Source organism: Pinus tabuliformis, chromosome 2_1 (genome assembly GCF_031772625.1).
Source record: "Pinus tabuliformis cultivar Carrire ecotype Pingquan chromosome 2_1, CPIR1, whole genome shotgun sequence".
In the NCBI taxonomy this organism is placed as follows: Eukaryota; Viridiplantae; Streptophyta; class Pinopsida; order Pinales; family Pinaceae; genus Pinus; species Pinus tabuliformis.
Window position 1 is genome coordinate 251,880,443 of NC_142299.1, and position 72,089 is coordinate 251,952,531.

The following is a 72,089-nucleotide window of genomic DNA, read 5'->3' on the forward strand; positions in this document are numbered from 1 at the left end:
GAGGTAAGCCTAAACGAAGCAGAATAATTATATGTTGATATCATTTATTATCTTAGGAACGGGTATGCTCCTTCACACCTTGATCATACTAAGAAAAGAGCTCTAAGATTGAAAGCTAAACAATATCAGCTCATAAATGATATTCTTTTCAGAAAAAATTATGATTCTGTTCTTCTTAGGTGTCTTGAAAAAACCGAAGCTGATATTTTTTTGCAGGAACTCCATGATGGGCCAGCAGGCAGACACTATGCTGGAGATGCTACTGCACATAAAATCTTACGCGCAGGATATTACTGGCCCATGCTGTTCAAAGACTCACATAGTTACGTGAGGAAATGTCAAGTCTTCCAAACTACTGCTGGGAGACAAAAGAAGCCGTCCCTGCCACTACAGTCGGTAAACATTGAGAAACCTTTCAGTCAGTGGGGCTTGGACATAATAGGTGAGATCATTCCTCACTCTTCTAAGCAGCATAGATACATCCTCACAGCAACAGATTATTTCACAAAATGGGTAGAAGCAGTTCCGCTCAAGACAACTAATTCTGAAAATATTATAGAGTTCATTGATCAATTTATAATCACTAGGTTTGCATTGCCATCTGCTTTAATGTTTGACAATGCATCATACTTTTCTGGAAATGCAATGACTGATTTTGCACCTAAAAGAGGATTCAAACTTAAATATTCGGCCAATTACTATCCGCAAGGTAATGGGTTAGCTGAGTCAACAAATAAAAACCTAATTAGGATTATTAAAAGAACAGTTGACCAGAATCAAAAGAATTGGCACAAAGCTTTGGTATATGCTTTATGGGCAGATAGGATAACGCAAAAAGCTTCAATCAACACTTCTCCCTTTAATTTAGTTTATGGGAAAGAAGTGGTTCTTCCAACACACTTAGCCATTCCCTCTTTGTCTTTAGTACAATACATTGATGAAGTACCCACTTCCTCCTTACAGCTGAGACAAATGGAAATAATTAAATTAGAAGAACAACAAGAAAAAGCTAAGAAAATGCATGCTCATCATCAAGCGCTTGTAAAATCCTCTTTTGATTCAAACATAATGACCAGAAAAGATTTTCAGATGGGAGATTTAGTTTTAAAGTGGGATAAGGCTCATGAAGAAAAGGGCAAACACACAAAATTTCAAAGGATGTGGCTTGGTCCTTTTCAGATTGTTGAATTCATAGGTCCATCAACATTTGTGTTACAGGATTTAGCAGGTAGGAGGGATCCATAGAAGATTATTCTTCTATTTTTTGTGGAATAGTTTTTCTTTTCATAATAAAACCAGTTGTGAGTGGTTACATTAGGTATTTACGAAAAAGACACCTATTCTCTTTCAGATTTTGAGCTTTTCGCTTGTATAAATAGCAAATCTTTTGGAAAATTGATCTTTATTATTGACAGATACAGTTAAAAACTTTAGCCTAGATATGATACGAGTTTCAACTTCAAGGAATTTGATGAAAGCAACCTTTAGTGAAGAAATTGTTTTATATTAGCATAATGAAAGGTATCAATAACAAAATGAAGATTCTTGTAGAACAACTGTTTCCAAAAACTCTATTATTGTCATCCAAAGCCATCTTAAGGAAACAATGACTTCCTCCATGCTAAAGGAAAATCGCAGCTTTCAGAGGGATAATCCAAGGACACACTATATCTTGAATAATAAGAGGTCTCATCACGAGCCGGCTTATCATGATCACAGATATCATAACTTGCTGACTTTGCCAATACTGTCTACCACAACAGGGCAATGACTCAAGATTGTTGCAATCAAAAGACAAGGGGTCTCATCACGAGCCAGCTTGTTCAGCAAAGTTATGAATCAAGTGAGTGACTGTGTCATAATTTGGCTACCAAACCAAGACATTGTTCTTTAAGAATAAAAAGAAAATCAAAGCAATAAGTGTAAATATGGATTTTTCTTTGAAAGTTGTAGGTCACCTTAAGTAGGATACAAGATCATTGCTCGGTAACAGGTAACCCTGTCGAGGCTATAAACGCTTGCTGGCAGTAGAGGCTCTACCTACGACAAATGAGCATATTTAAAACTGGTTTACAGAGGAGGCTTTATTTTATCTTTAAAATACCAAGTAATGACTGATGTAAATACAAGGACTAGCCTAAGGAAGCAAATAATTAGAATGAAAAGAGGTTGAAACAAAATATCATTGACAGTTGAAAGCATAATGTACTCTATCTGTCCATAACAAAGTTTAATTTTCTAAAAAATTTTCTGTTTTGGAAGTTTGAAAAATTCAATAGGAAAACAGAGATAATTGGTTCTTCCAAGTAAATCGCCAATTGTTGTGGCCACCAACAACCCCCCTCCTTATTTAGTATTAGCAATAACACTAGGTAAGTGGGGACCCTTAGTAAAAAATTCAAAAAATTCAATTAAAACTCATGTATTATACTCCTTAAGAAAATATCGCATTGCGCGAAGAAGATAGGACATTTCCTTGTGAGTAAAATGATAAACTGTGAGAATGTGACGCGAAATCCATCAAATCGCATGCATTAAGAAACGCTCATAAACGAAAACTTTAAGAAATCGCCGATGGCCGATATGCGACATCGCATATCGCAACATCGCAAAAACAACACATAACTATTTAACAAACTGTAACAATCTGCGATCTTGTGATAATGCGATACTGCGATCGGCGATCTTGCGATCGCACGAAACATCAATCTGCGATTCTGCGATAAACGTGATCGGCTAACCCTGCGATAACACGATGATGCGATGCGAATCGCAGAGATCGTCCATCGCAAATTTTCCCCGGCTCAATATTCAAGAAAAATCGAATACATGCGTTAATGAAAATTAATGAATGTACGCCAAGTGTTAATGAAAGATAATTTTGTGTTTTTCGAAGAGTTAGTTCACGTCAAGTGGCATGTTTTTGTACATCTGTAGAGCTTAGAGCTTTCTTGTCAATTTTTATTATCATTACGCTCTCCTTATGTGTGAACTGTAGGAAGGAAATACAGAAACAATATGAAGCAATGTGCAGGGAGCGATTAAGGAAAAAGGTAAAGCTCCAATGCTCGGAAGCAGAGAAGAAATGCCCTCATGAACGGATACCGCATGCAACAGAGCCGCAAATTTCAGAGCGCTGCTGAGCTATTCATTACAAATCTATCAGTCAGAGCCATGGTTCAATGAATGGTTAAACAATGCTGATATCAACAGGCGATTTAACGCTCAAGGGTAGAAGTTCACAAAAGCAGTATGTTTGCAAAATTTTAAAGCTTATACCCGGTGAAGGAAAGGCGCTAAAGGCGAAAAATGCACCAGAAAGGACCGGATCAAAGAACGGAGGCAGTATCGCTGAGAAAATTTCTCAAAAAGCAAAGTCCTTAACTGCTTAGTCACTCGTAAGCCCGGAAACGCAAGAAAGAAAAGGCAGAGGCAATTTAAGGGTTAACCAAGTGGAATTTGGGTTATTACTGAGAATGCACAGTAAATCCACATAGCCAGAGATGATTCTAAAGCATATCTGCTATTTTGCTGGAAAAAATGGTGCCAGCGCTTCCCATTTCTGTTTTCTTAGCTCAACCAAAAGCGGAAGACAGTCAGCCGACTCTACCCAGGCAAATATTGAATGCTCGCAACATTAAGGAGCAAATGCAGAAATAGTTAGATATTAGATTTAATTTTTAGAAATAATTTTGCTTAGAAAAAGGGTGGTCATTTAAACCATATCCTGAATAAGTGTAAGTAAGTTATTTAGTTAGTAGTATTTAAACCCTTCTCATGCATTTAGAGAAGGGTCCAGAAATTTATCAAAAACTTGTCCTCAGAACATGCACTTTTGCACCCTTACAAGAGGTTTTGGTGAATGAATGGATCAAGATTTGTTGATGTTTGCATTTGATATCGACTACTGATGTTGCACTTCTGTACTCTTAGTAGATGTTAGAGCAAGGAGAAATAAATCATTATTTCTTGAAGCTTATGAGTAGGACCAGTCATAGATGGTACTTTTATCTCTTTACCATTTTTGCTTATATGTTAAAGTGATATACAATTTTTAGTTGTTTATATGTTATTGCATGAATGCTTGAGTTACCATTTGGTACTTTTGTACGGTGGTAGCTACTTATTTATGTTTAATGTATGAATAGCTTATTATGTGATATGATGTTCATAACTGTTTTTCCTAACTTTTTATGCGAAATAGTTCATCTTAATTGATTTCCTTTCTTATAATCGCTGAATGATCTTTATTACCAGTTGTTATATGAAATCTCTTTAGATCGCATAATATAAGAGTTACATCTCGGGTTAGCATAGATTAGATGTGCTATTTTTATTAGATTACCATAGTATAGAATTAGATTAAAGTTTGAATTAGAATAAATTAGATAGTCACTGTTAGATCAGAAACATCCAATTCTACACACACACACCCATAGATTGGGAAATTGGTCCCATTATCCCCAGTCGGACCCGCTATACCAAATGGATAAGGAGCTGCCAACCAAGGTCCAGATCGGGCGGGTATCCCCCTTGTTGTCGACCCGATTTTTGGGGCTTCAACATAACCTCATGCCACAAATGTCAGATTTTTGAAGGAAAAAGAAAACTACTGCCATTTCCTTTGAAACCTATATCTACTGAAACACCATTTCAACAGTGGGCTCTTGACTTCATTGGTGAAATTCATCCCCCTTCCTCTTCCCAACATAGATGGATCTTGACTGCCACAGACTATTTTACAAAGTGGATAGAAGTCATACCCTCAAGACAAGCTACTCATACTGTCATAATAGGTTTCCTTGAGGCCAACATTCTGTCTAGATTCAGTTGCCCCACCAAAATCATCACAGACAATGCAACAGCCTTTAAATCAAAGAGGATGATTGATTTTTGCAACAAATATCACATAACCCTTGGTCACTCCACAGCCTACTATCCCCGAGGAAATGGACTTGCAGAGTCTTCCAATAAGAGGTTAATGAATATCATCAAAAAATTGTTGGAAGATAATAAGAAAACCTAGAATAAGAAGCCAGTAAATGCCTTGTGGGCAGATAGGCTGACCACAAAGAAATCCATTGGTACCAGTCCCTATCAGCTAGTATGGAATGGAGGTTGTCTTCCCATCTTCGTTGGGAACACCAGTGATGAAATTACTGCAAGAAGCATAGGTTGAGCCAAGTGATATTCAAAGAAGGTTCAACCAGACAATTCACTTGTAGCAGACCAGGGAAGAAGTGTATATCCGATCCTAAATTGTGTAGGAGAAAATCAAGAAAGCTTTTGACAAAAGAACCAAGGCAGAATATCTCTATCTAGGAGATAAAGTTTTGAAATGGGACTTAAGAAGGGAGGATAAAGGTAAACATGGGAAGTTTGACTTCCTATGGACAGGTCCTTGCATCATTTATGCTCTCAGGGGTAATAATGCTTATTTCCTCAAAGAATTGGATGGTGCAGAAGTAGGAGGACCAGTCAATGGTCGAATGCTTAAGCACTATATAGATCCCAGTCACTGATTGCACTAATCACTTGTACATATTATATCCTTCACAAAGTTTAGTGTTGATTGGATGGTAAATTTTGGAGTTGAAGCCCGAAGAGAAGGCCCTAAGCTTCAAAAGTTTCACTATCATAAATATCAATAAAGCAGCAAAGTAAAAGGGAAAGTTGCAGAGTAAAATCATAGTAATTCAGGAGGCCATTGATCTACTAGTTCTTGAAATTTCACCAGGAAATGCCATCCCCAAGTGGAGCCACTGTTATGTTCCTATACCAATAGGTGTCATAATTTTTGAATAGTTGAGGTTAAATTTGTAATATGTACATACCTTTTTTTCTGCGAATGTTTTCCATATTAAAAAATAAAAAAATTAAAAAATGTAAAGAGGGTATGTCCTAAAATAAAAATCAAAGGACAAAAGGAGTAAAAAAGGTAAAAAAAGATATAAAAAAATGAACCCCAAGGAAAAAGAAAAATACCATGAAAGTGTGCAAGTCCAAATGCCACTACTATTTACTTTTTTGCATAATAATGATTGTGTGAAACTTGTTATTCATTCCAAAATCCATGGTAATCAAATAGTTTAATCTTAGTTATTCCATGTTTTGAATTTCATGCTTAGAGATAGAGAATAAAATCTGACCAAACTATTTAATCTTGGCAGATAAGTAGATAGGTAGAGTAAATAAAAGGAGCTCAACTGTTTAATTTGAGCCCTTGGATGTAATAAGGTTAGATTTAGATATATTTCTATTGTAAAAGAAAAGAAAAATGTTTTGATAAGGGTTTTCCAGCTTAAGTGCACCCTAATAAAGAGTAGAAAAATGGTAGGATGAGTAGATGGGTAAGCAGTGGTATGGTTGTAGAATTGTGATGATTGATTAGATAAAATCATATTATTTACTTTAATCATCAAATTTCTAAAGTATGGATGATAATTGAGCATTTACACAAAGTCAAGTGATTAATTTCCCCATCCATTTTATCCTTAATTTTACTAATTTCCCATAAGCAAAGTCAAAAGTACCTAAAACCTTAAGTTAAAGGGACTCAGAGCATTTCTTTGACTTCTGAAGGGACCAAACCCTCGGCCCAATAACTTATAGGGTCTAAGTACTAAAAGCCCCCCACAAACATTCACCTCCTTCAATTCATTCATTTTCCCCTAAAAAATCCCTTTTCCTAAGGTAAAAGCACCATTTTCCTAGGGAAAGTAATCACCCCCAAGCAAACCCCCTTTCCACAAAAACCCACAAATGCACATTTAGCCTAAGTTATAATGTTTTATGTGAAAAGTAAATAAAATTCAACACACATTATACTTAGTGCACTTTGTTTTCCCACTTTCATTTCATATTGACTTCTAACTTTATTTATTAATTCCAAAAAATACCCCTTTCCCGTATATTTTATTAAAAACCCATATGTTAATATCCCGCCCCAAAGTTTGAAACATAACCTTAGTAATTAAGTCGATCAGCAACTAATTAATAACCATGACCCACCACCGAATAGAAGAAATTAATTAATCAATTAGTGATTAATAAATAATCTGTCCCCGCTAATGAAATCACTCCTGACGTCATTAGACCTCCCTAACCCGCAATTAATTAATCCCTCCGTACGTAAAAACCCCGTTGGCCCCCTCCATTAGACCTCATATCAAATCATAACCCCGATCACTGTGCGATCTAACCCCTTTTGATCCAACGGTTGACACTCATATCGGACAGCCTTCGAAGGCCGACCTTTACCTACCCGATATGGGTGATGTTACTATTCACCCTGCCGCTACATGGCGCCCGATGAATGGTATTGGGCGGCTTCCTCCCAAAACCACTTTATCCCAAAAGAAGTGCGATATGATCCTGCTTACTGCCTCCCGATAAACGAAAAAATGTCACATCCCCCGCTTAACTCCAAATGCCCTTTTCCCAGTGTATCGGCCAAAATCATTGACTTTACGAATAAAACTAAAAAACTCATTTTTTTTGTTTTATCGTGAAAAAGAACACTCTGACCTCCATGCAAGCACCAGAGTACGTGCAACCATCAACCTACATCCAGCTGCCATCTTACTGAAGCTACTAAAACTCCAGACCACCTTTTGGTCACGTGCACTTCCTGCAAATTGTTCACAGTCGCCATTACTCCGTTCAAAGCCGAAAACCAGGTATTTACCCAAATTCACTGAGAAACCCTGTTTTATTCCAAAACTTGGACTAAATTTCTTCTAATTCCTAAGTAATTTAGTAGGATAAGTTGCCTGGTGACTCCAAAATACCCTGAAGTAGACCATTTTTTCCCAATTTCACTAAAAACCCTTCACCCCCATCCTTGAATCCATAAGAATCAAGGATGGATGCCCTAGTTGCATTAAATGTCTTGCCAATTTCTACTCCTCACAGGGATTTAGGCCATCTCCCACTAGCAGATAAATATTTTCAGATCAAAGATACATTTGTCCAAGATTCCCCATTGAAACTATATTGCAGGTACAGAGACCAGTACCTGAACCATGCAGACTACATAGGGCTTTCGGAATCAGGTTTACCCAAGTACCAGTTGCCTAGAGTTCATAACTTCCCAGAGATTATCCATTATTGCCATATGAACTATAATCCCAGCCAAAAGGTAGTGATGGCCCTTTATCATTCTGTATTATTTACCATCACTGCTGAGTCCATAAATAAAATGCTTTAGTTACAACCAACACAAGGCTTGACTCCTCTTTCTGTTGGAGATTTACTTAATAGATACCCTACACTCACCTCATAAAACTTGCTAGGTTTTACCAGACCTTCATTAGGGAAGAAAAATACATTCCAAAGGACCCTCCCCCTTACATTTGGACTATATTCTCTGATCTTGGTCGAAACATCGTAGAAATGATATCTAGTGTGTTAGGCCAGACTACAAGTGAATTTTTTGATGAAATTATCATAGCCTTTATATCCATCTACTCTCCTGGGTAGCACCCAATGATCATGTTTGACTATGCTAAGTTCGTTGCTGACAAAATGCATGATCAATTCATGAGGTTGGATAGTGAAAGAGTGTTTAAATATTCTTCAGTTTTATATCATCTTTTCCTGTATTATCAAGCTAACAAATTCCCAATCACCCTCCAAAAGCTTGATACCAGAGGCAACCCTAGATCAGTGGTCTTCTAGACTTCATTATTCCATCTAAATGACTCTCAATATTCTTATATTGATTTCATAGATCTCTTCATACACCCAGTGGAAACTATGCTATTAGGAAGCCCTCCCCCCAGAATCAGTGCAGATATCAGGAGGGTCCTTCAGTTGTCCAAACAAATAGAGTGGGGATTGGTACTTGTACCAAAACCACACTAAAATCAGAATCTATGGCTGTGAGCTAGCTCCCTACAAACTGCCCAGATACATCCCTATGAGATTGTTTGCTCTGGAGTACTACAGGCAAATGATCAATTCAGATGAGGTGCATTTTGTGAAGGCCACGAAGAAAGTTCAACTTGGGATAAAGGATCAGCTTGGACCATTCATATGTAATAGTAGGGAAGCAGGGAAGGAAGCAAAGGAAATCCTCCAAAGATTGAGACTGAAACAAAGTTTTATCTAGAGATATGACGCTTTAGACTTCATTTGTAATAGGAGACAAAAGAATAAATTATCTCCCTATATCCGCCATAGAATCCTTGAAATTAAAGTATATGCAAATCAACTTGAATTGGTGGAAAACACTTTGGTAGACCGAGATAGCATAGAAACTGTTGTTAATAATGTATTGATTGATTTAGAAAGAAGACTTGATGAAGATTCATTTGTACAGGCGCCAGGAGAATCTCAATCTTAGAGGCAATCACAGGAACATAGTGGGAAAATAGCAAAAGAAGGACCATCAGAGCAACCAGGGCCATCAGAGCAGCTAGAACCATCAGAGCAACCAGAGGAATCAGAACAGTTGGAAATATCAGTAGAACTTGCTCAACCAGAACATATCATGAGCAATCCTCCTATTTTACAGACTCCTCTAAATGAGGAAAGGAATCTTAAAAGAGATAGAGAGGAGGCCACTCCTTCCAGCAGACCTGTTTCCCAAACTTAATCTAAGAGGCAAAGGTTGAATCCATTTTCAGAACAGAAGTTTACTAAAGAAACAACAGGGACTACAGGTATAGAGAGTAGGCATACCACTCCCTCAGGAGGTACACAAGAACCTTCCACCTCATAGGCTCAAATGCTAGAAAGGAAATAGAGCGTGGAAGTGTCCTCCTTCAAGGCTCCTACTGGCCAAAGCCAAGATATCAAAGAGAAATACAAAGAAATCAAGGTAAGAAATGAAATATTAAAGGACCAAAGTTATGCACACTACCTAAAAATGGCTCCAACGAATCAAACAAGGCTAATATCAGCCTTTGACATAAAGGAAGGTAAGATGCAAATGAGTTTCTTGAAGCCAACTACACAGCAACCCGGATGATGGAAGATTATTTGAAAATAGATTTTGAAGTATTGGCAAAGGATATCCATCATATTGACCAAATAGAATTACATAAGCAGACTAGGAAAATGATTTACTCCACCTTAACTAGTAACGCTATTGCAGCTCACCAACTCCAAAATTCGCTGAATAATATATCAGCGCAATTCCAGTTAGAGAAGGCCTCTTCATAGGCCAAAGATATTAGAATAAATTCCCTAGAGGAATTAGACATAAAATTGGGCCATGATCCCAAAGATGTGAAAGCTGTAGAAAAGATTATTAAGAAGAAAAATGATGACATAGCTACACTAAAGAAGCAGCTCAAAATTCCCCCTCTACATCATCCTGAGACAGTAGAAGTGTTGGAAACTCAGAAGGAGGGAGAGATTATGGACTTAGTCCTAAAGCTGAATGAACAATTGAAAGAAACCGAAAAAGAGCTTGATAACTTGATACAATCTAAATAGAGTGAGTTGGCCACCACTCCTCAGACTGTAATTGCTACAGTCTCTACAACAGTACCCTCCACATTGGCTACTACCTTAGCACCCACACTTCCACCAGCTACAACTTTGCCAGTTACAGGTACATCAGCAGGCACAGGGGCATCTACAAGCTAAGGTACTTCCACAGAAAAAACATCTGAATTGGTAAAAGCCATGGAGGAAATGAGCATCTAGGCTATTGAGATTAAGAAGCTTAGAGAAAAAGTGTCAAGTTTGGAAACTAATTGTAAACTTGCATAGATACAGGAGAAGGTAGAAGTTAAGGAAAACCAAAGAATGGGAGAAAGAATAAAAGTCCTTGAAAAGGACTTGACATTGCAAGATCCATTGGGAGACATGAAGGAAATTCTCTGGGCCAACATCATTGATTCAATCAATGATGTTTGGCCTTCTATTGAACTTATTTTTTAATAGACTGAACTAGTAAAAGTGGCTATAGAAGCAGTCCACAAGACAAGGGAAGAATTGGGAGATATGCCTCAAGCAACCAACCTGTTGATAACATTTTTGAATAGCAAAAATAGGTACCAGCTTGATGAGCTAGAAATAGATGACTGAACAACAACCATCATAGAAATAAATAAGGTTCTCACAAAAATGAACTTGATGCTCAATCTGGAGAAAAGGTGTCAAAGCATCCAAGCAGACATTGATATTTTTATGACAAAGTATAGTATTTTAAGAGAAAAAGGACTTCCTAGTCCTATGGTGATAAATGAAAAGCTGATGACTCAAGAGGATTATATTGAAAGGCTAAGCACGTTGGCCAGAAGCCAAGCTAGTACTTCAGGGGTAAAATATTTGCCCACTGGAAAGGTATTATATGATAGTCTTGAAAATCTATTTTACATAGAGAATGAGGTAAAGCACTTGTTTACTAGCAAGCCAAATTTTTCTAAGTATACAGAAGCTGATGAAATATACAGAAAAATTATAAGGATGAAATTACCTGACAGTGAATGGTGGACAAAACTAACAGATTTACTATGAAGTTACTGCAGTAAATCTATATGGTAAAACATGGCTGCCAGGTAAAACAGGTAAGACAGAGTCAAAGCAGAATAGGTAAAGAGTATCAGTAGGTAGAAGATAGAAAGTGATTCCAGCACACAACTACAAAGCAACTGAAAGAGCCAAATCTGAATTACCCTTAGCCACCACAGTCATAATGAAAGGGACAAAGGAAGACAACTATCCATTTGTCTCTATCTTCATGCTAAAGATATTTTTGGTTTCCTAGAATAATTATCATATTGTTATGAGATATTTTGTATCATTTTTTGTATAAATACTTCACAAATTGATGTAATTAGGGTGGATTAAAATACATTTCTGTAGACATTTTATATTGAGCCAAGGAGCTATTGTACTCAAGACTGGACTGGTTCTGCTCGATATGAAATAAAGCTGAGGACAATTCACTAGATTCTTGTGCACAGTTGGAACAAATAAGTATTATCTCTTCATGTTTAAATATTGTTTTCTCTTCATTTTATGAATATTCATATGTGTCTCTTATAAAATATGAAAAGTAAACAAGAAATAATATCTCAGAATTAGCTTAAATGCTCTTTGTTTTAACTGTTTACTTTCTATATGTTTTCTTCTAAGCTATCTTGGTCTGGGAATTCTTAATTTCTCCCTTACTTCTGTAGTTTAATCCCCTTTGGTCCATAGTAAAGGATTCTTCATTACCCTTTGCTACTGATCATTCTTCCTTTCTTCATCTTAATCCCAGTTAAGGATTCTTCATTGCCCATTGCCCTGGTTAGGACTACCTCATCCATTTGAACCTACAAATTTTCATTTGCTATGCTAGCCTACCCTAGGAACTCTTACCTTAGTGATTGATCAGATCCAATTAAGCCACTCTTGATTGACTTCATAGCCCAATGGCCTGAATACTTGCTCTGCCCATCTATTTTCTTAATTCCACCACCCAATCAAAACAAAACATCATGTGCACTAATAACTAGCCTGAAATCTACCCAAAACAAAGTTAAATTATAAAGAGAGAGCCCTCTCTGACTTAGGTGGGCTAGGACCTAAGTCTAAAAGATTAGGTTTGTGGTTACCTTAGACTATTCCTTCTTTGATAACTTCTAGAGAAAACATCTGAGTAATAACAAACTCTATTGTCCTTCCCAGATCATAACAACACCAATAAACCATCAATCCTTGCACAAAATACTTCTGCCCAACATCTATGCAAATAGGAACATACTTCCCTTGAATAAGAATTAGGGTAGCAAACATCTTCATGGATGTTGTACAATAATTTTTACCACTAACATTACCTCCTTGACACATGCGTGAGGCCATAAACTATCAAATTAACTTACTACCAAATGATGTACAAGGATTTATCATGCATCACAAAGTAATACCAACAAACCACACATAGTTGTAACAAGAATCTAACTCTCTCTCCCATGGATGCCCAACACTAATATCATTCTTCCATCATCCAACCAATAAAAACAACAATGTTACATGGTGATATTACCGCACACAAATGTGCTTACATAGAAACTTCATATGACTCATTGTAATGCATGCCTAGACCACTCATCTAAATATATTTCAAGGCATATGATAATGACTCTTATGATCCTATATAGACTCAATGATAAGAATGTTGGTAGGAAAATTTCCCTATGGAAAGGGTTGAAAGCCTCAATAGAGAAGGATAAGATAATAAACAAAAAACACTCAATCGAGGATGCCAAACATTTAAATTATCAAATTTGGATTTGGATACATACCCGAAGGTCCTACATTTGAAGATGTTCCTGTAGGGTCAAAACCCTCTACTTCCTCCAAGATGTGCAGACCTACAAATCAATCACATAAGCATATACACAATAGATATTTCAATGTGAATAAATAAGAATATGTCAGACCATAATATATAAACATTCATACCATCATTCATAAGATGAAAAAATATATCGAGAATTTAGGCAAGTTTCGTAAGGGTTTAGGGTAAAACCCTAGGATTTACTGCAACACCTCTCTGCAGGCACCTGGAGTTGGTTACTTGACAACTGACAGTTCTCTCTCCATTTCCATTGCAACCGTGCCCGTCTCCATCTGCGGTCAGTTACTGCTTGCATCATGGGCGATTCTATGGATGTTGAGGAGCTCGATTTTACCGAGGACCCATTCCCCGACCATGTCATTTTCGGAAACCCTAATCTCTCCTCACCGACATCTGGCTTAACCCTCCCGTCCGACCCTGCTTCGTCTACTTCTGCACCGGTGGTTTCCTTTCCGGGGCACTGTACTGCTCCTTTGTTTATCGGGTCGCTTTCTATCGAATCTCCAGCCCTGGACTGGCCTCCGTTATCTCCTCGTACTCTTCATATTCTTACAGTGAATACTCCTCCATCACCCTCTTTTGACCTAAATCCGCTAGCTAATCATCTCCATACATCAATCTTGACCTTTTTCTCTGCGCCATCTGAAGATATTCACGCATCCGAGGCTCCAAACCATCCCTTTTCTGCGCACTCTCCGTCGAGCTGTTTCGAGACCCCTACAGTAAAGGTCAAGTCTACGAAACATATCTCTCTGGAAGGTTCACCTGATCTGTTAGCGGATCATCCATCTGCCCCTCGTACTAGGAAGTGAAAGACAAAGTGTGTGAAGGCGACTTCGAAGGACATTATCATTCGGTTCGGTGAGACCTCTGCTATTGGAGAAGTGGCATATATGGCTAGCACTATACTAGTTGGACACGTTCAAGGCAGAGCATATTCAGTAACCAGACTCACTCTATGGGTCTGTGAGATTTGGGGTGGAATGCTAAAGGAGATGCTTGAGGTGCAGGTTCTACCCAGAGGCTGGTTTGCCCGACATTTCGCAAAGGAAAACTACACATAATAAGCACACATGAACACCATGATATAAGGTGGAAACCCAATGTGGGTGAAAACCACCTACTGCAATTCGTCTCTATCTTCCTTTAATAAGAAACTTCTTTTTACAATAGTACTGGTGCAGTCTTATACCAGTACGCAGGCCTCTACCTGCAGAAGGCTACAACCTTCTTAGCTCTTGTACTAGACGATCCATTTACTAGTACGTAGGCGCCGACCTATTGAAGGCTCCAACCTTCACTCGTTTTCCAGCTGCTCCTGGAAGGGAGCTACAACCCCCTAGCTCTTGTACTGGCCGATATGTTTACCAGTACGTAGGCGCCAGCCTACGATCTTCTTTCTTCCTCCAAGGACCACATTTCATACATTTTCAGACTGGATACTCCTGAAGCACAACATCATAATCTGAATCACCACTCTCTGAATCACCCAATACTGAAACACTGAAATCCTGTCAACAACACAGTCACCATAATAGACAACAGAACTCTGAACAATAACCAGATCATATCTCATAATGTATACACTACTATGATGAACCAAACCCACGTACATATGCGCTTTTACCAAAGCCAACCCGCGTACAGATCTGCAAATATTTACTCATAACATTGCAACTGTTCCAAACATCAGTCATACCCAGATCATAACATTCATACAATAAACATGCGTCAATAGATCTAGTCTATCCATAATCAAACCATATAATGGTAATCATTCCAAGCCTCAAGATCCCGATCCATCGTTCATCATCCTCCACATGAGTACATCCTTGGTTCAAATCAAGCAAGGTATCACCAACCCATAACCAACATCTGGATCTCACACTTCATCATATATTCATCACTTGCTTGCTCTTCCCACTCTTGGCCTAATGATCTTCTCCTTATATAGGATTAGCCTTCTCTCAATACCATGGTCCAAAACCATGTAGAACCAATACCTTGGACCTAATCCTTGGGGTCAACACTTTGGACCAAATACCATCGACCAATACCAAAATACCATGGACCAAATACCACAAACCAAAACTTATGTACGCGCCTTTCCTTATGTGAACCTATGTGTGTACGTATACGTGCCTATTGTTCTGATAACCCACGTGTATACGCACTTTCATCACGGTTAACCTGTGTATACCTCTCTCTTGACCTGCTACACTATGATCTATCATCTGAGTGAGTTGCCATTAAGGACAACACTTCTTTCATACCTCTGAGTGAGTTGCCATCAAGGACAACACTTGAATCATAATGCCAACATCTTGATGATCGAAACCTGGTTTTTGTATCAGCAGAAGAAAAAACTCATTTGATTGAGCTAGAAAACAAAAAGGCCAGGATCTTGAAGGAGAGAGAGGAATCCCTGCATCTTAGAAGTAGAGCTATATGGTTAAAAGCAGGTGACAACAACACTAGATTCTTTCAGAATTATGCGAAAGGTAGAAGGGTAGAAAACACCATATGGAACTTACCTCTACCTAAGGGGGAGTTGCTAATAAATTCAACAAACTCTCCCATCTTGGCACTTCTCATTTGAGGAATCTCTACAAAAATCCCCCAGGGTCAAATTTGGCTGATATCATTAATGTGGCTGGACATTTCCCAAGATTTGTAAATGATGATTAGGTCAAGGAGTTATCTACTCCTATTATTGTAGGAGAACATGAAGGAACGCTGAAATGGTTCAAAAAGGACAAGAGTCCTGGACTGGATGGGTGGACCATAGAATTCTATCTTTCTTTCTATGACCTATTGGGGAATGACCTATTGAAAGTTGTGGAAGAATGTAAATTGTCCAGTTCTCTATATCATGTTGTCAATTCGACATTTATCGCCCTCATTCCAAAATCTGATACCCCTTCCTCTTTCAATGACTACAGGCCTATTTCATTGTGCAATTGTCTGTACAAAATCATCTCCAAGGTCATTGCTAATCGTATTCGACCCATCATATCCCACCATATTCCCCCCAAAAATTCACCTTCCTTGAGCATCGTCAGATTCATGAAGCCATTGGCTCAGCCCAAGAGGCTATCCATTCGATCTGGACAAAACACCTTAAGGGCATTATCCTAAAGATTGATTTGGCTAAAGCCTTTGACTGTGTCGGTTGGCTTTACATTAAGATGCTTCTTATTCATCTGGGCTTTCCCCATGACTCCATCACTTGGATTATGGCTTGTATTACCTCCCCTAATTTCATTGTTCTCATCAACGGATCTTCCTACCATTTCTTTCATGCTGAGACAGGGCTCAAACAAGGCTGCCCTCTCTCCCCCCTTCTCTTTCTGATTGTCATGGATGAGCTTAGCCATTTGCTCGCCTCGGCTAAGAGAGATGGTAGCCTTCGAGGTCTTAAGATATCTGATGCCTGTTTCCTTACTCATCTCCTCTTTGTGGATGATGTTCTCATTTTCTTGGATGGGAGCATTCGGGACTCCCTCACTTTCTCCAAAATTCTCTCCCTCTTCTCGATGGCTACTGGTTTGCATGCTAATCATGCAAAATCTACCATTACCTTAGCCCACACTTCCATTCAGAAGTCACAACTTGCTCAACAACATTTCCATTATTGTATCATACCCCTGGACATGGGTTTCAAATACTTGGGTTTCTGGATAAAGCCTCTCAGTCAGAAAATTGCAGATTGGGTCTGGCTTGTCACCAAACTAGAAAAAAGGCTTTCAATCTGGAGTCGAAGATACTTATCCAGAGCTGGCAGATTAGTTCTTATCAAATATGTTCTTGAGGCCACTCATGTTTTTTGGATGGCACTTTCATGGATCCCCAGGAACATTCTGGCCAGATTACAACAACTTTGTAATAGATATCTTTGGAATGGGCACCAAGACAAACAGATATTTGCCTAGGTTAGCTAGAACAAGATAGCTCTGCCCAAAAAATGGGGAGGCTGGGGACTGAAAGACCTTCCTCTCTTTGCACAAGCCTTGGCAACAAAAATAGGTTGGACTCTTCTGACTGGATAGAATCTTTGGACTTCTATCACATATCATAAGTATATATGGCCACAACAAATCATGGGTTGGGTTCGCATGCCGAGCTGGCCTAAATCTGGTATATCATCTGTCTCGAAGGCACTTCTACACTCCCTGCCCAGCATAAGGGACAATCTCGTTTGGAGAATAAACGATGGAACAAAGGCCTGCATTGGATTGTATCCTTGGACTGGAGGTGGTTGTAGGTTTCAGCTGTCTCGAGATCTCATAAATCATCTTAACTCCCAAGAAATCAAGGTGATAACACATATTGTGGACCCTCAGAATACCAACATCTTCTCCCAAGGATGGAGATCAGTCCAGCAGCTTGATATACCCCCTCGTTGGCACCAGGAATGGTAAGAATACATCTTTGCATTATGTGAATCTCACGTCAGGATTAAAGAGGGACCTGATGAACTGGTCTGATGTCTTGTTGAGAATGGCATATACTCTCCAAAGACCGGTTACCTTAACCTGATCTCCCACAAACAGCTGGAGCAGACTACTTTTTGGTGGAAGATTATTTGGAAATTAACATCACCTCCAAGGACCAGACTGTTCTTTTGGTGTATTCTCAGAGACAAAGTTCCCATAGGAGAGTCTCTCACCCATCGATCTTTTCATGGTCCACATTGGTGTGTTTTATGCAAAAATTCTTCTAAATCAACCCTCCATTTATTTCTTAGATGCACATCTCTGATCAATATTTGGCAAAATATATCTACTTCCATTCATTTTTCTGGGCATTGGGAAGGTGAAGACATTGGTCAAGCTTGGGAAAGCCGATGTAATCAACATAAGGGTTCAAAATTACAAAACCTACCTGTTATCATCAATTGACATATATGGCTGGCTCAAAATCGTGTTATATTTGACAACAGACCTGTGTGTTGGCCTCACACCACAGCCCACATTATATTTGCTTATAACGAGTTGCCTAAACCTCATCAACCTCGACCCCGGAAGCCACATGACCCTGCACCTATTGATAAAAATATACCTTGCGCATTTTTCGATGGTGCGGCACAACACCATGGATGTGGTGGTGGTTTCATTCTTTACTTAAATGATTAGCATTTCTATAAGTAAAGATGGGACTAGGAGATGGAACAAATAATTTTGTAGAACTCATCACCCTCCGTCATCTTCTGCATTTCTCATTGGGTCATAATTGCATGAATCTAAATATATTTGGGGACTCAAAGATCATTGTGAATTGGTTCAATAATATTACTGCTTTTCACTCTCACACACTCAGTAATGTTTTGGATGAAATAAATATGTTCAAGGCACTGTTTAACATTATCTCATGCAATCACATTTACAGGGAACATAACAGCTGTGCTGACAGGCTATCCAAGGAGGCCACGGCACTTCCCCGAGGAGAGTGGATGATCCAGAAACAACAAGGGGAAAATTAATACCGTTACTACCACCGGCCCTATATTGATCAAATCTACCACAGGGCAAAGAGCCCTTGATTACTGCCTTTTTTTGTAAATTTTTGATGATCATCTTTTGGCAACTTTGTGTATATATCTTTTAGGTTATATATTTAAGTTTATTGCCCTGCATGGCATATGTACAACCATATAACAGACTCTTTTATATATTTTTCTCCATAACAGAAAATGACAAAACACCCTGCATGGTGATGAAAGCTCAAAGTAGCTCAAGTTTTTGGTAAACTGTAAATTTTGACAGAGCCCTTAGTGGCAAGAAGGAAACAACATATGCTAATAACATCTACAACATGTAATTTTTCAAAATTAATGAAAGATTGTGATTTTTCCAGTGGAAACAAAGACATGAGCCTCTTTATTTATTAACAACAGTAAGTACATGATAGATACAACCTGATCAAGGCCAAAGGCAGCGATGAAGCCTTCCTCTAGATCTGTTCATCCCCAGCCATGAAGACAACCTATTTAATACATGTAAGAAGATGCTAGATAAGTATGTTGATCATTTCTTCTCAAAAAACAACAATTTATTTTATTTTTTCATATTTTAAAATGTATACGCGAGTATATTATTATAGGACCCGTGTATGTACATGTTTTTGTATGGGTAGAGTTGTGTATTGATTTTGAAATATAGTTTTTTAGTATAAAATCAATTCTCATCGGAAAAGGGACTACTAAGGATCATAAAAGAGCATCAGGTCTATAGGAGTGTTGAATGATGCTATAAAAAATTCCCCCTAGTATATGAGGTCAAAAGGGAGCATGATGGCCAAAATATATTAAGTATAGAGAGAGGAGTCATCTGAAAACCCACGAGGATATCACCATATTTCATCCTATCAAATACATTTTGAAGGATTCAGAAATAAAACTCATGTCTGAGGTGGGCATACACATGCTCAGAAGTAGTAAAGCACGTCAGCTGATCAATTACAATGTGGATCCAAAATGTATGAATAAGTGTATAGAAGGAGTTGAATAATACATAGTTGATCATCATATCATAAATGCAAAAGAACACAATTGAGCTATGTCTCAATATCACCTATAGAAGAATATATGACCAATGATGTTGCATAATTGATCTTCATAAAAGTAACAATTCATATAGGTGGAATAGTGGTACTGCATAAACTCGGGTGTGAACATATAAGATGTTGTTGTAAAAGACAATATAGAGATGAGAGGTGTCACTGGGAAAAAATAAATGAGCTATCAAGTGAACCAAGATGGTGACACAACTCGAGGTCTTTAGCAACCACAAATGGTACATTTATACACCATGGGAATAAATGAGCTTAAGTCAACCATGTGAGGAATCGTTTGATTATCGTTCATTAATGTATGTTGTTAACAATTGCGAGACAACTCACCAATAATGACAACGAGTGTCAAGGTACCCTAGTATAATCTAACAAGTGTGAATAGATGTGTTGAATTCAAACACTTGAAAGAGTTTACTAATTAGGAGACATTGATGTATTCTCACTATCGCTAGTGAAGGAGTATGCCATTGATGACTGCAAACCATAAGGTACTGAAAAAACACTCTAGACCTTGTTCCCAAAGAATTAAGTTGGAGTCGATGGGAAATGATCTGTTGGAAGGAAGGAATTAGGGCATCCTTCATCAACCAATGCTAGTGTAACCCATAGGCCAGTAATTTGTAAGAACTCAAATGAAGAGAGATGAAATAACAATTACGAAGTACATTTCCGGCATGCACAATATGTGGCTAGTGCATGACAGAAATCCTCTGAACCAACCAATAATGAAAGTTTACACAAAGGCAAGGAATCCACTAATAGGGTCAAATGGAAACCAAGGTAATGCACGAATCCCAATGTGTGATAATGTAAGCTGACGTCAAAGGGAAACCACTTAGTCACAGACCCATAATTTTGATCAATGTTGAGCAGAATCTCACCTACCAATAATGTAAATAGGGCCAGGGTGAAACTCTAGGTCTACTCTCATAGAAATTTGTCGGAGTAGATAAGAGTAAACCCGCTAGTAACAAGTCAATGGGGCCCTTCTTAATGAGCACGATTAAAGGTCTAATTCATTGACGTGATACTGAGAATAAATTAAAAAACCATGTATGGATGACACAAATGAGTCAAGGGACATTGCAAAATGGCCAACAATAAGTTTACTTCCCTTGAACAAAAGCATGACTTGATGTGACTTTATGGCAGAATAAAATAACTTTGTATAAGTTTTCAATGCAGGAGGCATCAAAAAACTTTCCATATGATTGGAAGATTTAACCAACTAGTGGAGGAATGAATAGAGAACAAGGTTATGGCTTCCCTAAAGTCAAACTAAGCCCCATATCGATGGAGGAAATACTCATTTTAATTGCTTTGTTCAAGGGAGACACAATTGACTCTTGCTGCCATCAAATGATGAAGAAATTTTCTCGTTCGCACTCTTTTTGTTGGAATATTTAATTCTTTTGTCTTTTTCATATTATAAATCCCAAAAAAGAATAAAATAATTCCTATAATACAGTGGATAGAATGAGTGTTAAGGGAAAGTGCACTAGTTCCTGTGACTGGAACAATCCCATGTTCAATGCAAGTTGGTGGATGTTAGTCATTGACACTCGAGGTATGTTCCCTCCACGGAAAAGGGTTTCAAGTTGCAAAGGCTAATAAATACATGGTTTGACGCTGCAAAAAATTCATTGTCAAAATTCGCTAATACACGAGTCCAATGAAGATGGCCTAAGGCCAAAACGGGTGAAAGTGGTCAATATTAAATGTAATAGTATAACTCAACACATGGGAGCCTCTACGGTATAAATCCATAATAATAACGAAGAAGAAGAAGAATGAGGCTTCAACGTAAAGTCATCGCAGGACTAAAGAGGACTCTCGATCCTACACAATACATGTAGCATGGGAAACATATGCTAGTGAGGTTGTAAGTACGAATCGGATGGAAGTAAAGGCTCTATCCTATGTTACGAATTTACAAAACGACGAGGGAGAGAGGTTAAAAAGTCACAATGTAGTGGGGTCGAACCTATGGCTAAATATCGCAGTATGAGGTCAAGATGCATAATGAAATGGAAAAGAGATATGACTTAACCGATATGCCAGTTTAGAATATTATACCTGCCATGATAGGTCATCAATCGTGGAATCGAAGAAACGGGAAAAATATCACAAATTTGTAAGAAAGTCTTCATCACGTTAAAATAGGCCCTTTCCAACACTTTAATTAAAGGTCAAAAGTTCATAAAAATAAAATAATAAAGTTAAAAATGAACTTTAGGAAAGTGGGTTTAAAGTTTAATTATAAAATAGAGTTTTGGACTCCCCCAATTTCACTTTTACCATCCAAGTGTTGAGGAGAGATTTTTTGGAGAAAATTTGGGCAAGTCAATCCAACCAATTCCACCAACGAATTAGGAAGTTGCAAACTCCGGGTAAATCATGGCCTTAAAATCTTCCATTTGATCAAATATTTTAATAGATTTAAATTGATTTTATTGAGAGGATTTTTAAATTTCAAAACTAGTTCTACGTATAGGCGTGATTGGCTTTATCAAGTCATGTATAAAAGGCTCTATAAGCAAGTTACTAAAGGGAAATGCATGTATATATGTGATTGTCTCTTACAGAAACAACGTATGTGTAGAGAAAATTTCATAAACCAATTTCTAATTGATGAAATATCTCAATTTTCTTACGATGTCGATCATTCAGAGGGAAAGAGAACATAGTTTTGTGGATAATCAAGTCTTGGAAGATCAAGAATGGTTGGATGGATTGAGAAATTTTGGTTTGCTCAAATTCTTCATGATGCCCAATATGAGAGTTCAGAATTGATTATTGGAGATGTTGATTCATTACTGGGACCTAGAGCAAGAGAAATTCATCATAGACTCAATGCCTTTACAGAAAGAAGCAGAAGATATCTACTTCATTACAAGACTCTCCCGAAGGGGAGAAGGAGTCAATCTGAAAGGCAATGCCAACAGGGGACTTAATATTGTTGATTATATTGTTCTATACTATGCACCTGACACTAACAAAGTTGGTTCACAAGTCCCGATAAAACAAATCATGAGCCTACCCATCAAGATATTTTTTTTTTATTATTGCTAGGATATCAGGCTTAGTTTCATTACATCAAGCCTCACGTCTAGCTATATTCCTAGTTGTAGAATTCTTAGGACCAGTAGTGTATGATTGGTGTGCAATGCTCCTGGCAACATGAAGAAACTGCTGACATAAGTGAGATAGGGGAAGACAAATAACTTCATCTAGGGTACCATCCTCTCCTCATTTTTACTTAAGCAAACTCCTGTGCTATGACCCAAAGTATCATCTGACATCAACAAACCTAAAGATCCAAGGATGGCCAAATGGGCAGACTTGATCAAGAAAGTTGGCAGAGGAGAAGTCACCCAGACAGCCTTTGACGATGAGTTTTTTCGGTGGTGGGAGCAACAAGTCGTGGTCATAGAGTATTACCTGTATGCAAGACTAGAATTTCGAGGGGAGCTGGGGTTAGTACCTCATGAAGGAGATGCATGGGAAACATTGGTAAGTTTTTTTTTTTTTTTTTTAACATCTTTAATTTTTTTGGATTTTTTAAGATAATCTCAAGAAATTTAAATCTTTTATCATGAAACAAAAATCCTCACAAGATTAAATGATCATGACACATATGTGGGACCAATGAGACCTAAAGGTATACCAAGGCATATGCATCGTGGTAGAGATGCAGACAGAGTAGTAGCTAAGTATGAGAGGATCCTCTATAGATTATAGAGGAACTTGAAGAGTTTGAATCACCCTATTCCAATGGGAGTGGTAGAGGATATTCCTGAGGCTATACAGAGATGAGTGTTTGGAGTACCATGAGAGTGGGTGTGACTCTTCTGACGAGTAGTGAATTCCATTGTATTCTACTGGGATGATCTTCCAGGGCAAGGCCCACATACATAGATATTAGATTAACTGATATTTTTGATATGGACATGATCAGGCTTGAGCCCTAATTTTGCAGGACACTTGTCCACATTTTGTAATATTTTGACACACTTATCTATCTATATACCGAAGTTTTGTGATGAATTGATCATATATACAGATGATTATTTGATTTTTTGATTTCATGTGATGAATGATTGCTATGCCAATCCAATGCTTGGTTAGCTATATAATCAACAAATGCATTATCTGATCATGGAATATGAATGAAAGTAATAAAATTAAATGATCTTTTCAATAATATCATTCTAAGAAATTGATGATGTAATAATGGATCCCTCACACGATAAATATCTTGTAATTGAGACAGAACCAATTGTGAGTCCAAGTAAATAAGTAATGATTCAATACCATAAGATATTGATTCAGAAATTAAATTAATAACAACATTGTATTCTGTCGTATTATTAAAAGTAAGACCAATACATGTGCCTCTTGTGACCAACAACTGGACAAGTGGATAATGTATTACCCAAGTGGTTGAAGCTAAATTTCGAGTATGTCAACTAGCACCATCTACGAAACCTAAGTACACTGAATCATGCATCGAATCCTGCCAAAGAAGATAGAGAACACCATTGTCACCATGAAACCTATAGAAAAGAACTAAAACTATGTAAGATATTTACAAAACAAAGAAAATGCTAGGCAAGAGCCTAGGCATAATACTTCTTGAGATATAGCCCATTTCTGGGCTTCGACAATATATTCCTTTCAAAATAAATCAACTCATAATCACTCTTCTTCAAGACCCTTTTAATAATGAAATGACCATACCACATAGGTTTGAATTTTCCTGCCCCCAAGGTGTCTTTATCTTGGTCATAGATTAAGACAAGGTCACCTTTAGTGAAAACCCTAGGTCGTATGGAATTATCATATTGATCTTTAACTCTTTTCTTATTGACCTCATTCATTGTGGTGACATCTCGATGCTACTCATCAAGATGTTACAAATGAACAAGGTGCTCTTCAATACTTGAGGGGTCTGGAAGAAGTTCGACTACCAACTTAAGAGGTGGAATATCACATTCTATAGGAAATATCAATTCCAAACCATAAATAAAGTGAAAAGGAGTGAACCCCGTACAAATATTAGCAAACATTCAGTATACCCATCATGCAGAGAAAACATGATGTGATAGTTGGAATTCAACTTGTCCATTAGCTTGAGGATAATAAGGAGATGAATGCTCAGTGCCGAAATCCTAGTTTTGAAGCCAACTTAAACATCATCTTGTTTTGAAAGTGATTGCCATGGTTAGTGACAATATCTTTAGGGATACTGAAACGCGAAATGACTTGATTAAAAAGGAAAAAAGTTGTTGCCTCACCATCATTATTAAAAGTGGGCATAACTTTGAACCACTTCGTAAAGTACTCTACTTATATGATAATGTACTTGTGTGCCTTAGCCGAAGCTGAGTTACAAGTAGTAAAAATAATTCCCCACTTAGTAAAATGACCAAAAATTATGAAAAGAAAAGGTCGAGTTGGATGAGCACGTATTTTTTGAGTATAAATTTGATAAGGATGGAATTTTTTGACCACTTCAATACAATATTTGAAAATCAAAGCCAAAAATACCCTTCACGTAATACTTTATGAGTTGTAGCAAGCCTAGACAAATGACCTCCACAAGCCCCATTTTGGAAGTCATTTAGAACTAACTCATCTTCTTCTAAGGTAGAACAATGTCTAAGAATTGAATCAAACCTGCGACGATATAAAGTATCGCCAATGATTAGATAATTCTTAGCCATGTGACGTAATTTTTAACACTCGTCCTTAGAAAAAGACTGAGGGAATCTCGAATTATGGAGATATACAATGATGTCTCCATACAAAGGATCTTGTGAGGAGATACAAAAAATATGTTCATCTCGAAATTATTCTTCATAAGTATCATCTCCTTCACAAGGCAATTCCAAAATTAATTCTACAAAAACCAAAGACTTCTTTGATTTCGGTGACATGAACTTTAGATCAAACTCTTTTAAAATAAAAATCCATTTATTGTATTTCCCCCCATTCACTTGCCTACTAAGGAAAAATTGAAATGGGTTTACGTCAGCTAATACAAAGGTTTTTCTCAACAAAATGTAATGACAAAGTTGTTAAACAACATGAACTATTGCTAAAGCCAATTTCTCAATATGAGAATAATGAAGTTCAAGACAGACTAAGCCATGAATTATATAATAAATCTCGTGATAAACGAAAAAAATACAGAGAGTATTCTACATAGACCCTAGACCTCATCTGAAAATGAGCATACATGAAAAAAGGAGGGCATTATCCAAGATTCCCTCACCTTGAAATAGAGAGAAAAATGTCCAAGAGTTGAACCTTATAAGTATCAACTACTGCAAATCAATTTTGAAGGTGAAGAAACCCCTTCAAGGTCTTCCTCATGCTCAACACCTTCATAAAATGCTATCAATCCTTGCTTAATCCATACACCCCTTAGCCTCCAACCTATAAAAATTCCAAATAGATGTTCTCAAAACATGAAATAGAGGTGATCAATGGATTTAGAACATACAAAAACCCCCAGGTAGCCTCTTTCAGAGCTCCATTTGGTGAAAAAATCCAAACGTTATGAGCTACAAGCTCATCCATGAACTTGACTGTTAACCATCCTACAATTTCGCCCTTCTAGCTAAGGATCCCAAAATTTTTGCCCTGAAAATCGCAAACTGAGTGACAAATTCACCTCTATGGGTGCAATTTATTGGACCATTAATTCACCCTCGAACGCCTTAGGATTGGAAAATGTGGCCATATGGTGCCACGTGGCCAAGGGATGGGTTAATCGCCCGCTCTTCTTGTCGAGCCCCTTTTCCTTCGGCATTGGGTCACATTAGTCGCATATGCCATGGGGCTGGCCCCCAGTCTTGGGTGCCTTTCTACCTAGCTCCTTATCCACCGCCTTTGGTCATGTGGGCATGGCGTAATGGTTAGGCCTTCGGTTTCTTACTGGGAGGTCACGAGTTCAAGTCTTGTGGGGTGGTTGTTTGACCCATATAAATTTTTTGACCTGTCTGGGGAGGCCACATGGCTACCTCCCATTGGCCCACGTGGCTTCCTACTATTGATCCACCTAAAACTAAATATCAACCAACCAGAAACTTGTGAATTTTTAACCAATGGAGAGAGGCCAAGTGGCATCCTACCATTGGTCCTCAAAAACCCAAAAAAACACAGTTAAAACCCAAATTTTTCCATTTTTTTCCTATTTGGGAAAACAATTAGCGAGCTAGAACTTGAGCTACCAGTGTTGGATTGAGGTGAAACAAACATCGTTGGATTTAGAAAAATGAACACTTCAATTTGGCATTGGTTGCAACAAGTTCTGTGCACTTTGATTTTCGAGCATAAATTTGATCACTTGATCACACCTCCCCACTAGGAACTTTTGGACTCCAAAATCTTATTTCCCTAGTTCATATAAAGAGGCTGCAACTCAAAAATACCCAAAACCTCAATTTGAATTGAAATATTTTCAATTGGTTCCCTTCAAGCCCCAATCAAGGCACTTCGCTTATCATCATCACGAAGACATGTTGTCCTATCAAGAATCAAGCCAACATTCTTATCGTTGTTGCAGGAACAAAATACTGATGAGTAGAATATGAACATTCTCTTTAATATCATCTTTGTATGACTCCAAAACACTTCATCTTGAAGTAAAAATTGTTGAAAATAAACTTGATTCCATATTGGAACTTAAACGAAAAATGAATATGCTTTAGCGTCCTCAAACTGAGCTTGTACATGAAAAGTACACTACTACAAAAGTTTTCAATGACAACATTGGAATTTCCTACAAACACAGTAATCTTATATAATCTTGAAAACATAGATTTGGTTCACACAAGTTTCATCTTGAATATTTGCATGAGTGAATATGTGACACTTTGTAGATAAACTTGAATGACAAACTTTGTACATTCACTAAAAAGTCCTTGAACACGTGGACTTATAAAAATTCAATACACACATCAATGAAAACATCTACTTGTTTACGTAGTGACAATGATGTTCACTTTACAAAAGTACCTGAATACGTAATGACAACAATTATTTACAAACAATTTACAAAACATCTTTACAACAAGTCTGCCCAAATCTTGCCTCTTCTACGCTTTTGGATTCTCTTCTTGCACCATCTTGTTTTGAAGGTTGCTTAGGATTGTGGAGAGTCCTCTTTTCTACCTCTTGTATTATGCGACATAATTTCCTTACCTTTCATTAGACGAAGTTTTGGATGAACTTTCAACATTGTTTAGTGCCATGTCCATACACTTTGTAATGAGTGAAGAAAAAATTCTTCTTGCTTGCAGACATAGAATCTCTCTGATGTAAAAGAAATACGTTATGTTTGATGCCTAGAATTTTATTAATTCTTTTAACAATTACTATGTGTTTCTCGCACACAACTACAAAATGGTCATAAGCATCATAAAATGTACAAGGGTACTAATTCCACAGGTATTCAAAATTTCCATGCATTGGAAAAAACTCTTGAGAGTTATACCTTTCCCTAGAGTTGCGACTTCAACGGTTGTCATAAGGTGGTGACATCTCATGCTCTGATGTTTGATTTACCTCAAGCCTTTTGGAGCATTCACCAAACTCCCTTCAACTATATCCCAATCCTTGGTACTTTGGTCTTTCCTCAACCATATTCATATTGGTAATGTCTTGACCATTTTATCCAAGGCCTCGATATTCATATCCCATCTTAGAAATAAATCTCATACCTATACCTTGGTATGTTGCTCAAATGCTGCAAATGAGTTATTATGAAAATGAATGGAAGGAGTTGTACTTGAAATATTGATTACCTCTTTAAAATTGTCATGCATCCTTTCTATTTTTGATGATGACGATGATGGCAAACTTGTAGATGAATCTAACCATCCACTCTTGTCCACTACCATAGGGTTTTCTTCTTGGAGATGATTGTAAAACTCACATGCATCATCTTCTACATATGGTCCAAATCCACTATTTGAACCACGAGCATATACCAGCTTCATCTTAGAGGTCTATTCTTCTGGTGCAGGAATAGCACTTTCTACAACACAAAGTGAATGTGCCTCTTCTCCCCTTTAGCTATCTCCAACATCCTTCTCAACTCTATGTTCTCCATCTAAAGAGAATTTTTTTTCTCCTCAATCTCTTGGATACTCTTTTTGCTTCCCATCTTGAAACTTGGTCAACTTGTGCTCTGATACCAAACTAATCTAAAAGCGGAACAGGCGATTCTTGCCTCTCTTTCCAAAATCAAATGAAATAAAAACTAGGACTGTGTTGACACTTTGAAAGCATGAAAATGGGTCTTCATAAGCAACATGTTTGCTTAGTGTCCCTTTAATAATGAATTAGTTCTCGTGTGCAAGTTAATCATAATGAACATAACATATATAATTCATGTGGTCATAGAGAAGAGAAACACAAATGATGGAGTTCACCCCTCCTGGGCTACATCTCCGATTCTGTCAATATGAACAAACCACTCATATTTCATTATAAAAATTAAGTATATAAAGTATGTTGATGACCATGTGGCTATTTCCCTTTCAATGAAATTGTCTCCTGCAAAGACATCTCACATAAAAACAACATGACAACTTGCAATCACCATGTAAATTACAACAATACAACGAGTCTTCTACAAAGACCCTATACCTCATCTGAAAATGAGAATACATGAAAAAGAAGGGCATAATCCAAGCTTCCCTCATCTTGACATAGAGTGAAAAATATCCAAGAGATTAACCTTGCAATTATCAACTACTACAAATGAATTTTGAAGGTGAAGAAACCCCTACAACGTCTTCTTCATGCTCAACACCCTCAGAAAATGCTACCAATCCTTGCTTGATCCATACACCCGTTAGCCTCCAACCTACGAAAAGGCCATATAGATGTGCTCAAAACATAAAACATAGGTTACCAATGGATTCAAAACATCCAAAAAACCCTAGGTAGCCTCTTTATGGGATCAATTTGGTGAAAAAAAGTAAAAGAGTTAGGAGCTACAAGCTCATCCATGAAATTGACATTAACCATCCTACAATTTTTCCCTTCTGGCTAACGATCCTACATTTCCACCTTGAAAATTGCTAACTGAGCAACAAATTCGCCCTCCACGGGTGAAATTTGTTGGACCATTAATTCACCCTCCAACACCTTAAGGCTGAAAAATGCGGTCATATGACGCCACGGGGCCAAGGCTGTCTAAACAGCCGCCCTTCCTATTGGGTCCCTTTTCCTTTGGCATTAGGTCACATCGGCTGCATATGACCTAGGGCTGGTCCCCAATCCTTGGTGCCTTCCTTCTTGGATCGCTATCCGCCAGTTGTGCTCATGTGGGTGTGGGGTGGCCATGGGTTACAACTTAGACCTTACCCCCTCCCCCATATAAACCATATTTAAAACTTAAATATAAGTTTTGCAATATAGCTTTCAAGGAACAAAGTGTGGTGTAATGGTTAGGCCTAGGGTTTCTTGGTGGGAGGTCATGAGTTTGACTCCCGTGGGGTGGATGTTCAACCCATCTAAAATTTTTGACCTTGGGGAGACCACATGGATGCCTCCCCTTGGCCCACAAGGCCACGTGGGTGCCTCCCATTGCCCCACGTGGCTTCCTACTATTGGTCCACCTAAAAAACAATATCAACCAACCAAAAACCTAAAACAATTTAACCAATGGAGAGATGCCAAGTGGCATCCTACCACTAGTCCTAAAATACGCAAAAAAACATAGTCAAAACCCAAAATTTGCCATTTTTTGCATGTTTGGGAAAACAATCAGCGGGTTATAACTTGAGATCCTGATGTCGAATTGAGGTGAAATGAACATCATTGGATTCAGAATGACAAACACTTCGATTTGGTGCTAGTTGCAACAATTCTAGTCAATTTCATTTTCGAGCATAAATTTGATCACTTGATCATAAGATCAATCCCAGTCATTTCCTCATAAGACCAAGCGAATACATCTCTAAAATGTTTAAAGAGGTCGGTGTAAATTTTAATTTCTTTAGGGGAACAATAAGCTCTAATGAATATATTCTTGATAATGTGGGGATTCTTGGAAATGTTCACCGGAATAGTTTGTGAAATATTAGCCATGTTACCTTTGGAAAAAATATGTGCTGGAGCCAAAGGGTTTAAAATTTTATGAACACTTCCATGAGAAAGAGGACTAGAAAAAATTAATTTTACTTTATGCAAGTTAGGGAGAAAATAAGACCTATGATGCAAATCATCCCATGGTCTCTCTACACCAGTCATTTCTTCTAGGATTTCCACCTTAGATGGTAAGACGATATCAAGGAAATCCATAGCCAAAGTGGAAACAATTTTCCAAACTGGCACCACATCATCATCATCCACACCCTCTGACAAAACAGGGATGGGATTAGAATTTGTAGAATTAACAATAGATTGTTATACAATTTCTGTCGTAGATATATGATAAGCCATTCCACCCACTTTCCCTTCTTCTAATGTGGTTGTAGGAGGGGGCAAGGGCTAAGGATTTGAAAAATAATGAGCTCTAAAATAAAATTGTTGAGGTACCGTCCTGGAGGATGAGATGGCAATAACATGAGCAATAGAAGGTAGAATATCAAAAGTACCTATCAATGAGGAATGAATTCCAACTCCTAAATTCTCAATAGGTTACTTAGTACCCTTCACCAAGGGGACAGTGGAGTTAGCAGATGCATTATGATCATTGGGAGAATAGGATAACTGATCAATGATAACAATTTTCCCCTAATGAGGAAAACATAGGATGCAAAATAAATATGAGACTACAGCCTCGATCACATAAAGCTAGTTCTGACCGAACAAAAGATTATAATCAATATTAGCATTGACTATCTCTACTTCCATGTTAACAACCTTGCTCCCTGCAAAAATACGGAAGGCATGTAGAATCTCATGAGGCCTATGAGAATGACCATCGAATGCGGTTAAGAGAGTAGGATAGGGAACAACTTCAGGGGACTTGATAACTTTCAAACATGACATAAGCATGACACATGTGGAAGACCCTTCTTCAACTACAATTTGAAAGATGGTCTTCTTACGATAGTAGATTTACTATGAAAATCCATATGATGAGGGAGTCTCATTTTAACATTTGAAATATCAAATGTAACCACTCGAGAGTTTTTCGAGTCAACTGCTTCAATTGCAGTGAGAAAAGCACTCCTTTGCATAGGACATGGATGGAGTACCTATAACACCTACATAACACAAGGGATCTGAGCTAAATCTTCAATAATGGAATAGTTCTAATCATACCTAGAATTTGGATTATAAGTTAGTCATTTTAAGGAGCCTTTCGACATCTGAGGTATAGGTTCAACTATGGACCTCTCTATATGAAAAGGGTTTTGAGTATCAGAAGTAGTTCTAGCCTTAGAAGATTTTGGTGCTCCATAATCATGAGCTCTAGTTGAAATATAAACATGAGACTTAACCATATACACATTCAATGCGGATTACCCTTCCTGGTTTCCCCTTGTAAGGGTTCAAGTATTAACATTCGTGCCAGCAAATAATTACTGCCCTTGGGGAAAAGGGTTAGTGAGCACAACCTAGGAACTATAAGAACCTTGCTGGGCTAAAAAACATTAACCATCTTGAATCTTGGGGAAAATATGAGTAAGATGACACCCACTTCATAACGTTTTTGGGATTTTAACCTTTTTTAGACTCCTTTCCCTCACTAGTGTCCTCACTAGGTTTATTCACATTCCCCTTCCCTCCCTTATCTTTCTTCTTCCCACGCCCTTTCTTCTTCCCATTAGATTGTTTATTTCCTTTGGGATTCAAGGAATGAACAACATTAACAGCTAAAGGTTGAGAAGGAGGAGACATTGATGGCATAATCTGTGTCGCGGAAGAAGGTTGTAATGACAACGGTTGTTATTGATTTAAGAAACTAGTCATATTACTATCAATCGATCATAAAACCCCATCGACATTGTTATATCTCCAAATATAACCCTTGGTATTTGTGATGCTTCGTTTATGGCTTAGGGAAACCCCTCCTTCCAGACTTGGTCCAAATATTTTAAAAATAGTGTTTTACTCCCTGTACGCTACTTTGCCCTATGATAAAAGTGTGTACATGCGGGTTCGTCAATACCCAACCCGCATATATGTGTTAAAACACTTAAAAAAAATAAATTTCCTTAACTATGGGCAGAGTTCATAGGTTTTACTTGTTGATTACCTCCTAGTGCGCGTGGCCCAACTGTTTCCCAACTAAAAAACTAATTGGGAGAAGTATAAATAGACTTCTATGGGAAGGCCTTAAGGAGGAGAGAGGAGATAGAATTACTATACTGAGATTATCCCCTAACCAAGTCTGAAGTATCCCTATGCTTCAAGCACTTCCCCAAGTTCAGGAAACCCTTGTTTCCTTGAGTGTTGATATTCTCCCACTTACTTGAGATATCATGGTATTGGTTATGGAAGGAGGTTGTTGAAGACTGGGACTAGACAGACCTGGAAGACGGTTCCGCTTGGAGCTGGAAGAAGAAGACTCAGGTGAACTCTTTCCATGTTTATTAGAGTTTTCTACAATAAAAAGAAACGTTGTCTTGTTCCTGAGATTGACCTTTTTTGTGCATCAAATGTTGTTGTAACTCATGTATGAATATCATTTGGATGTATAACTAATCATATTACTTATATGATATAAAGTTGATTTCATTAAAATGCTTTATCTATATGCTGCTATGTATGTTCGGATTGGTTGATTTGCAGATTCGAAGGTTATCAGGAGTTACGGAGGGTCTGAACCCTGTTGGAACTACCCAAATGAAGGACATCCGTGTATTTTCATCCATAGATAATTTTTTTATTTAAGCATGTTGCTTGAGTTGTATGTGTGTTTCTTGTTGTAGATTACTCTTGCTCTGTTGGGGTTCTGACCCAAAGCCCTAGGGTACTTATTCCCATAACAGAATTGGCCACTCCACTGGGGATGACAATATTGTTATTCCTAGTTTGGGTTGTTCAGTGTCAGTTAGGGCTGAGTTCTTGGTTTGCTTGCTGTGACAGTATTTCTTGCTCCTGTAGGAACTCAGACCTCAAGTCTGATCTTTTTGATCAAGCCTTGTTTTTTATTTTTCTTGCAAAACTTAGTATACACACCTTTGTCTGTTTACAGAAGCGTACACATGCTTGTTTCTGTGAACTGAAACCGCGTATACATGAGTTTCTTTTGTCAGAAGCGTGTGTACACGCACTTGTGCTGGGACACAGTCGCATATGCCATTTTTAACATGCTTTCTTTAAATCTTTCTTCCTAGAAAGATTTGTTTCTTGGTCTGTTTGGTTTCTCGGTGGTCAGTTTCTGTCTTTAGAATTGAATTATTCAGTGAGCTTACAGTTTTGAATTCTCTCCTGCTTTCAAACGTTTTTGGCCTAGGTTTGTTTTTGAGTGAGTTTTATGATTTATGTTTGAACACAAGGCTTCTTATATGGGTTCTTGATTGTTCTGGTCTTACGAAACAACAGATTGTTTTCAATCTTTGAGTCAAACTTGATTATTGGTCTACTTGCTTTGCTTTTTGTCATTTCGTGGCCTTACACCTTTTCTTACTTTTTGAAAGTTTATTTTTGATGAATTTGAAAGTGTTCCTTTCCTGACTTCTTGGTCAGTTTCTTAAAGCTCTTTTGCTGCTTTTGGATCGTTTAGTGCAAGGGAAGCCCTTTTTTGTTCAAGTTTTCATTCGTGTTGAATTGGTAACTTACAAAGTTTCCTTCTGCTTTGCTTTCAGTCTTTCAGTCTTTGGTGGCATTTTGAGTGCTTTTGAAAAGTTGTTTTCATTGTTTCTTGAAAAAGAAAAGTTCTTAAAAACATTGTTTTTGCTTTCTTTTTGCCGAGTTTGATTTTGGTTTCTTTGGTTTTTTGAAAGTGAATTGTGATTTTCAAGAATTGCCTTTCTTATTTGGAGAAAAGTTTGTATTTGAAACTTTCATTCTTTTCAAACACTTAAGTTGGCTTATTAAAAGTTATAAACAATTGCTTTCATTTCTTTTTAGAGTAATCTAGAATTTTGCATTATCATGTACACCTTGCATTAGGGTAGTTTTGCATTATTAAAGCATCAATAGTCTTTTTAGTTTTTGTGAGTGTGAAGTTCGCTATAAGAAAAGAAAAGGAAAAAGTTTTTTTGCTTTATAGAAGTTTCTTAGAACCCAAGTAGAAATTACTTTTCATCGAAGAACAAACAAGTGCATTTCATATAAGTTAGTTTTTCATTAATATCTTTTTCATCATACAAACACCATCAGTTTCATTTCCATATTGTCCCTTTGACTTAAAATAACATCCACTTAAAATCAAGCGCTTGATAAAATAAACTAGAACTTTTTGTATTGTCATCAGAATACACCAACAACTAGTTTTAGGGTTATTTAGGTCCTTGGATTAGGCGAGAGGAGAGTAAAATCTCCAAGGCCACTCTAAATTGTAAAAGAAAGAAGTCTGATTAAAGAGTGAAATCCAATAACATTAGGGAGACCGGGAAAGCTCCGTGACTAGGAATTAAGCACGAGGGTTCGTGAAGATAAGGACGAGAGATACCCCCTCTCTTACTTGTCGGATCCTACCTCATGACTGTTCTACCCGGCTTCTGATATGATTTGGTGTTTTTAGTTGCCTATCCTAAGGATCTACATAGGTGGCTGCGGAGGGGAATCCCATGGAACTTGAGGTTGACATTGCATCACGTTCAACAGTACTTCTGGAGGGCACCCTTGTGAAGCTTGGGGGCTTGCACCAACAAAGGTTGTTGTCTGGATGTCAACATAACTACCTCTAATACCTTCGCTAGTAGACCTCGAGTGTAATTACCCCAGTCTATTTTAGGAAGGCCCTTATTATTAACTTTCCTGTATTTTGGTGTTTGGTCCTAATCACCTAGAGTGGAAATACTTGGAATTTGTTTGACTGCTGATCTCTTTAGGGACAATTTTAATGTGCGTTCTGTGCTCCTAGTCAGCCTAGCTTTCAATTTTCTTGAGTCTTTATGTAGATCTTATAAGAATAATTCAAAGTGGCTGACCAACCACCTAGATGGTCCCATAGACTTTGTGGGCTTTCACTTGCGAGTCCAGAGCCTTCTCCTAGAAGGCATAGGAGTGATTATGCCAGTGGCAGTAGGCACATCGGAGATTGATCCTCCGCTTGAGGGCATTAGTTTACAAGATAGACCTGGTACTACTATAGAGTTAGAGAGGAACAAACCAGTTCTTTCTCGAGTACTCTTCTAGTAGGAAGATAGTATTGAAGTGGAAGAGATTTTAGAGTTGGTTATGGCTCTGAATTCTCCTCTCTCTCCTGATCATCCAGATGTATTGTTATATGTTAGAACTCCAACTGACAGGCCTTCGAGCCTAGGTCCACACACATCTATCCCTTTGATGACCACTGTTGGAAGCATGGCGTCCATCACGAGTGTTGCTAGTATGCAAACTCCCGTATCTGTGCAAGGGGGAGGAACTATTTCCATCCCTTCTAATACTCCTAGCACATCCTTATTTGGGTCTACTTCCATTCCATCGATGAGTGGAAGTTCTCAAGCTAATGCATCCAGTTTTGGATTTTTCCCTTTTGGAATGCCCTCTCAAGGTATTCCTTCAGTTCCATTGAATGTACCATCAACTGCCTCCACATCCATGATGAGTGGATCGGCTTATTTTTAGGGTTTCCCATTTGGAAGTGGTCATATACCACATTCCAATCCGACAGTAGGGTCTATGCCTTTTCCTTTCACAAGTCAAGGCAGTAACCCCTTTCAGAGTTGGACAGACCCTGCAGCTAGTGGCATAGGAGCTGGGAATTAGTTTTTCAGCCAACAAGGGAATATTTCATACTCCTCGGTTAATTCGTTTCAAAGTTTTCCACCCTTAGCTAACACTTGGAACCCTTTCCAGGGGTTGTTAGCTCCTTACAATACTTCGTTAGGGGGAAAATTTACCGGTTACGGAGGATTTTCGGTTGGAGTTGGTCAAACTCTGAATTTTGCTGGACCATAAAGGTCACCTTTTGGTCCAGTTGGTTCTACCTGTTACTTTGGACAACCTAGTGCTTTTCAAAACCCAGGTCATTCTTTTCAAACTTTTGGGAACCCCACCCCATCTGGATGGAATCCCCAAGGTCCTCCATGACTTCCTTTTCTGGCCATGCTTAATCTACCAAACTTAACAAAGTTAACAAACGATCTAATTAGGTACAATCCGGCTTGGCCTCCGGTCCCAACCAAACTTCCATCGGATATTCCAAAATTTGAAGGGAAGAATGGTGAAGACCCAGGCAACCATGTAACCACATTCCATTTATGGTGCTCATCCAACTCCCTGATTGATGATTTGATCAGGCTGACGTTATTTCAGTGCACCTTAACCGGGAATGTGGCTAAGTGGTATATAGAGTTGCTAGGGGGCACCTTTACTTCTTTCGCTAATTTGGCTAACATTTTCTTAAATCATTTTCAGTTGCCTGTCCGTTACGAAGCCGGAACTGAGCTTCTGGCCAATTTTCATCAGGACACGACTACTCACATTTTGAATAATATCTAGGAATGGAGACGGATAAAAGGCTTATCAAAGCTGAAATTCCACCAGAATTCCATCTTGAATGGTTTTTAAAATTATTACAATCCGAGATCTCCAAGGATGTTTCTATGTCTGGCGTTTATTCGGAAGAGCGGGCTATCTTTTGCGCCCAACAGTTAGAACTGATATATTCTCAGTCTAGGACTCTTCAGAAAATATTACCTGATGCTCCTAGATCCACGGTTTATGTAGCGAAAATGAAGCCAAGCCCTCATGCTGATGGTATAGTTGGATCGGTTGATGCAAATACTGTGAACTTTTTGAAACAATTGCAATAGTTTTCTCTACAAATTGCTTCTTCCAACTAGGTTACACCATCTACTCCTTTGCCTTCCCAACCTTCTTCCATAGACACCGTCTAGGCCTCTAACACCAAAGGAAATCAACAATCTGATGGGAAGAAGAAGGGGCAAGGTAAAAAGAAGAATCAGGAAGGGAAGGCTATTGCGAACAAGCTCGACAATGATGCTGGTGAGGGTAGAAAAGAGTCTAAGAAAAAGGTTAAATTTCCATGCAAGTTGTGTAGTGGAGATCATTTGACTCATCTCTGTCCGAAAATTCAAGATGCTCAGTGCTTTTTAGTGTAGCGAGGGTCTTCTAGCTCCCAAGCTATCTTAAGTAACCCTTTCCCCCAAGGGAGTTGCTTGCTGGCGCGAACTCAAACCCTGGTACCTCTGCAGGGGGCAACCAGGAGGGGGACAATTCCTCAAATGTTTTCATGATGAGTTATCATGTCAATGTGGCTACACGGTCACGTGATTATGGTGAAGTAGAAACATCTAAGGTTAAATTTGTTCCCAGAACTATGGATCCACTTCATATTGAGCGACCCTCTATTAACAATAATGCGACTATTAACAATAATGCTAGGGCAGCCCAGAACTAATCGATTGTAGAAGATCTGGCTCAAAGTCCTTGTGCTATGTCTACTTTAGAGGTACTCCAATCGTGTCCTGCTCAACGGAGTGATTTTCTTTCATTGATCGGGGCAGTAGATCCAAAAATTATTTAATGCTCACTTTTGATATGCTCAACCTCACCATATGGCTTTTCAAATAAAGTCTACTTACCGGAAAAATAATATTTTTCAAATAGTTATAGATGAGGGAGCTTCCACATGCTTAATGTCTATGTCATGTTGGAAGGCCATTGGATTGCCTTCAGCTGTTCCTTCACCCACTCTCTTGACAGCATTTTACGGACATTCTCACAGGCCACACGAGATTATCCCGACCTTTCCTATATGTGTTGGAGGAAAGGTCGTTAATATCAAAGTAGAAATCATTGATGCCAAACTGGATTTCAATCTCCTCTTAGGAAGGAATTGGATTTATGAAATGGATTCCATAGTGTCATCTTTATTCCACATCCTCTATTTTCCTCATGAGGGGAGAATTGTTAAAGTTGATCAATTGGATTATTCTCCAGGTGATTCTTATGCAATTTTGGATTCTACGGTTCCATTGGTCATAAGCCCCGCCAACCTATCAAGAATTTAGGAGTTGGGATGTACTCTTCATTGATGGGTATATTCGATCTTCCCACTCCTATAGCTAGAATAAATGTCATTTTGTCCTCCAAGGAGTCTTCACAGGAAGAGTTCTTTCAAACTCGTTATTTTTCAGACCCTTGGACCTTACCTTCTCCTACAACAACATTAGACGAAGGGCAGGATGGCAGAATTGCATTCCCCATGTCTGCAGCAAAGCTTAGATATCAATCGATCATTAACTCTGTAGAAAACCATCCTACTCCTTTTTCAAAGGAGGAGTTAGATGGTGATGTGGCTCCATCTTGGATGCTTTACTCTACTTCTGCTATGCATTACTTAGATACGATTTTAGCATCTGAGGAAGCAATTTTAGAAGAAATGACGGGTGTAGATTGACCGTGGGAAGATTTACACCATCGTTCATATTTTCTTCCTCCATTGCAGGTAATCGAATCTACGTTCTCCAATCTGCTTACTAGCAATGTTTGTATGGTTTCAAATCCTTTGGCTCTAGCACGCATACGTGCCGAAGGTAATATGTCTGTTATTTCAAAAACCGTACCAATAAACATCTCTAGGAACCTTAATGTGATAGAAAATGTCTTCATTGGAGCAAAGTGTTCCCCTGAAGAGATTTAAATTTACACCAACCTCTTTAAAGAGTTTCGGGATGTATTCGCTTGGTCTTATGAAGAAATTCCTGGTATTGTTCCATCCATCGTTCAGCATGAGATCAAGACGTATGAAAACTCTAAACCGATTCGTCAAAAGCTTCGGCTGGTCAATCCTAGGAAAGCAATAGATATTAAAGCTGAAGTAGAAAAGCTGCTCAAGGTGGGTTTCATATACCTCATTCCTCTAACAGAGTGGGTTTCTAGTCTAGTCCCAGTTGATAAAAAACAAGGAACGATCCGAGTGTGCATTGACTTTAGGGATTTGAAAAAAGCTGTCTGAAATACAATTACCCCACACTGTTTATCGATCAGATAGTTGATGAATGTGCGGGTAATGAGATTTTCTCGTTCATGGAGGGATTCTTTGGTTATAATCAAATATCTCACTGTCTAGAAGACCAGCATAAGATACTTTTCATTTGTCCTTGGGTACCTTTGCATACAAAAAGATGCTTTTTGGTCTTAAAAATGTTGGAGCTATTTTTCAGCGGGCCATGTCTTATCCTTTCCACGATATCAAGCATGTGATCGAAGCATACTTCGATGATTTAGTTGCTCGTTCTCAAAAGAGAATCGATCATCCTAGTCACGTTCGGTTGGTTTTTGAGAGATGTCGATTTTACAAGATCTGGTTGAATCTGAATAAGTGCATTTTCGCGGTTACATCTGGTCGATTTTTAGGGTTCATTGTATCAAATGAAGGGATTCAAGTTGATCCCTTCAGGGTTGAGGCAATAATTCAGTTGCCTCCCCCATCTTCTATTTGACAACATAAAAGTCTCCAAGGAAAGACAAATTTCTTGAGATGTTTTATAGCAAACTATGCTGAGATAACTAAACCATTTATGCATTTGCTGAAGAAAGGAGTTCCATTTTTATGGGACGACTTTGCGCAATGATCTTTTGATGCCTTGAAGCAGGAGTTAATCTCTGCCCCACTTTTGAGTCCACCGGATTATGCTAGAGATTTCCTTTTATATCTTGCAGTGGCAGAATGAACCATAGGTATGGTTCTAGTTCAGGAAGATGATGCTCTCATGGAGTATGTGATTTACTACTTGAGTTGAGGCTTGGTAGGCCTTGAACTACGCTATTCTCTGGTTGAGAAATTGGCCTTGGCAGCTGTCGATGTTGTCCAGTGGCTTTGTCATTATATTTTGCTACGCAAAACATTCGTTTTAGCAGCAGTCAATCCTTTCCAATTTGCCCTCAGTAGGCGAGTGATTGGGGGAAAATACAATCGATGGATTGTTATTTTACAGGAATTCAATCTCGAGTTCTTGTCAGCCAAGTCTAAGAAGTCATTGGTTTTTTTGGAATTAATTTCTGAGCTGCCTTGTGAAGAAGATATTGTTTATGAGGAAAGTTTTCCAGACGAACATCTATTCCTCATCTCTTCACAAGATCCTTGGTATGGAGATATCATCATCTATCTCCAGACTTTGAAGTTCCCTCCTACTTCCTCCAAGGATGAACGTCAAAAATTACATCACCTTTCTAAGAACTATGTCATCATTGGTGATACATTATATCGCCGAGGGGTTGATTCAATCCTTAGGCGTTGTTTAACTTTAAGGGAAGTAGAGTCTATGCTCAATGATTTCCATAGTGGAGCTTGTGGTGGTCATCTATCAAGGCTTACTACAACCCAAAAAATCTTGCGCACCAGCTACTTTTGGCCTTCAATTTTCAAAGATTGTATTGAAGTGGTCAAATGTTGCCACCCTTGCCAAGTCTATACTCGGAAGATGCGCACGCATCTAGCTCCTATTTTCCCTGTTATCACTGTCGGTCCTTTTACAAAGTGGGGCATTGACTTTACCACTTGTAATCCGCCTTCAACGACGAATCACAAGTACATTATAGTGGTCGTAGACTACTTTACAAAGTGGGCTGAGGCCATGCCTACTTATAAAAATGATAGTGAAACAGCAGCATTGTTCCTCTTTAATCAGATTATTTCACATTTCGGTATCCTGAGAGAGATTCTCACTGACCATGGCAGTCATTCCTAGAACCGACTGATGACCGAATTGGCTCTTAAATTGGACTTCCGACAGGATAATTCGTCTCTGTGTTATCCTCAGGCTAATGGGAAAGTCGAAGCCGTAAATAAGTCCCTCAAGACGATCCTACAAAGGACAATTGACAAAAATTGCTCCAATTGGCACATCATGTTGTACCTAGCTCTCTGGGCATACCGAACCTCGGTAAAGGCTGCCACCGGTTTTACACCTTTTCAGTTAGTTTATGGGATGGAATCTATTTTTCCTATTGAATGCTAAATTCAATCCGTTAAGCTAGCTGTTGAGATTCTTCCAAAGACCTCTAGTCTCGAAGAGCGCCTTGTTCCTTTGGAACATCTCGATGAGCAGCGTCGAGATGCCACCATAATAAACGAGGCCCATAAGAAATAGGTTAAAACTCAGTATGATAAAGTTATTCGTCCTCGGGTTTTTTCTAAAGGCGACCTTGTCTTGGTCTATGACCAAGATAAAGATGCCTTGGGGGCAGGCAAATTCAAGTCTATGTGGTATGGTCCCTTTATAGTAAAACAAGTTTTGGGAAAAGGGACTTATGAATTAGTCGATTTTGAAGGGAACAAGTTGGCGGAGCCCCGAAATGGGCTCTACCTCAAGAAGTATTTTGCTTAGGTTACGGAAGAGCAATGGATTCTTTGTATATTTTGTATTTTTGTACATACTTTATCAGGAGTTTTTGTGATATCGACACTTTTTTGATCTACTTTGGTAGGTGTTGATGGATGACTTGGTCTATTTCAGATTCGCAAATGGTGCTAATCGGCACACTCAGAATCTCGCTTCCGCAACTTGGGTGATTTATTATCCATCTGGTTAGTTGATGGTGTCAAGGGGAGTATGTATTGGTTCTGCTTTAAATAATATTGCCGAATATATTGTCGTTATTAATTTACTATTTGAAGCTATTTCTTATGGAATTGATTTGTAAGTAGTGTATCTTGACTCACAGCTGGTAGTGTCACAATTAAATAACATTTATCGGGTTCAGGATCCTTATTTATATCACCAATTTTGAGAGTGAGGGTGTTGCAACGATCATTTGTTTATATTACTTATTTGCACATTCCACGATCTGAAAATTCATTAGCGGATTCCATCGCTAATCAAGCATTATATTGGCATATCAATCATTCATCAAGTTAAAAACAAACATAAAAAATTTGGAATTGTATATATATATCATAAAAATTCCCATGTGTACATAAAGTGTTCAAAAATAATATACAAAATCGGGACTAAATGCCCATAATCATGGCCAGTCTATCTATCGACCCAACTCAGGATGAGTGGCTAAGAAGGTGACTACTGCGTTGGCCACATGCCGAAGTATGCAAACCTAGTCTCGTGGTACTCCTACCACGCGGCGCTGCATCTCCTTAGGTAGGTCCTCTATGGCCACAATCGGTACCTGGTGAGTCAATCTCACCAAGTTTCTTCGAACTGCATATAAGACCCTCTCTGTCTCAGCGATTGCCTCTTCAACACCTCTTCCGCGATGCCTGTGCCACGGGAATCTGTCTGGTCTTGCTTAACCCACATCTGTAACATGATCTTTATGTCAGTATTTTAATCCCATCAAAAATATTTCTAAGTTCATTTTCATATTTAAAAAACATAAAAAAGATCTTAAAAATCGATAAAACTTAAAAAATTATTACCTATCTGTCCCCATGTTGGGTTTGGTGGCAGCACCAAGTCTGGATCTCCTTGGAAATCCATACCAGCATAGGGATAGTCATCCACAGTGATCATTTGTTGTTCCCACTAGGAGAAGAACTCATCATCAAAAGCAGTCCTTAGCACGTCCCCGCCTCCAAGGCGTTTCATTAGGTCGGCCCACCTACCCATCCGAGGATCTTGAGGGCTACTGATAGAGACTGATACTCTAGGACGCAACCCAAGAACCTTCTCGAAGGAGGAGCATAAAATAGTCCCATATCCAAAATTTTTGGTCTACCCTTTCTGAATAGAGGACAACTGGCTCTTCATATTGGTAAGAAGAGGTGTACACCAGTCAAAAACAGTGGTGAGGCACTCCACGACCAAGATCATGGATACTCATGAAGCTTGGTGCAATGAGGCTGATCCGTTTACCCTGGCTATGGTGAACAATAGAATCCTCAGGGATAAGCTCTCCACATGTTTTATTGGAATCTGACTTCCAATTTTTTCCAGATGCCCAGGACAGTAAATGTATATGTAGTCTTCTACTGAAAGACTACCTCATGTCCGGCTCGTCGAATGCACAACTTCTCCTCTCTGAGAGAGACCAGTGATAAAGTAAATATCTTCCACTTCTATCCGCAAGGGCATCTGATCAATCATAAATGCATCATCTTCGACACTCCAATAGTGGATTAGCATTTCAGGCAGACGAGTGTTAGCTTTCATGTTGGGTATTTTGAAAAATTTGAACAAACCACATCCCCTCAATGCATCTGATGCATATTGATCATTCATAACTTCATTATCAATTGTGGTATGCTCCCTCTCTCTCCATGTGATTGTCATCGTGAAAAAAAAATTGAGTTTCAACCGTTACATTTTTGTATTTAAATTTCAAATCGCGTATATGTGGGTTCCTTTTACACCCAGTCACGTGTAGGGCCGTCGTATATGCGGGTTGATAACAACCAACCCGCGTATACGCAGACTTGAAATTTTAAACATAAATTCCTATGGTCAAACCTTAATAAAAATTTCTAAAAACAATCACAAAGTAATGTAAGCTTGAATTGGGGGTTACCTGATGATTTTTATCCAATTTGAATGGTCCAATACTTTGGGGGGCAAGTTTTCTCTTTTTTCTCCACAGCTTTTGCTCTCAACACAAATGGCACAAATGGTGAGTCAAAAGGTCATTTTACAGCTTTGAAAATGTCAAATTTTTTCAAAACTTGATTTTTTTGTGTCCTGAAACTTTTAACTTGTGAGCTTGGATTGTCGGGAATAGGTTGTTTTTTCAGGGTATTATGGACGCTTCTTCAAGATTTCATATCGGTTCCATGATCGCTGACCTGTCATGACAGGTATTGTTTACTCACTGGAATATAGGTTAGGGAAACCATTTTTTTCGTTGCATCTTGCATACTAGCCTCCATTTGTCGATACACTGGCCATAGGGTCGATCCCATCATGTTATGGTTAGTAAACCATGTTCACTCACTGATTTTAAAATCATGACATGATGGTAGAGCCATCTTTTACATGGGCATCATAGTTAGCACCTCACTGACATTTGTTGCCCATGCTGTTATATTGAGTAGGCTTGGGAGTCCTCTTTAGTCCCGCCATGACTTGTACGTTGAAGACTCATTTCTCTTTGCTTCTTCGCTTCGCTCTGGCCTTATACCCTAGAGGCTCCTTTGTGTTGAGTTGTATTGTTGCATTGCATTTTGACTATTTGCACCTTTTGGCCTTGAGTTGGCTTCACTTGGACTCGTGTTTAAGCCACTTATTTGACCATGTCTTCTGCAAACTCAAACCTGTAATCATTTAGCTTCTGCAACTTGACACACCCTTTGACCCATAGAAGGAACATCCCTTCGAGTGTCCTTGACCAATTTCGCCTCCCTGCATTGATCATAGGATTGTTCCCATCCCAGGAACTAGATCATTTGTATCACTGACACTCGTTCTTTCCACTGTACTATAACATTATTTTATTCTTTTTCCAGCGTAAAGAAAAAGATAAAAAATTATATATTCCAAAAAGGAGCGTGAACGGGACAGCATTTCCATATATTGTTTGCAGCTAGAGTTAGTCATGTTGCCCTTGAACGAAGCACTCAAAAGAAAGTTTCTCCTCCATTTTGGGCAGGATTTAGTTTGACTTAGGTAGGCCTTAACCTTGTTATTGAGTTTGTTCTCCTCCGATTGGTTATCTCTTCCAATCATATGGAGAGTTTGTTCGTGCCTCCTGCATGGCGAACTTATACAGAGTTATCGTATGCTACCACATAATCATCATTGAGTTGTGCTTTTATTCAAGGGAAGCAAGCCTAAGTCAGCCTCTCTGTGGTGTCTATTGACCTATTTTTCAATCAGCCATTCCTGGTTGTCAGTGTCTTGTTTTTCACCACATCAATTATATTGGTCCTTTGCTTGTGTCAGTTTGAGAAGGTCTCCATTGACTTCTTGCTGGTGGGTCTTATCCTTATCGATGATGACATATTGCTCTGAGGGCAGGCCTAGAGCCACACCCTGGCCCTATTTTCATTATTGATAGGTCACCTTGTGCTCAGCATCGATTAGTATCATGGGCCTTTGACTAAGTGGTTTCCCTTGTGTTCGACATCAGCTTTCATTATCACACATTGGGATTCGTGCAATGCCTTGGTTTCCATTTGATCCTATTTGTGGATTCCTCACCTCTGTGTTAGCTTTCATTATTGGTTGGTTCAGAGGGTTTCTATTGTGCACTAGCTACATCTTGTGTATGTCAGAAATGTGCTTTGGTTGGGTTACTACATCTTTTTTCGTCTGATCCCTTCCACATTATTGTCATACAGGTTACACTTGCGCTAGATTGATGAAGGATGCCTTAATGCCTTCCTTCTAGCAGATCTTTTCCTATCGACTACGACTCATTGCTTTGGGGCAAAGATCTAGAGTCCTTTTGGCAGTACCTTGGGGTTTGTAGTCATCAGTGGCAGATCCTTTGCTATCGACAGTGGGAAACCATCATTGTCCCCTGATTGATAGACTCTTCCAGGTGTTTGACCTTAGCTCATTCATTCGCACTTGTTAGATTGTACTAGGTACCTTGACTCTCATTATCATTATCGATGAGTAGTCTCGCGTTTGTTAAAAGTTTACATCATTGACCAGTAATCAAATGATTTCTCACATCGTCAACTTCAAATCATTTATTCCCATTATGTAGAAATGTACCACGGCGGTCGGTGAAGACCTCGGGTTGCATCAACATTCTTTGGTTCACTTGTCAATTTCCCCTATTGCTGCTAGTTGACACCATCCACATTATATGTTGCATTCCTTCACAGCGACATATTAAATGCTAGCATCAGAGTTGCAATGTAGTATCATCTTATTCCATCATGTTCATTTCGTACTATTGGGATCAGTTTTTGACATTAGTGTCTGTGGCCCAACTGTTTCCCAACTAAAAAACTAATTAGGAGAAGTATAAATAGACTTCTATGGGAAGGCCTTAAGGAAGAGAGAGGATATTGAATTACTATAGTGAGATTATCCCCTGACCAAGTCTGAAGTGTCCCTGTGCTTCAAGCACTTCCCCAAGTTCAGGAAACCCATGTTTCCTTGAGTGTTGATATTCTCCCACTTGCTTGAGATATCATGGTATTGGTTATGGAAGGAGGCTGTTGAAGACTGGGACTGGATGGACCTGGAGGACGGTTCTGCTTGGAGCTGAAAGAAGAAGACTCAGATGAACTCTTTCCATGTTTATTATAGTTTTCTACAATAAAAAGAAACGTTGTCTTGTTCCTGAGATTGACCTTATTTATGCATCAGATGTTGTTGTAACTCATGTATGAATGTCATTTGGATGTATAACTAATCATCTTACTTATATGATATAAAGTTGATTTCATTAAAATGTTTTATCTATATGCTACTATGTATGTTTGGATTGGATGATTTGTAGATTAGAAGATTATCAAGAGTTGCAGAGGGTTTGAACCCTGCTGGAACTACCCAAACGAAGGACATCTGGGTATGCTCATCCATACATAGTTTGTTTATTTAAGAATGTTGCCTGAGTTGTATTTGTGTTTCTTGCTGTAGATTACTCTTGCTTTGTTGGGGTTCTAACCTAAAGCCCTAGGGTACTTATTCCCGTAACAAACATGGGGGCATTTTTTCGGTTTAGCAAGATCAATTTTCGATCTAGGGGCATCAGGAAAAACCTTATTGAGGATGCCATAATGTTAGGGTCCAACCCTAACCCCCTTATTTATGTAATAGGGTCGAGTCATAGTTATATTTAAGTAAAGAGTCAATAAAGCCGATATTAATAATTGTAAGTGGTTGACCTGCATTTAAATAAGGGACCACAGTTAGTTGCAAATGGGCCATGGTATTAGATAGATGGTATTAATAAGAACCATGGTACTGACCCATGGTATTGAAAGTATGAATCCTATATAAAGGATTGAGACTCCCCTTGAGGAGCATCGTGTCTTATTTTGTAATTGAGTCTAGCTCTATTGGAGGTTTCCCCCTCGAAGAGGCAAGTGAACATTGCTTTCCTTTCTGAATAATAAAATACATGCTATTTTTCTTATTGTTCTTTGTTCTAGGTATATTTCTTCGCATATTTGGTATACTGGTATCTTCTCATAGGTCAAGAGCATAACAAGTGGTATCAGATCACTTTCCAGGATCGGTGGGATCTCCATTTTTAGCAGAATTGTTTTTGGCTAGAGACATGTTCCTGTGTCTTTAAACAACAGGATCTGTCATTGAGCGCATAAACCTGCGGATTTGGGGAGGCATGCACGCAGGAAATACAAAAGGTGGTCATGCTTGTTGGACTCCCTTGTAACCCCTGTGGGTACCCCTTTGAGTAGTAGCACATTAGACAGAACCACACACAGAATGTCTTCCAAGTACCCTTTGGGTATATCAGAAGCCCCCTAGGCTCTCTTGAAACCTCGCCATAGATAAACTATCGGCCGTCTTGCTGCTACAGTACACCAAGGACAACACTCAGGGAGATTGCTTGTGCGCACAATAGGGTAGTTGGGTTGTATGGCTAAGGGTACGTTGATCCTCCTTGGTTAGTGCCATGAAAGATTGGGCCGAGTACTACTATCAGACTCTTATGTATATTGCAATCTGTAGCACCTAACACTCCTTGAGACCATAGTTCCCTTGTCTCTCTCTAGATCACACATCATCTTTTCCATATCAAATCTAGTAGGTGGGGTTTAGTCGCAACCGCAACAATCAATTCCGCCATTCAGATCTCTCAGATCCACCATTCAGATCTATCAGATTTGCCAATCAGATCTATTAGATCTGCCATTCAAATCTAGCAGTTTGGGTTCTATAGCGGTCGCAACAATCAGATCTGCCATTCAGATCTAGCAGCAGGGGTTTGATCACTGCCACATTCCTACTCATACTCTGCAGTTGAGGGTTCATTGACAGATCTGACTATTTGTGTGGGCCCCTATACCTGGGCTTGATTCTCACAGGACATTAGGCAGAATCTACTTTTCTGGGAATCAACTACTGTAGTATTCCTAAGCAAGGAGTAAACGAGACCTTCTTGGGACACTTATAGGAGACTTAGCACATAAGAATTAGGTCGACGAGCTGAGCAAGGTGGTACCATTCACTTGTTAGCATCAAAATTTCGGGTGGTCCCAAATTTTATTTATTTTTATCGCAGTAACGACAACTGCACCAGATCGGTGCATGGTACAAACCAGAGCTCATGCTATGGCCAGTGAGAATACCTACCCTCTTGAACAAAAGTTGGACGCATTAACGAAGATGATCCAGACCTTATTTGACACAATCACAAAGCGCAAGTCAGGGGAACAATCAGAGGCATATGTTTTTAATGAAAACATTGTGGGCGAGTCTAGCCATTCCCTTCACTTCTTTGGAAACCACCAACAGTCCCAGCGATGACCACCCAAGCTGGACATGTATAAATTTGATGGCTCTCATCTGGCCACATGGCTAGCACAAATGGAGTAATATTTCATATAGAATCACATCAGAGATGATGCGACTCAGCTAAGTGTGGGTAGCATGTACTTTGACAACGAAAGTTCGCAATGGTGGCAGTGGCATCAATGTTGCTATGGAAGGCTCGTGACTTGCCAGGTATTCGCAAAAGCCCTTTCGTATCACTTTTACCATGAATCTAATTTTTTGGGTCATCTTGCTAAGCTCCGACAGATAGGAATAGTGCAAGAATATATTACAGCCTTTGAAACCTTAGCCTTCCGCACAGGAGGTCTATGAGATGATTTCTACTTGGAATGTTCTGTTAGTGGTCTCAAAGGAGCCATACAAGCCCACGTCCGATTGCAACACCCAATCTCATGGTTGGATGCTTGCAAGATAGCTCATGAAGTAGAACGCACGTTAGCGGCCCAGTTAACTCGTCAAAATTTCATAGCCAAGGGTCACCCCACCCAGGCTCCAAGCACTACCCAAACACTTAAGGTTCAAAATGTGTCACCAACAAAAAATGGCAGAAAGAAGAAAGCAAGGATTGTGTTACTACTGTAATGAGAAATAATCCCGAGGGCATAAATGCAAGGAACCCAAATTCTTTCAAATTGATGCTACTGATCATAGTTCATCAGAGGAAGCCCCACCATTTGAGGAACCAGAGGAGGAAGATGAGGACAACCAGTTGGACAATGCGCTCCTAGCTACACCTGATGAACCAGTTATCTCACTTCATGCTTTGGCAGGGATTTCTTCTCCCCAAACCCTCAAAATCAGAGGTTTTATTAAGCATCACCCTATAGTAGTCTTCATTGATAGTGGTAGTACACATAACTTTATCCATCAAAGAGTCGTTGAAGCAATGCATTGTTTTGTCAGAGTAGTCTCTAATTTCCAAGTCCAAATTGCTGATGGAGGGACAATGAAATGTGGAGGCCGCTGTGAAAATGTCAAACTTCAAATGGGGGATTATCAACTAAAGACCCACATGTTTTCCATACACATGGGTGGGTGTAACATTGTCTTGGGTGTTGAATGGCTCCACACACTCGGCCCAATCACAATGGATTTCTAGGAGTTATATATAAGCTTTAAGAAAAAAAACCACACACATACCCTCTGCAGACTCCAGGTGGGTGCTCCCTCTATCATCAACTCGCATAGGATGGAAAAATTGTTAAAAAAGGGCCACCATGGAGTTATAGCCCAATTTAATGCCATCCAGGCCTTCAAACCCACTTCTCTTTATATTCATCCTTAGATGCAATAGATCTTAAACAACCATCTGACGGTCTTTGACAAGCCTCATGAGCTTCCACCCTCGAGAGGGGAACATGATCATAGAATTAATTTGGTCCCAGGGGCCCAACCACCAAATGTGCACCCATATCGATATCCGTTCATCCAAAAGAATGAAATTGAAACAATCATCAAGGAACTCCTGGAAGTAGGTGTCATTCGTCCTAGCATTAGTCCTTATTCATCACTTGTGGTCATGGTGCTCAAGAAAGATGGGGAATGGTGTATGTGTCTAGACTTCAGGGCCCTCAACAAGCTGACGGTCAAAGATAAATTTCCCATCCTGGTTGTTGATGATTTGCTGGATGAACTAAATGGGGCTCAATTCTTTACTAAGCTCGACCTTTGCTCGGGCTACCACCAAATTCGCATGAAAGAAGTAGACATTCCAAAGACTGCTTTCTGAATTCATGAAGGCCATTATGAATTCCTGGTCATGCCATTTGGTCTTTATAATGCCCCATCCACTTTTCAGAGCCTCATGAACCACCTTCTCAAACCATATCTCAGAAAATTTGTCCTTGTTTTCTTTGATGACATCCTCATCTACAGCCGCACCTGGGCCACACATCTTCAACATGTAGATATCCTCTTGCCACTGCTCTGGAAGCATAAATTATTTGTCAAGATGTCCAAGTTCTATTTTGGCATGGAAGAAGTTGAGAGGATGGGGCGTGAAGGTGTCAAGGTGAACCCCAAAAAGATCCAGGCAATGCAGGATTGGCCTCAACCAAAGACCTTGAAGATATTGAGAAGATTTTTGGGTCTCACGGGCTACTATCAAAAATTTGTCTGCAATTATGGTCACATTGCTAGACCCCTCACTCACCTTCTCAAGAAAAATTAATTTCTCTAGAATGATGAAGCACAACAGGTATTTATAGCTCTCAAACATGCCATGTGTTCTACTCCCGTATTAGCACTACCCGACTTCACCAAATCTTTTTGGATTGAATGTGATGCTTCAGGTACAGGCATTGGGGTGGTCTTAATGTAGGAAGGTCGACCCTTGGCCTTCACTAGCCAACAACTAAGTGGAACAAATCTGGGAAAATCTACGTATGAGAAGGAGATGATGGCCATCTTACATGTAGTGGATACCTGGCAACCATACTTATTGGGGAGGCATTTCCAAATCCACACAGACCATCAAAGCCTTAAATATTTTTTGGAGCAATGCCTATCCTCGCCACAACAAAATAAATGTCTCGCCAAAATGTTGGGATATGATTATGAGATAATTTACAAGAAAGGGCGCGAAAATGTCGTAGAAGATGCTTTATCATTCCAATTTGAGGAGGAAAGCACCCTGCTCACAATCTCCCTTCCCATTCCAGAATGGATTGAAGAGGCTCGCAACGAATGGTTTGCACATCCTTTGCTCTCCCAACTCATTAATAAATTGCAAGTAGATCCAAATTCCACAACGGGCTACTCTTGGCAAGATGAGATTCTTCGCTACAAGGACAGAGTCATGATATCACCAACATCCACCCTCAAAAGTCACATTTTGGCTGAGTTGCACTCATCTCCCACTGCAGGCCATTCGGGCTTTCAAAAGACTTATGCTCACACTTGACGTTCATTCTTTTGGATAGGCATGAAAAAGGACATTATTACTTTTCTAGCTGAGTGTGATGTATGTCAGTGCCACAAAGGAGAAACAATCAAATCCCCAGGCACATTACAGCCATTGCCCATCCCGACCTCAATCTGGATGGAGGTTTCTATGGAATTCATTATGGGTCTTCCGAAGTCAGGAAACAAGTCAGTCATCATGGTGGTTGTGGACAGACTTTCTAAGTATGCTCATTTTTGTGCCCTACCCCACCCTTTTACACCAGCTTTGGTGGCTCAATCTTTCATGGACCAGATCTTCAAATTGCATGGCATGCCCACTTCCATTGTGTCTGACCGTGACCTGATCTTCACCAGTAACATTTGGAAGGAACTCTTCAGGCTACAAGCTACCCAACTACAACTCAGCACTTCCTATCATCCCCAAACTAATGGTCAAACTGAAGCAGTCAACAAATGTCTAGAGACCTACCTTAGGTGTTCCTCTTCAGAAAAGCAACATCTATGGGTATAATGGTTACCTCTAGCCGAATGGTGGTACAACACTAACTATCATGCCACCACCAAAATGACTCCATATGAAGCAGTTTATGGTCAACTCCCTCCTTCACCTACTTCTTATATCTAGAGATGCTCGAAGGTACAAGCAGTAGATCAACTCCTACAGAACTGCATAACCATGTTGGCCCACATCAGAGAGAATCTCCATCAAGCTCAAAACTACATGAAGCAACAAGCAGATCAACATCGTTTAGAACGAAAATTTCAAGAAGGGGATCAGGTATTTTTGAGGCTGCAACCATATAAGCAAACATCACTCAAAGACAAGGGTTGTCAAAAATTATCTCCAAAATTCTACGGACCATATCAAGTACTTCAGCGCATCAGAGAAGTAGCCTACAAGCTAGCTTTGCCACCCACTACAAAAATCCATCCAGTCTTCCATGTCTCATGCCTGAAGAAAGTGATTGGGAACCATTGCCGAATTCAAACCAGTCTACCGGAATTGGACGAAGAAGGTTCAATTTGGCTCCAACCTGAACAGGTTCTTGGCATGCGAGAATGACACTTGCGCAGCCGCATGATCAAGGAAGTCCTCGTCAAGTGGAAAGACACCTCTCTAGAAGATGCGACATGGGAACCAACCACTGTCCTTCAGTAGTTTCCGCAGCTTCAGCCTTGAGGACAAGGCTATTTTTATGGGGGAGGGCATGTTAGGTTCCAAACCTAACCCCCTTATTTATGTAATAGGGTCAAGTCATAGTTATAGTTAAGTAAAGAGTCAATGAAGCCCATATTAATAATTGTAAGTGGTTGACCCGCATTTAAAGAAGGGACCATAGTTAGTTGCAAATGTGCCATGGTATTAGATAGATGGTGTTAATAAGAACCATGGTACTAACCCGTGGTATTGCAAGTATGAATCCTATGTAAAGGATAGAGACTCCCCTCGAGGAGCGTCGTTTCTTATTTTGTAATTAAGCCCAGCTCTATTGGAGGTTGCCCCCTCGAAGAGGCAAGTGAACATTGCTTTCCTTTCTGAATAATAAAATACATGTTGTTATTTCTTATTGTTATGTGTTCTAGGTATATTTCTTCACATATTTGGTATTCTGGTATCTTCTCATAGGTCAAGAGCATAACACATAATGGGAATAAATAATCTCTAATTATTGGGCTCTAAAGATATCATGTTCTTCTGTGAACACTCCTAAAAGTGACACATCCTTATCTCTAGTTGTAATGATTTCAAAAACAATTCGAGAATATATTCATCAGGGATATAAGCCTTGATCAACCTCTTCCTTCTACACCACCCTTGAATGTGGTCAGAAATATGGGTAGCTTTATCCTACTCAAGATTGGCCAGAATTTTAGTTCTGACATCATAATTTACAAGCAACTGAAAATGGTTGAGAAACATTAAATCCAACTCACCAAACGTAGAAAATGACCAACCCTTTAATTTGATATACTATTTCATCACATTTCCCATTAAGGTGCATTGAAAGAGTCTCAATCCAATTGAATCATCAATCCAGGCTTTTCATGGGCACCATAAGTGGAAAGTGGTTACATGGTTTGCTGGATCCTCACCAAAATTCCCTTCAAATTTTGGTATATCAAACGGAAGTTTAGTAGCGACTGAAGGTCAGTTTGGGTTGTAATGAATCAAATCATTAGTTAATTTTGAAAGATATGGAAAATTAAGAGTTCCGAGAAATGGTAAGCGCGAAGAGACTGCACAATTCCAAGCCCCAAGAGTAGAATTCCCAACATTCAAAAAAGAGTATCCTAGATTTTGGGAGGCACCAGGCTGCCAAGGATTACTCGTAGAAGCAACTGAAATATAAGGGAAACCTTGTAGTCTAGGGGTATACAGAGGGTATCCATCCCCTACTTTAAGATTACTAGTTATAGGAAAAATTTATCCCGGAGGAACATTATATGAAGGGGAGAGCCCCTAGTAAGTGTTCCAAGCACTAGCGAAAGGAGTAAAAACCTATGAAGTACTAGTGGTAGGGAAGGGAATAATGCCCTACTAACCAAATAAATGAGAGATTCCTATACTGAAACCCACTAATGGAAGGATATACCAAGCCCTGGCTTTCTTGAAAAGGATTAATGTTTTGAGCATAGCCAGAGAAAGGTATTGATCCTACATTCAACGATGGATTGGAAGACGTAACATGTCCACTTCCAAATGAGAAACCTTGTAAATATTTTGAAACACTAGCCATCAAAGTCATAGATACATAAGAAATAAAAGGTAAAGTTGATGAGATTGAGGGAATCCCACTAGATGGCAATCCAAAAGAATAAGAAGCAGTGAAAGGAGCATAAGATTGGGTGCCCCCACTTGAACCCTGGATGGAGGTAGAGCCAACAACTGTTGTACTAAGTTTAATAATAGAAAAAGTAATAATACCTCCTCTTATAGCTAAATAAGGAGTATGTACACGAACTGTATCGACAACCAAATGTGTGCGACTAACATTACCCATTAAGAAGAAAGAAGGAGAGTGAACAGGGCTAGCTAGCCTATGAATCAAAGTACCCACGCACAATACAACATAAGGAAGGTTAGAAGGAAGAGGTTCAATAGGAGTCATAGGGGACTTAGAAACATCTTCAATTTCTACTTCATCTTCCAATTGGAAGAGTACTCTAGCGAGAACCAGAGTGTTTCCTCCCAGATTATGGACTATACTAGGTTCACCCTGTGAAATAAGAGCCCTCAAAGAAGGAATTGACTCTGCTATGTTAGCTAGCACTGGTTCAAAAGAACCAGAAAAATTACTCCTATGCCTTCTAGGTGAAGTCTCTATACTCGCAGGTGAAAGCCCACAAAGCCTTCTAGATGGATGACTTGGTTGATCAACCACCTTTATATATAAATAAAAATTAATCACTTAAATCACCTAAGGAAAACTAGGAGCATAGAGCACTCTCTAAAAAAATCCTAAAGATACAACCAAGAAAACAACTTCCAATTATTTTCTCTCTGAGTGATTAGGACCGAACACCAAATACAAGAAATTGAAGATAAGGACCTCCTGAATGTAGGTTGATATAATGAGGACCCAAGCCTACCAGTGAAGGTACCAAAGAATAGCCTTTTCCTTTGCCAAGGTACCTACGTTGACCTCTAGAAAATAGGCTTTGTTAGTGCAAGTACCCAAGCTTGGCAAGGGAATCCTCCAGAAGTACTATGAAAGTGATGTAATGTCTACGTCAGGTACCACAGGCATTCCCCCCCCGCAGTCACCTGTATGGTCCCTAGGAAAGGAAACTAAGGTCACCAGCTCAAAACCACAAGCCAGGCAGAAGAGTTGTGTGTGCACAATCCAACAAGTAGGAGAGGGGGTATCTCTCTTTCCTTATATTCACACATCCTCATGTTTGACTCCTATGTTAGAGGATATTTCCTGTAAATCTTAACAACACTGGATTTCTACTCATTAATAAACTTCTATACTTTCAATTTAAGTGGACTTGTAGAGTTTACTCTCCACACATCTATTCTAAGGCCCTAAATTCCCTAAATTAGTTGTTGTTTCTATGACAAAAATAAAAAGTATAGTTCATTTTAATTTTAAGCACTCATTTTATTTGGTTGTTATTTAATACAAGGGAAGTGGAAGTGCAACTGATGATGTTATGACGCAAAATAAATAAATAGAAAACCTAGGCTACACAAGAATGCACCACTTATTTTTCTTCAATGAAATATATTTCTACAAGGGTTCTATGAGAAACCTAAGAAAGTAAAAAACTCTTTTTATTTTTAAATTAAGCAACCACACATTCAAAAACTAACTAAAAGGACTAAATGATGTCTAAAATGCACCTAACCTAATGCATATTATCATGTAAATGAAAGATTCAAAGAAAGGCTTAAAAATAAATAAATGTGATTACAAAGGTAAAGGCCAAATTAACAAACAAAGAGAAGCAAATCCCCTAAAGAAAATGCACTCAAAGAGAAATACTTTTAACCTCATAACAAGAAGTCACACACTTTCTAAAGACCCAAAAGAATACAAAGAAAAAAGAAAAACAAAAGAAACAAAACAAAATGTTTTTCTTTTTCTTTTAAATATTTAAAGAACATAAAAGGTTTAGAAAGGGAAAACAAACAAAGATCTTAAGACCAAAGGTACGAAAACGACTCAAATCTACCTAGTCACAAATGATCACAAAGATAAAAGACTAGCAGAAATGAGAGACTTAATCAATTCAAGAATTTGGCCAGAAATATTCCAGAGAACTAAATCCTCTCATTCATACAATAATCACAAGCCCCTTTCAAAATCAAGAAAGAAAAAGGAAAAATAATCCAACTTCTAGGTCACAAAATAAGAAATTCAAAAACTGGGTTATCAACAAGATTAGAACAAAAAAGATTTGTTCCAGAGCCACAAAACGACCAGATACCTCACAAAGAAGATCTAGAACCCAACATCAAACAAAAATGGCTTCAAAAACTGCAAACCTTAGTTTGACATAGGCATTTCTTAAACAAGATGAAAGACACCAACAACAATAGACATTAAGGTGATTCCAACCTTCATAAACATCAAGAAACCATAAACAAACTTGGTGAAATATATATGCGACTGTTTAGATACAATTCAATGTATATACATGAATGCATATGAAAAAATACACATATATGTTGGTTTATTTGGAAGAAACTGTGTATGTACGCGACTGTCTATAAGAAAAAACGCGTATAAATGGAAAAATGAGGAAAAAATAGAAAGAAAGCCCAAATATAAAATATCAAGCTAAATTACCAAATCACTTAAGACTAAAGAAGTCTGGAAAAAACCAAGAAACAAAAAACTAAACCTAGATCTAAGAAAAACAACCCTTCTAGGAAATACTTGATGGTATACCCCAGTGGAGTCACCAATTCTATTGGCAGGAAAAGTTTCCTAAGGAAAGGGTTGAAAGCCTCATCAAAGCAAGATAAGATAATCAATAAAGAACACTCAATCAAGCATGCCAAACATTCAAATTATCAAAGTTGGATTTGGAGACATACTTGAAGGTCCTATGTTTGAAGATGTTCCTGTAGGGTCCAAACCCTCTACTTCCTCCAAGATGAGTAGACCTGAAAATCAACTACATAAGCATATACATAATATATAATTCAATTTCCATACATAAGAATACATCATATCATTATATATAAACATTCATACTATCATTCTGTTGATGGTGGTGGACCTGTCAACATGTCAGGGGATCTCCCTAGTAAGAAGTCCCAACTAGACCTCAAACTGTTTGGTGTAGGAGTCCCAATAGTGGGTAGTATGGTATAACCTTGACCGCTATTGCTCGTAGAGGTGAGTAAGATGCCCTTGTCGGTAGAAAGGGTGTGACATATGCAGCAAGTCAAGGAAGGTGCATGAATGGCTCTAACACATGGAATGGGAGTATGAGTGCGCCCCTTAGAAACCTGTGACAACACGTAACTTGAAAGGGAAGACACGAGTAGAGATACATCACAAACTGGAAAGCAGGTTAACTAATGATCCAAAGTGATGGTTAAACCAACAATAAATCTTAATAATATTCATACAAACATATAAAGAAAAGTCCATACATATATGCGTAAACAACAGCTACATATATCATTAGAGTAACCAAGATAGCTTAAATACAATAACAACATATGCATGAAATGTGTTGGCTCTATTATATTAAGAAAGTGAAAGATCCAATCATACATACAACTATGACCAACCACTAGTCCCGACAATGGAACGTTACAGTCACTGTCACCTGCTCCTCCAAAGAGATATACTAGCTCTGCACTGTGGAGAAGCCAAGGCTCGTTACAATACACTCCAAGCTTTCTCTAAGATACACCTACATGAAGATTGGCTCCCAAAATGCTGTACAATGAGTTATGAGGTTCTATAAATAGAAAAGGTTAGGGTGACCCTTGACATTCCCCTTTGTGACTCTTCACCTACCCTCATGACTCTTCAACTACTACATGAATCTTATACTCTACTATCGACACTTGGTCTTTCACTTTTAAAAGATGTTACATTACAATCTGCACATGTAACCATGTGAGATAAAAATAGGCTTGAGAAAGCCATGCAAGATATCACTAAGAGTGAGATGGTAGTGGGAAGTCCAACTCTTTGACATCCTCATAATGATCGACAATGGCAAACTAATGCCAAGCTTGGTGGTCCATTATGGTGTCTGCGTGCTCAATGGTGACATCTTGATGAAAGTGCACTCTTGCCTCCATTGCATTTGAGTACACTGATTTGGCACCTCTTTCCAACTCATCTGATAACATGTGCATCATATTCTTGAGCGAAGTCAGACCAAAAACACACTAATGCATAGTGTCTGCGTTGATCTCTAAGTCTGCGCTGGTGGCTATGTGCATCAACTCATCAAAGTACATGTCCAACTCCAGTCAAACTTAGTTCTTTGTCTTCGCCTTGGTGAGTGTGCCAACATATTTGATTGTCTGTGTGCACCCAATGACATACATGCTTCTGAACACCCTTGCATGTGAAGCCTGCAAACTGGTGATGAGTTGCGAGAGTTCCCCATATTTCGGATCTGACTTCAGATTCGTGCCTTGAACTCTACCGCCTTTGGCTTCATCATCTTTGGCAAGTACAATGGGGCTCCTTTGTATTTCATTTTCCATGTTTGCATGTGGTCAAAAGAAGTGTGCATATTTGGCAAGATGCATGCTCTCCTAGCATAGCGTTGTTGCCAACTATCGAGACGGACAACTGACTTATGCACGGTGACAAATATGGAATACAATGTCTGTGTAACTGTCTCGAGAGGCAATACTTCATCCAGTATCGCTCTCTTCAACTCTACTCTAGCAGATGATGTAACTTGTTCTCCCCCCTACTTAGACACTTGTAACTCCTTAGCCATTCGCTCATTTTTCGGCTATCAAGAATTGAACACTTGAGCTGGTGGCTTCCGAATATGCTCTAGTAGCATCGACCAATGTTGTTGGATGCTTGGGCACATCAGATATGATCATTTTTTCTTCAAACTGCGTAGGAGATATGTGAATGTCTGGAGTGGGTACTCTGCGTGACTGCACAACTTTGTATTGTGACTCGTCGAAAGATAAGTTGTGCATCTGCGCCTCTGGATTGTCTTCAAGGATCTTTGTGTCTCCTTGATTGCTTGGGACTCTCTCTACTTCCAGATCTGGTGAAACTAGTGGGGTGACCTCTTGGTTTTGAGGCATGAGGTCAATGTCCTAATCTGACTCTAGCTAAACCATATCAATGTCCATCTGCTCTAGCATTTGTTCAATCTCTTGAGCTAAGTCCTGCTCCTGCGACTGCTCACCATGTCTTCTTTGTGCTAGTTGCTCGGATGAGTCTATAACCTGTATGGGTGCAGTCTCATCAATTTGTGCATGTTGTGCCTCCTATTGATCTTGTCTTTGTTGCACTTCTTTCTCTATTCTACGGAGCTCCCGTTCCTCCCAGAGTTGTTGCTTAAACTCCTGCAACTCCTTTTATGTTTCCTCCATCCTTTGTTTCTCCCTTAGCCTTTGTGCAATCCTATTGTTGCATTGTTGCCTCTTAGCATCAATCTCCAAAGTTGCTTTCATAAAAAGTGGATCTACTTTCAACTTGAAACTTTGTTCTACCTCTGCACTATCAACAATCTTTCTCTTGCATTTTTCACATGTAGGTTGGCTACGCTCCGCTGCTGTTGATGATGATGCTATTTGAGATGTTGCTTCCCTCTTCTTTTCTAACCACTCTACAGCTATGCCGACAGGTTCATCGAGCCCGGAGGGGTGATAACAGTATCTCCATTGGCCTTCCTTAGGCCAATGCCATGCCCCATGGATCCAAGGAAATTGCACTCTTGCATAGTGATCCTTCACTAAGAAATGTGGGTCATACCAATTGAAGCTTCTAGTGCCAATGGTGAATCTTTTGAATTACTCTATCTTGGCCTCAACATGCTTGAGATTTCATATCTCATACAACCTGATCCACAAAGGAAGAGTAGACCAAGGTGCCTTCTTCTTCCTATGCAGTCTCGCTGATAACCTTGTCGAGATGTGATATGACACCTCTTGCATGATGAGCTTATCCATGGAAAACTTCAATAAAACATGTGGAGCCTTCTCTGCACTATACATCCGTATGAAAGTGCCAAGGGGTGAGGTATACCAATATTCTATGTCGTTCAGTGCCTCCATCGCTGCGTGTGACATGCAAGGTGGATCCTACTCCAATATCATCTTGTACACCGGGGTGACGAAGTGGTCTGATGACTGCATGATAACTCCACGGAAGCTGCATTCGGAGAACAATTTGCAATAAGTGTGGGCAAAGGTTTCTGAAGGTGTCCATGCCCAACCTAAGCCAGTGAACTGCTGACAGGCACAGACTACATCCACAATGTAAGAGGACATGTATACCTTCGCTTTCTCACCCTTGGGAGGATTCCAAGATTTTGTCACCTATTCCTTCAACCTAAGAGCCAATATGTCAAACTAGTTGCAAGGTATTCCTTCACTAGCCAATTGGTCGAACGCAATCACCCAACTCTTTGGGAAGGTCTTTGTGCTTTCTTGGTCATATAAGTGGCATGCAAAGATGACCAAGTACTGATATGCCTTCCACAGTACCTTTGTCTTGTAAACCTGGCTAGGCGTTGTCCTGAATTTGGCTGGATCTTTCACCCATCTCTTCAAGATATCTCATAACTTTTCACTATTGTTGGGTTTGCTAAAGGGTTTCTCCATTAGGATCATGACTGTGGCAAGTGATACATCTCCTAAAATTCCTTCACCCTGAACGTAGAAAGTTGTGTTCCGCTGGCACTTCTCAACATCATCTTCTCAGGATCAGTATGTGAGACAATCCAGTGGATCATGTCCGCGCATGGAAACGTGGGATTTCTGCATGAAATCTGGTACAAGCTAGACTTGTGAATGTTGACATAGACCTTGTGGTCTTCCAGATTTTCCTCAAATATGTCTGAGAAGGTGTCATTGATATCCTGCCGTTTCATCTTTATATCCTTGTCTATGAACAACTTGGTGTCTTTGTAGATAGGCAATCTCATAGACAATTGTTCGTCTTCATCTCGAGTTTCACTTTCAACGATGTCCTTTGACCTTTCATTCTTGGAGGCCATTGTACCTGAACTATTGAGAGACGGATGAACACCTATGATATTTGGAGACATAAAAGTAATCATGGCAAGAAATCTGTCAGTTGAAAACCAAAAGCAATATGAGTACTGACATGCAACATACCTCGGTGACTAACTAGGAAGATTGCACAATTTTCAGCGAGAGGCTGGGATACTGACTGCCAAAACTACACAAGACATAGTCCGAGCTGTTAGGGGGCTCACTAACTTTTGGAACTACATAATGCATAGTCCAACATGGCCTTTTGAGGAGTGAAATTGCACAATGTGCAGTTTTAGTTAGCAATGACTACAAACCAGCAAACTACATTTGCATAGTCTCTGGGGTCAACAAGGCACTACCTCTCAGAATTGCATAGAGAAATACTGGAGGCTAGTGTTGGGCCATATTTACACAATTTATGGGAGGATGGTAGAGCCTTCACTCTTAGAAATGTGCATTGCTAGCCAGGCAATGCAAGGTTCGGGCTAAGGCAACCCAAACCCGCCGACAGGTGACTGAAAGCATGAAAGGTCTAAATGCATGGTGAAACTAAGTGTAAGAAAGAGTGAATGATCATGCATGTAAATAGTGAGTGCAGGATTCAAAAAATGGGAAAACAAGCATGTGTGTGAAACGATTCGCCGCAACTACGACTGTTAGTGCAGAAATAGTGTCATGCATTTGACAATAGTGAGATGTAATGAAAACTTGAAACATTGCTTCTACAATCTAACATGCATTAAAATGACAACAGGCATTCAACAAAACCAAGAAAAATACCATTCATATGAAGTGAAATACAAAAAGTGACAGAAAATCAACAAAAGATATGAAAACCAGACTTTCCCGGAAAAGTTTGAGCTGAATGTGACGAAGACTCCTAGATGCAATGTGGGATTTTAGAGATCCAAGATCGATGTGAGGAATGAGATCTTCAAAATTGAATAAATAAGTCTTGATGAGGATGAGGCTTATGACACACATCCCACAAACTAGGAAAAAGAGACACTTGGAGGGAAGTTTCTAAAATGATCTTTGCATATAACCTCCAGTTGCTAAAAATAGATCCCTAAGATTTAGGGATGATTTTTGCTTTTTTGCTTTTTTTTCTTTTTGGGGAAAAAGTAGCCCATGCATCCAAATTAGGGCTGCTTAGTTCTAGGGCGATCCAGTCAACCTGAAAGCACATGCAATAGTCTACAAGCCTGGGAATGACAATTGTGTAGTTTCTGGGTTGAGAAAATCTGGGTGTCCCTCATGCATTGTGCAATTTTTGGATTGAAGCCCTGGTTTTCAGTCAAAATTGCACAATTTCTGAGCTGAAGCCTAGTGTTGGGATGCATTGCATAGTTTTCAGAGGGAAGACTACCTTACTAGGTTGTGCATTTCTTGAGCCCAACAAGCATCCTAGATAGATTGCACAATTTCTAGAGGGAAGGTTGGTTCCCCCTAGAATAGCACAATTTCCTAGGTGAGCATCACAACCAGAAAATGGTTAAGTCCCGTAGTGTCAGCTTGCGGGTGGGAGACAGACAAGTTTAACAACATAGGTTGACAGGCCATTGAAACTCAACTTAAGCATTTGTAATTGGACAATGCAAGACATGCTATTGAGGATGGCTAGTAGGGAGGCTCCTAAACAAATCTAAGGAAAATTTTTGGAGGGTGGTTGTAGCCGGTACAACACATTCGTAAGATCACAACATATATTGCAAACAAGACATGAGATTATTTATTTATTAAAAGCAGTAAGTACATGATAGATACAACCTGATCTAGGCCAAAGCCCCAGAAAAATCCTTTCTCTGAACTTTTGTCTAGCCTGAGCCATGAATACAACCTCTCTAATAGGTGCAAGAAGATTCTAGATAAGGATGTTGACCATCTCTGCAAAGGAAACAAGGGTTTCCTAGAGACTGGGAATGCAGGAGACAAGGGAAAACCAAAATCGATATGAGAGAAAACGAGTAGATTGTTGCCTGCCCAAGAGGTGTATATATACCACCTCAAACTGGTTATTTCAGTTAAGTCATGGGCTCATGTAGGTGGGCTCTCGGTAAAACCCATAAACCCTGCCTGAAAAATAACATTTTATTTTATTTTTTCAATATTAAAATGGATATGCGAGTATAGTATTATGGGACCTGCATATGTACACATTTTTGTATGGCCAGAGTTGCGTATGGATTTTGAAATACTATTTTTTAGTGTAATGTCAAGTTTGCATGTGAAAAGGGACTGGCCAGGGCCATAAAAGAGCACCAAGTCTACATGAGTGTTGAATGATACTATAAAAAAGAACAGCAAAGTTACAGAGCTTTATCTTGCACTCTAGGGTGCATAGATGACTAAAATAGAATGAACCACTATAATACATGCCAACACCATGGCTCGCCTCTATGAATGTCAATACAAGATTGAGATAATATCTTGCACAAGCCATACATGGTTGTCACCATTATAGATCCATTTTAACCATGGATCTACCAAGAGCCAAGAGGGATCAATTTTCAAACTTGGAAAAAGATTTACAGGTCAACATATTTAGTCCCCTCTAGTGCTTGGTAAAAAATGTGATTAAGATAGATATATAGTGGTAATTTTTCATTGTTTATATTGTGTTTTTGAATATTTTACCATTATTAATTTTTTATATTAAAAATTGAATGAATTACACATTTTCCTCTTATTAAGAAGTAACTACATTATTTTATTTTTAATTACTTTTTCGTTTTGAGCATTGAAATACTTTACTAAGGTAAACTTTAATACACAAAAAATAGAGAGAGAGTTCATACTGAAATAGATTTCTTTTTAATTACTTTATCTCTATAAAATTATAAAGTATATTATTTAAGATAGACATGGAAATATTTTATTTATTATTTGAAGAGTGAAAGTGAAATATCAAAGAACCAAGTAGAATGAAAGTGAAATACTGGATTGTAAAATGAGTCTCTCATAGATTTTTAATTGTTTATTTATATGGTTATTTAATTTTTATTTTTCTGTTTTGGTTGACATTAAAGAAAATTATTTTTATTATTTTTTGAGGACGTGACATACCTACACCTGCCCCTTACATTAGATTGTAAAATGGGTCTCTCAACGATTTTTAATTATTTATTTATATGGTTATTTAATTTTTGTTTTTTTATTTTGGTTGACATTAGCGAAACTTATTTTTATTATTTTTTGAGGATGTGACATACTTACACACTTTCGTCATACTAAATTGTAGAATGAGCGTCTCTTCTATTTTTAATTATTTATTTATATGGTTATTTAATTTTTGTTTTTTTGTTTTGTTTGACACCAGTTAAAATTACTTTTATTATTTTTTTAGGATGTGACATACTTACACATGTCCCTCACATTGGATTTTAGAACCAGTGTAGATCCATTTTAACCATGGATCTACCAAGAGCCAAGAGGGATCAAATTTAAAGCTTGAAAAAAGATTTACATGTCGACAAATTTAATCCCTTCTAGTGCTTGGTAAATATGTGATTAAGATAGATCTATAGTGGTAATTTTTCATTGTTTATATTGTATTTTTGAATATTTTACCATTATTAATATTTTATATTAAAAATTAAATGAGTTACACATTTTCCTCTTATTAACAAGTAACTACATTATTTTATTTTTAATTACTTTTTCCTTTTGAGCATTGAAATATTTTACTAAGGTAAACATTAATACACACATAATAGAGAGAGAGAGTTCATAGTTAGTATATATATATATATATATATATATATATTATAATATATATTAATATACATATAATAGAGATATAGATATAGATAGTATATATATATATATATATATATATATATATATATATAGATATATATATAATTACTTTATCTATATAAAATTATAAAATTATATTACTTAAGATAGACATAGAAATATTTTATTTGTTATTTGAAGAGTGAAAGTGAAATATCAAAGAACCAATTAGAATGAAAGTGAAATATTAGATTTTAAAATGAGTTTCTCATGGATTTTTATTTTTTTATTTCTATAGTTATTTAATTTTTGTTTATTTTTTTGCTTCACATTAACGAATTTTATTATTATTATTTTTTGTGGACGTGACATACTTACACCTGTCCCTTATATTGGATTTTAAAATGGACCTCTGGGTGATTTTTAATTATATATTTATATGGTTATTTAAATTTTGTTTTTTTTTGTTTTGGTTGACATTACCGAAGTTTTTTTTTTTTTTTTTTTTTGAGGACGTGACATACTTACACACGTCTGTCATACTAAGTTGTAGAATGACCCTCTCTTATATTTTTAATTATTTATTTATGTGGTTATTTAATTTTTGTTTTTTTTTGCTTTGGTTGACATCACTTAAAATTATTTTTATTATGTTTTGAGGACGTGACATACTTACACATGTCCTTCATATTGGATTTTAGAACCAGTATAGATCCATTTTAACCACGGATCTACCAAGAGCCGAGAGGGATCAAATTTCAAGCTTGAAAAAAGATTTACATGTCAACAAATTTAATCCCTTCTAGTGCTTGGTAAATATGTGATTAAGATAGATCTATAATAGTAATTTTTCATTCTTTATGTTGTATCTTTGAATATTTTACCATTATTACTATTTTATATTAAATATTTGAATGAGTTACACATTTTCCTCTTATTAACAACTACATTATTTTATTTTTAATTACTTTTTCCTTTCGAGCATTGAAATATTTTACTACACATGGAAATATTTTGTATATTATTTGAAGAGTGAAAGTGAAATATCAAATAACCAATTAGAATGAAAGTGAAATTTTGGATTGTAAAATGAGCTTCTTGTAGATTTTTAATTGTTTATTTATAGGTTATTTAATTTTTGTTTCATTTGTTTTGGTTGACATTAAAGGAAATTATTTTTATTGTATTTTGAGGACGTGACATACTTACACCTGTCCCTTATATTGGATTGTAAAATGGGCTTTGTTGGGTGTAGATTTTGTGCATATTTTAGACACCTTTGCCCCCCCATCCTTGACCATTTCACCTCTGAACCTGTGGACTTTATATCATAACTACCTTTTTCCCACTTATAAGAATCCATTTTTGTTATGACATATTATTTTTTCATTTTTGTTAAATATTAATGAGGTGATATCGTTTTTATGGCTAACCAAGGAAAATATGGAAAAAAGTTCTCTCGCTTTGTTTCTTTTGGGTGATACTCCAAAGTTCACAGTCAAAGGATGAACATTGGTATGATAATTCACAAAGTGGTTTTGAGTACTTGTTGTTTAAAACCATTGTTGTTACACCTTGAATTGTTGCTACACCTCAAGCATTGATGTTACACCTCGAACTGTTGATACACTTCGAGATGTTGACTACATCGCACCTATTTAGGACTGTGGGTACTATTCCATAGGAAAATTGTCGTAAATATTGTATTATCTATGGGAAGTTAAGGAATCAAGGCAGTTGTGATTTTGAGAAATGATGTAAATTCAATAGTCCTTGTATTTAGAACTTGTTGTAACGATTTATATTCTCTCTCGATATTGATCAGCATGAGAATCGTGAGATTCTCATGATTGATCAGTTTCTTATTTTGGGCATGTAAATCTTATAAAGGGGACTGATTTCCATGTAAACAAGATGGACAGTGTCGTCATTTTGCTTATGTAATTCATAACCATTTTAATACAGAGAATAGCATTGCTAATGTTTTTACCGACGTGGTGTTGGGTCCTTAACTAAGTTTCATTTCATCCCTGCGCCCTACTAGGGATGAAGGGCCCTCCTCTTTAGCAGGGATTGCAACAAAAATAGTAGCATAGTGGTAGAATAATTATTGTTCTTTTTAGTAAGTGTGAATCTATTTATGTTGCCGTGTAATTTGCAGAATGGGTTTATTTCTGTTTCCATATTTTTTATATGTTGCCACACAGGATTGATTTGAGGATAATATTCAGTTAGTTGGCTTAGTTAGTGGTATGTTGTGTGGTGCGCCTTTTCCTTGGTAACATAAAGTGTGGTTTCATTTCTGTAAAATGTTTTTTATTTTTGCATGAGTGTTACTTTCTACAATTAAATTCAGCGACATTTATTTCTGTCTTTTACTTTTACTCTTGGTTGAAGTGTATTGTTACAAATAGTTTATACTCCTTTGAAATAAATAGACCTACCCTTGGTTGACAATTAATGGTTGCGATTAAGTCAAATTAACAGTGATTAAATCGACTAAACATTTTGGCACCATTGCTGGGGAAGGAAGTTCACGATGCAATCAACCAAGTGTGTTTTTTAACAGAGTGTTTCTAGTGCACAGGTGTTGGGCGGTAAGAACATGTGCATCAATCTAATATACCTGAGTGGGCTCACCCCTGTGGTCACTAGGACACTTAGGTTGTGTGAATTCCTTGATTCTTTATGTGTGTTCTTAGCTTTAGAGGTGTTGGGCAGTAAGGCGAGAGGTAAGAAGTTGCACATCGCTCTAATATACTTGAGTGGGCTCACCATTGTATAAGCTGAGAAAATTAGGGCTTGAATAAATATGCATAAGGTCCATGTGTAAAGTGTAGTAATAATAGAAATCGAAAGTACAACCACTCTAGTAAATCACAGGAAAAATGGGTCATAAAAGAAATGAGAAGAGCACAGATTTGGGGAGGAAAACATTTATTCATGAGTTGATCTCAAAAGTAGAAAAATAATAGTCAAATTCTCAGAGGGATGCAAGGAAACCAAGGCCACAAAAATATGTTACTCCCATAATAACAACATAAGCATCTATTTCCTCTTTCTCTAGGCCATATCATCCTAAAACTACTGTAACCACTCCCAAAAATAAGTATCCAAATCAGGAGCAGCAATGAAAGGCTAGTGATCAGGACCTTAGGACTGAGGGTCAAGAGGAAACCGGTGGGGAACATGAGGAGCCTGAGACGTAAAAGCATTCATTAACTTATCAATATCTTGATTCGGGCAGCGTAGTGAAACAACTAGCTCTGAAACACCCTGAGCTATCAATTAACGAATCTTCACCCACAAGACAGTAACCAAAATAGTTTGAAGAAGACCCATCAGAAAAAGGATCAGGAGGATCAACAATCGGGGAGAATAATGAAAAAAACACTAAAACATATGCCACCAATACCACCTTTTAGTTTCCAATAGGGGATATCAGAGGCAAGGTTCCCATGAAAAAAATTCCTTTGCCATTTCTCCCATCTTTTCAAGGAATCATTGTAAGACCCTAACACCTTCCTGTTTGAATTTGATGTCTTGTGTAGGAGATATGATTATATTTCAGATGCTCAGAAGTTGAAATTATTCCATGCAAATCTAAAAGGAGAAGCATTGAGATGGTTCATGGGATTAGCCCTTGTTACCATTTGGATGTGGAGTGGCATGAAAGAGACATTCCTATCTAAGTATCAGGATTATTGCAGAACTAGGGATTTGAGGGAAGAAATATTTAGGATGACACAAAAGGAGGAAGAAAGGTCATAGGACTATGTGGAGCGATTCCATTACAATTTGTAGATATCAAAACATGGTGACTTAGATCAAGAAATCTTGAATACCATATTCATAAGGGGAATGAGAGATGATTTCCTTGATACCCTAAATCTAATAGGGAAGGGGGACATATCTTAAGAACCATTTTTCAAGAGAATAAATCTTTGTTTGAGATTCTTTAGAGGATCATCAAAGGGGAGAAGAATGGTATGAGATGCCTCTACCTGGATACAAAAATCTGCAAACGGTGGTGTGACTAGGGCGGAAAACAGAAACTTGTTCGAGAATCTTCAAATCGATCTTATCAGTACCTTTTCAGCTCAAATAATGATGGCACAGGTGAAGAAAACACAGGACAAGGCTGATACATCTATAGTCGTGTTTTTCCCAATATGCAAAGACAAGCATTCTCGAAATGAATGTAGGGTAAACAACATCATCCTGTGCAACATTTGTGATCTAGAGCATTCCACACGTCATTGCTTAGAGCTTCCCAGATTCAAATCTGTGCTTAAGGAATAGAGTGAGGGGGTTTAGTCTTCTTACTTCATTGGATGCAGGAAACCATGGAAACCACGACCCCCAGATATCCCTCAAGACTTCTCTTCTATAAATCCATGGAATAATACATATAATGTTCATCAATTTCCATGGAAATATTGTGCCCCTCCTCTGGAACAATATCCTTCACCTTGAAATCAATGGTCTCCCTCATCACCTTTCCAATGCCCTCCATCACAACCATATCCTTGGACTCAAAATTGGAGAGGAAATTCCCTAGGTCCAATCCCCCTTGTAATACTAGTACAACAACAGTTGCAGCTACCACCTATTCAAACACCTATTGTTGCACCTTCTATATGACCCCAATTACTTGTGCAACCTAACCCTAACCCAGACAATAAAGTGGCCTGAAAAATTAAACCCTTGACTACCTTTCAGACTTATTGTATCACAACTTTCAGGTATAATGAAATCCATATTCGGTCAAGGAAAGTGGTTAACTAAAATCTCTCCCCGGTTGTAACCAAAGGAGAATGTGAGTCACCCAGGGGGGGTCCTACCAATTTTGAAGTTTTTGTCACACCTGTAACAACTGATTCGGAAAGGATTGTTACGCCTGTAACAACCACTTCGAGTAAAGATGATACACCTGTAACAAATTACTTGAATATAACAACTAAAGACCCTCCATATCTTTGAAGGCTAGTAGAAACTGGGAAGAATTCACAACTGGAATAAGATTTTATTCGGGAGTTGAGAAATTTATGATGTCATCATAAGCCGCATATACCCATAGTACGCAAATAAAATTGCATGATCTACTATGTCCCAGGAATTTTAAAATTCCTGCCCAGTAAAACCTTCTTAACCCAAGGTTTAATATTCTTAACGCTATGCGGAAACGTTTTATTTTAACTATCCAAAGTATGGAACTTTATAAACCTTTGAGAAGAACCTTATAAATCCTTCATAATGTTTGGTTAATTCTTATTACCTGCGCATATTAACCGTACCCTTTTAACTCTGGTTTCAGTTTAACCCAACATTAACCATAATACATTTATTCCGCTCATTTCTAATATAACTCTTGTATAATAGAAATATTTCATAACCCACACTTAAACCTTACCTTTCCACCATTCGAAAAACCTTTGAACATATATTGATTCTCTCCGTCGATCTCATTCCTTAATCCGATGGTTATCGCGTCCCCAATCACCAACTAGCTTGAACGATCTCCACCGTTGATCTGCCTCATCAGATCCAATGGCTATTGCATCACCCACTCGCCAACTATCTTAGCCGATCTCTACTGTTGTGGTTTTCTCTTTCCATCATGTGCTACGTGTCAACCGCTAAGGTTAATCATGTGAATTTTCCCAATACCATTTACGACCTTTTGCACGCGTGAGATACCACTTACCCCTTGCGAATACTACCCCGTGTCCATTAACACGTGGCTTCATCTGATCTCTTCATTTCTTGACTTTATTTTGTGCAACTTAATCCTAGCCATCTATCTCTCTCACTATCGTTCGTTGATCTAATTGATCCAACTACTCCCATTCTTGTTTAATTCTTTCTACGTCTCACCATGTAATAGTCTATCGACTTTCTGCCTATGTGTTTGTTCTTGCCTTATGGTATTCAATTGTTCTGACACCAATCTTCAGCTCCATTACTTCACTACTCCACACCTTTACACTTCCTTCATAAATCCTTAGGTTTTAGGAAACCTTACAGCTCTCCCTTCACTATAACCATTAAGGATTTTCTCCAATATCGTTTGTGTGTAAACCTGTAACACTCCTATTTGCACTTCCTCTTTCTTGGATTCTTTTCTAATTCCCTGCACACTTATGCTATGCAAATACTCTGACTCACACACAATTTATCATTCGATTACTCAATCCACACTTGCATAATTCATAATTAAATCTCTATGTATATATAACAAATAATTACATAATGAGTCTCTCTCTCTCTCTCTCGCCTAATTTCCTAATTAGTGGCCTTTTCCTTTCCTTCTCGTAGGCTTACATTCAAACCCTATATAACTCTCTAACTACTAACTCTCGAACTAACTCTAACTAACTCCTAGCTAGCTAACCCTCTTCAATGCCTT